Source organism: Triturus cristatus, chromosome 6 (assembly GCF_964204655.1).
Source record: "Triturus cristatus chromosome 6, aTriCri1.1, whole genome shotgun sequence".
NCBI classification, from domain to species: domain Eukaryota; kingdom Metazoa; phylum Chordata; class Amphibia; order Caudata; family Salamandridae; genus Triturus; species Triturus cristatus.
Genome location: NC_140589.1, coordinates 1384774554 through 1384846642, shown reverse-complemented (window position 1 = coordinate 1384846642; position 72089 = coordinate 1384774554).

Genomic DNA, 72089 nt, shown 5'->3' with positions numbered 1-72089 from the left:
GGAGTCGACGGGCTCATGGTTACGCACCTGCGTTCGCTACGAGAGGTACAGACCTGATATGATTTTAGCAGCCTACACAAGCAACCCTGCACTCTTCCTACTCCCTGCTGACGAGCGGCAACTACCGCGAAACACGTGTCCAGGGATGGCTAACGCTACTCTGACTTGCACGCACCACTGAGCATAGGCGTACCCGCCGACGCTGACTACAGGGACCACAATTCTTCGGGGTAACACGCTAGTGGGTGGAGCAGTGTGCAACCAACTTGGTGATACATATTTAGTGACTCTCTGAGCCCCGGAGTCGACGGGCTCATGGTTACGCACCTGCGTTCGCTACGAGAGGTACAGACCTGATATGATTTTAGCAGCCTACACAAGCAACCCTGCACTCTTCCTACTCCCTGCTGACGAGCGGCAACTACCGCGAAACACGTGTCCAGGGATGGCTAACGCTACTCTGACTTGCACGCACCACTGAGCATAGGCGTACCCGCCGACGCTGACTACAGGGACCACAATTCTTCGGGGTAACACGCTAGTGGGTAGAGCAGTGTGCGACCAACTTGGTGATACATATTTATTGGTTCTCTGAGCCCCGGAGTCGACGGGCTCATGGTTACGCACCTGCGTTCGCTACGAGAGGTACAGACCTGATATGATTTTAGCAGCCTACACAAGCAACCCTGCACTCTTCCTACTCCCTGCTGACGAGCGGCAACTACCGCGAAACACGTGTCCAGGGATGGCTAACGCTACTCTGACTTGCACGCACCACTGAGCATAGGCGTACCCGCCGATGCTGACTACAGGGACCACAATTCTTCGGGGTAACACGCTAGTGGGTGGAGCAGTGTGCGACCAACTTGGTGATACATATTTAGTGGCTCTCTGAGCCCCGGAGTCGACGGGCTCATGGTTACGCACCTGCGTTCGCTACGAGAGGTACAGACCTGATATGATTTTAGCAGCCTACACAAGCAACCCTGCACTCTTCCTACTCCCTGCTGACGAGCGGCAACTACCGCGAAACACGTGTCCAGGGATGGCTAACGCTACTCTGACTTGCACGCACCACTGAGCATAGGCGTACCCGCCGACGCTGACTACAGGGACCACAATTCTTCGGGGTAACACGCTAGTGGGTGGAGCAGTGTGCGACCAACTTGGTGATACATTTTTAGTGGCTCTCTGAGCCCCGGAGTCGACGGGCTCATGGTTACGCACCTGCGTTCGCTACGAGAGGTACAGACCTGATATGATTTTAGCAGCCTACACAAGCAACCCTGCACTCTTCCTACTCCCTGCTGACGAGCGGCAACTACCGTGAAACACGTGTCCAGGGATGGCTAACGCTACTCTGACTTGCACGCACCACTGAGCATAGGCGTACCCGCCGACGCTGACTACAGGGACCACAATTCTTCGGGGTAACACGCTAGTGGGTGGAGCAGTGTGCGACCAACTTGGTGATACATATTTAGTGGCTCTCTGAGCCCCGGAGTCGACGGGCTCATGGTTACGCACCTGCGTTCGCTACGAGAGGTACAGACCTGATATGATTTTAGCAGCCTACACAAGCAACCCTGCACTCTTCCTACTCCCTGCTGACGAGCGGCAACTACCGCGAAACACGTGTCCAGGGATGGCTAACGCTACTCTGACTTGCACGCACCACTGAGCATAGGCGTACCCGCCGACGCTGACTACAGGGACCACAATTCTTCGGGGTAACATGCTAGTGGGTGGAGCAGTGTGCGACCAACTTGGTGATACATATTTAGTGGCTCTCTGAGCCCCGGAGTCGACGGGCTCATGGTTACGCACCTGCGTTCGCTACGAGAGGTACAGACCTGATATGATTTTAGCAGCCTACACAAGCAACCCTGCACTCTTCCTACTCCCTGCTGACGAGCGGCAACCACCGCGAAACACGTGTCCAGGGATGGCTAACGCTACTCTGACTTGCACGCACCACTGAGCATAGGCGTACCCGCCGACGCTGACTACAGGGACCACAATTCTTCGGGGTAACACGCTAGTGGGTGGAGCAGTGTGCGACCAACTTGGTGATACATATTTAGTGGCTCTCTGAGCCCCAGAGTCGACGGGCTCATGGTTACGCACCTGCGTTCGCTACGAGAGGTACAGACCTGATATGATTTTAGCAGCCTACGCAAGCAACCCTGCACTCTTCCTACTCCCTGCTGACGAGCGGCAACTACCGCGAAACACGTGTCCAGGGATGGCTAACGCTACTCTGACTTGCACGCACCACTGAGCATAGGCGTACCCGCCGACGCTGACTACAGGGACCACAATTCTTCGGGGTAACACGCTAGTGGGTGGAGCAGTGTGCGACCAACTTGGTGATACATATTTATTGGTTCTCTGAGCCCCGGAGTCGACGGGCTCATGGTTACGCACCTGCGTTCGCTACGAGAGGTACAGACCTGATATGATTTTAGCAGGCTACACAAGCAACCCTGCACTCTTCCTACTCCCTGCTGACGAGCGGCAACTACTGCGAAACACGTGTCCAGGGATGGCTAACGCTACTCTGACTTGCACGCACCACTGAGCATAGGCGTACCCGCCGACGCTGACTACAGGGACCACAATTCTTCGGGGTAACACGCTAGTGGGTGGAGCAGTGTGCGATCAACTTGGTGATACATATTTAGTGGCTCTCTGAGCCCCGGAGTCGACGGGCTCATGGTTACGCACCTGCGTTCGCTACGAGAGGTACAGACCTGATATGATTTTAGCAGCCTACACAAGCAACCCTGCACTCTTCCTACTCCCTGCTGACGAGCGGCAACTACCGCGAAACACGTGTCCAGGGATGGCTAACGCTACTCTGACTTGCACGCACCACTGAGCATAAGCGTACCCGCCGACGCTGACTACAGGGACCACAATTCTTCGGGGTAACACGCTAGTTGGTGGAGCAGTGTGCGACCAACTTGGTGATACATATTTAGTGGCTCTCTGAGCCCCGGAGTCGACGGGCTCATGGTTACGCACCTGCGTTCGCTACGAGAGGTACAGACCTGATATGATTTTAGCAGCCTACACAAGCAACTCTGCACTCTTCCTACTCCCTGCTGACGAGCGGCAACTACCGCGAAACACGTGTCCAGGGATGGCTAACGCTACTCTGACTTGCACGCACCACTGAGCATAGGCGTACCCGCCGACGCTGACTACAGGGACCACAATTCTTCGGGGTAACACGCTAGTGGGTGGAGCAGTGTGCGACCAACTTGGTGATACATATATAGTGGCTCTCTGAGCCCCGGAGTCGACGGGCTCATGGTTACGCACCTGCGTTCGCTACGAGAGGTACAGACCTGATATGATTTTAGCAGCCTACACAAGCAACCCTGCACTCTTCCTACTCCCTGCTGACGAGCTGCAACTACCGCGAAACACGTGTCCAGGGATGGCTAACGCTACTCTGACTTGCACGCACCACTGAGCATAGGCGTACCCGCCGACGCTGACTACAGGGACCACAAATCTTCGGGGTAACACGCTAGTGGGTGGAGCAGTGTGCGACCAACTTGGTGATACATATTTAGTGGCTCTCTGAGCCCCGGAGTCGACGGGCTCATGGTTACGCACCTGCGTTCGCTACGAGAGGTACAGACCTGATATGATTTTAGCAGCCTACACAAGCAACCCTGCACTCTTCCTACTCCCTGCTGACGAGCGGCAACTACCGCGAAACACGTGTCCAGGGATGGCTAACGCTACTCTGACTTGCACGCACCACTGAGCATAGGCGTACCCGCCGACGCTGACTACAGGGACCACAATTCTTCGGGGTAACACGCTAGTGGGTGGAGCAGTGTGCGACCAACTTGGTGATACATATATAGTGGCTCTCTGAGCCCCGGAGTCGACGGGCTCATGGTTACGCACCTGCGTTCGCTACGAGAGGTACAGACCTGATATGATTTTAGCAGCCTACACAAGCAACCCTGCACTCTTCCTACTCCCTGCTGACGAGCTGCAACTACCGCAAAACACGTGTCCAGGGATGGCTAATGCTACTCTGACTTGCACGCACCACTGAGCATAGGCGTACCCGCCGACGCTGACTACAGGGACCACAACTCTTCGGGGTAACACGCTAGTGGGTGGAGCAGTGTGCGACCAACTTGGTGATATCCTTTAACTCCTGATGGATAGCTTGAATGTTACAGTGCCTGCCGCAGAGTTGTACCCTGCTAGTAACATATTCTCAGGAAAGTACACCATTAAAGTAGCTCAGAGGCTTGTATTTGTGTGGAGATCTTAGAATAATTTGCAGATTATATGTCTGAATCCTCAGAAGGTGACTCACCAGTCTGCTGTTATGAAATTGGCAAAATCAATACATTTACACATAGTAATACCAATAGGACTAGACACCTCTGGAAAATGTAACACACCCTCTATCCTCACTCTAATTACCAACAAGAGGAAAAACTGTCTTCTCCTCCAAAATGCTAAAGTCCATTTATTTAAACAAACATTTAAATAAAAATCCATATGGATGCTCCAGTGCTAAATATTATTGTTTCTGACTTAACCAATTAAAGTTTTTTTTATTAAACAACTGTTATATTTTTATTTTGTTACATCTATGATTATAATACCTTCATCAGCCTGAGGCAGCTCTTACATCCCTCCAGCCGCCCAAAAAATGTAACATAATGGGGAGCCACGGCCAGCGGCCAATAGGTCAAGAGAGCCGTGGGTCGAAAAAGTTTGGGAACTGTGGTAAATAATTTAATTACCGGGACTTAATTTGATACAGAAACATAATAAAATAGCTCAGTAAATAAGAGGCAGAATCCGTGGTATTAGAGGTTCGGAATGGGCTTTATTCCAGTGGTCGATTATAATCGGTTGCTCCAAGTTCCATCACCACGAAGGTTCAGGAAGTGAAGTACATACATTATTGACAATCAATTACTTTTATACAATAGGCATTACAATGAAACAAATGCGGGAGGCGTAACAATTGATAAGGAAGATAATAATTCACATGCGTAACCGAAAATGGGCGTAATGAGGAGTGAAAAGGAACATAATTGGTTATGACGTCATATATAGGTGGATCTATAAGATTATACTTGGCATAGATGCGCGCGCAGCAGCATGACGTGTGATTGACGTGCAACTAGGGGGTGAAGGGGACTTGACATTTAGCTCTACATGTGGCGACAGAAGTCTGGAGGGTCAAGTCAACCTAATCCCAAATCATATCTAACATCCTATGTTTAAAGAACTAAGTTATCCAAAAGAGAGGTCTCTTCGAGTAGAATCTTATTCTATACTGACTATACTGACCATTAGTGCGTGTACAAGCGTCTAAGTGTCTACACTGGATGCGAGGGGGTAGGAATATTCCATGGTAACAGGGCTATGAATTACTTGCATAAAGACAGAGAAGCCGGGCTTTTGCTCGGTAGCTGGAAGAATGTTTACTTAAACTACTAGACAGGAATGCATCGGGCAGGGAACGGAGCAGATAACTTCGAAGGTGAAATACAGTTTTTGGCAGGCAGCAGGCTGATGTCAGGCTTCGTGAGCCGCGCAGAGAATGGGACAAAGTTCATGGTCACAGATGCAGGCTTAGACTGGAGCTTTCAGAGGCAGAAGGCAAGAAGAGTTCGATGACAGAATCAGGGCCTACTTGCCTGGACTGTAAAATGGCATAAGTGAACCATATAAAGCCGGTGGCCTTTCATACTTAGGAATGGAATATCCGGCCTATTCATGGCGGATCTGACAGAGGACATGTTGACGGTGGACGCACATGTGTTTGCGTCTTCATAACTGGAGCTGGAGGGAACATACATGTACTTGTAACATGCACATAGAACCGTTGGGGTCCAAGATAGGGGACATAACTGACCAGAAAAATCCATATTTCCACATGGATTACGATGTCGGTTTCCAACAGCCTTTCCGAGTCGGCCTGTCTGACATGAAAAGGCTGTCGGAATGTGACTTTTGGGGCCTCTAGCAGGGCCCCCTTCATCCTGCAGCCTCCGGTTGGGGGCCAAAGGTGTACCTAAGGGTCCCCCTGTAAATCCCTGCACTGTGTGGCAGGCACCATGGGGTGCCTGCGACAGGGTGCAGGAGCCTCTGTTTTCGGGCGGAACACGGGCTCCCATAGGAGTCAATGGGAATCCGACCAAACAGAAAGGAGTGCAACTGCCATGAAACAGGCACTCTTTTGAGAAAGCGATCTACCTGACAACACTTATGGCAGTGAAATAATTCCCATTTATCTCCATCAGTATGGCTTCATTGTCAGAAGTAAAAACTGTTGGTGGTAAGTACTGTAAGAGTTGAAAACCCCACTGCTGAAAACAAGCTTTCACACTGTTGGCATCATTTTCAAGAAACAGATTCCTCTGCTTCCAGGACGCAAATCACAGCATTAGGTGACTAAATCGGAATTACATAACAATTCAAGAACTCATGTTGCTGCAACTCGTTAAGGTTCCGCGGTCTTATTTACAGAGGTAAATACATTGTTTGGGTGGTAGCTTTTCCTTCAATTTTAATTTTTAATGTTAAGACAACCCTGGTGCTAATGACAACAATGCTCACAATGGTCTTAGTCACAGGATATACTCCCCTGCGGCAATGAACATTTTATTATCTTTGGCAGTAATTAATAAACAAAGCCTAACACGCTTTCCATGAAGAAGCCGTTTTGATCTCATATTGTGGAAGCGACTTCTAAAATGTTGAAGCCAGATTCAAGGCAGGCCAGCAGAAAGACAGCTCTACAATACATTAGGGGGTCTTATTGTCTGCGAAGATATAGTCACAAAAAGGAATGCAAAGGTTGGACTACAGAAGGGGGAGTGATGTGAGCAAAATATTCTTCTGAGGGCAATAAACGCACTGCAAGAGGTAAGCTTTTTTCAGTGACAGAGACTTCCTAGAATTAGAAGTCATGACATGACTCCGAAGGGCCAGGGCCCTAGATAGATACATTTTACAGCGAAAACAGCGAACGCTATGCATTGCTTCAAGGCAGAGGGGGTGCATATAAAAGAGCAGGAGAATGTGAAAGATGCTTGGGGCAGAAACAGAAAAAAATAAGGACCAAGTTGAGTCTATGACGTTAGAATTTACTAAAGTGGTGCCGCGTAACAGGTATCATTAAACCTTACAAGCGCGATATATTACACCCGCTTAAACCAGTTCGAATAATCTCAGGGAGAACATTTTTCTTTTCATGCTGCGACGTTTCAAGCCGCCGGAAGTGGAAATGTTTGATGAGAACGAACGCAGTACTTCTTATCCGACCCTTGTTATTAGGACTGTGTAGCAGGACACACCAATAAAACCTGTCACCTGAGCCCACAGGGAGGCCACACGAGGGTGGTGAAGCCCAGCAGAGTTCACCCAATCATAATTACCAACTGCTCTGGGTCTGGAGAGATGCAGGGACATGGGTTTGGTCTCGACTCCCACAATTCTTTGCTTCAATGTGAGTACTACCCTTTGGCCAGATGGCAGTGTGGCCACCTTGAATCCTACTAAAGCACTCATGAGCTTACACAGAGTGTCTAGCTTGGCTCCTCGGAGCAGGCCTGTTCTGCCTGCTGGTGGCCTGTACGTTTTGTTATCCAGAGGAACTCGCCCCTCTCCCTGTGAAGGCAGAGCGTCTCAGGCACACTCCCAGACTCGCAGCTTATGTCTCCTACCGAAATATCTGATTTTCTCTTTTTACCACTGCGCTTGTATTTTCATTAACATAGTTTATAGTGTTTCAAAGTGAGCACATACATTCATCCCTTTGCCAACACAGAATTCACCCACCGATTGACAGAAACGTCTTTCCTTCCCTTCATCATCACACATCCCTTGCCATCCAACCATCTATGCAGGCTCTTCGTCAATATGTTAACAGCCCCTCCCTCACTATACCATTGTCCCAATCACCCATACATCAATCAATCTATCTATCTATCTATCTATCTATCTATCTATCTATCTATCTATCTATCTATCTATCTATCTATCTATCTATCTATCTATCTATCTATCTATCTATCTATCTATCTATCTATCTATCTATCTATCTATCTATCTATCTATCTATCTATCTATCTATCTATCGATCTATCTATCTATCTATCTATCTATCTATCTATCTATCTATCCATTCAACTACCTATCCATTCCCGAACCCAGCCACCAATCCATTCATCCATTATCCATCAATCCTCCATCCATCCATTCATCGATCAAGCCATCCATCCATCCACCTACCAACCCACCCAACCAATCCATCCATCCATCCATCCATCCATTCACCCAACCCATCCGTTCATGCATCCATTATCCATCCATCCATTCATCGACCAATCCATCCATCCACCTGCCCAGCCACCCAACCTATCCACCCATCCATTCATCCATCCATCCACCCAACCCACCAATTCAGCCATCCAGACAGCCAGTCAGCCAGCCAGCCAGCCATCCATACACACAACCCATCCATCTATCCATCCATCCACCCAGCCACCCAGCCAGCCATCCATCCATCCATCCATCCAGGCATCCTTAACACTTTCACTTTCACATACTGATACATGAACACTTATCCTGACTATGAGATGCATTTAGAACGAGGAAAACAAGCTTCTACGACACAACATTAACAGTAGATTTAAATTCGATTACGATTCGAAAAAATAGCATCTGCCCTTTCATTTGTCCCTGACACCTGCATCGCCTACTGGCCAAAGACTATCCCCAGCCTCTAAATAAAAGTTCAAGTAATGCAAAGGATCACATGACAAAAGTCAAAAGCGCAGTCACAGAAAACGAATTGCACACCAGTCAATATTGTCCCTATGACCCCAGGCAATGACCAACCTAGAGTCAAAAAGAAAACATTTCAGACAAAGGCCGACAGAGATATGCCTGCGGTCTAAAGAGTCCTACGGCGATGTTTCTTTAGAAAGACTGCTTTCACGTATCCGTATTCTATCCAGCTTTGTGGAGAGTGGGTACAGAGGGTGGTTAGGAGGGACTGCTGCGCATGCTGTTGCAAGCAGCTGATAGGTTAAGGACCACAGGCGGGAAGCAATACTGCCAGTGATGGCTACGCTTTATCAGTGACACAGACAGAAACAATGTCAGCATTGCAGCTAGGGCAGAAGTCTGTGTGGTAGAGGTGCAGGCTGCTGTGGCGATCTCTATAGGAATTAAAATAGACTGATTTGTATTAAGAATTTATTAGGAAAGTGGACATGGGAGGTTGTAAAGTGAACTGGGGCAAAGATAATGTAATTTAAGAGGGTGAGAATTTGGATGGTTTTGGGTGAGAAAGGTAATGTTATTGTTCGGGAGGGAGGGAGTATTAACAATGATGAATAAAGTGTGAAGTGTTTCTCTGTTGAGTACTTCAAAGAGAGAGATAGGTAGCATATTTTCTTTGAGAATAGTGGCCTTGTGGCTGTGCTTAATTTGAGTCGGTGGTTTCTGGTGCTCGGCACCTGCTCTTAGATGTCAACACCATCACTTCTGACTGTCTGGCACAAGGTGGACCTGTCTGTCTAATACAGAGAAGAGCACAATAACGCTTGTTTATTAATTCTATGTACATTAAAAATGACTTTTACCTGCCACCCAAGCCGTTCTTATAGATTTGGAGCCCTGGAATAGTCTGAACTATCACACTTGTAACAGTGTGATGGTTCCTGGTTGTGTTGGTACTGTCATTGGCAGCGCTGGCAGGAGCAATCAGTTGTGCAAGCGGCAGTGATCTCCTGACGAGGGCCCTGGCATTTATTTATTTATCACAAATTAAGCTATGCCTTCGGGGATATGTTGTCAAAATAGCCATTTAAAGTGAGATATTTGAATGTGTGCCATGGAAGATGCCACAAGCGGCAACAGTGAGGAGATGCATACATGGTGTGCCATGTCAATGTTGTGTCTCCCGGTGTTGATTCCAGCAATGACTTGTTTATGTTCTTGGTTTTCTGAATCAATATAGGAAGATGGATACATAGATATCTATTGATTGTAACCATACCTGTGACTCTTTTTATGATGCCAGACCTTATCTTCGCTGACTACCTCTGTTAACAAGTGTAGTAATTTGTGTATTCTCAAGGCCCTTTACTTCATTCATATATGTCATCATGTAAGTTATTTCAATTATACCCTACCTTCCCTTCTTGTAAAGCGCTCTGATAACCCCGAGGGTCATGTTCACACTATACAAAACGTTATAAATAAATAAATAAAGATGGGCTAATGCAACATTTGTGTCTTTGAGGAGCTCTCTTCCATCATTATTGGTGTATAATATTGCTTGGATATATTAGTCAGATTTTGATTTTATGGTAGATAGCTTGCAGCTTTTTCCTATAGATTTCAATGTGGTGAAGCATGTTGGGGATTGGGTTTTTATTAGAGTTTTTCCATTATGCATTTGACCTTCATGTTGGTGTTCAGCTTGTATTGAGTATGATATTTTGCATGCACAGGGTCCTGTGGAAGTTCACATAAAATGTCCTGGCGCATATTGAAATGAGCCACAAAGAGACAGTATATTGTTACTGAATGGTTTCTACTGCATGAAGGGATCACTGATGATCCTACATGATGAAGTATTTGAAGGACTCAGTGCAGACTTGGGAATCCAAGAGTTGACAAATGCTGAGTTTGGAGTTTTCGGTGATGTCATGGTTTGAATGGTGGTGTGGTAACTGATTGAATGAGTTCGAAGATGTAAGCGATGATTTGGTGTACTGTATTTTGTTTCAAGTGAGGTAAGGTGGTAGCAGTGGAGGTGAGGATCAAGAAATAGATACGGGAGCGTTTTTTAAGTCCTTCATGTTCCTGTTAATTGGGCTGTATTTCATTGTGAAGACCCTAGGTGGGTGATGCTTTTGTTTGAGGTATTAGTGCTTGTTGTAACATTTGTAAATCCTCTTTGAAGACTTTGTTTCAGCCAGGGTACTTATAGTTAAGATGGAAGGATGCAGGCTGACTGGCAAAGAATCAGAAGCATTCAGAGACAATTCCAAGGAGAGGAGAGGAGATGGTCAGTGTTAAATTATGTTTTTGTATGACACAAGGTCGCCTTCTGTTTGTGTGGGCAATGCTCCTGCAGTGTTGTACCTATGAGTTGTGAACTCATCCCAAGTGGATGATGATGTGGGTTAGAGACATAGTTTGGTAATAAACAGCACATCCCTTTTGTTTTGTATGAGCTGGACACTGGTCACAAGAGACCCCAAATTGTGTGACGCGCTGTGCCCAATTTGCTAACCCATTAAATAGCAGTTGAACGGTGTGCAATCTGAGCCAGATTCTGGAGATGGTGGTCCACGCATGAACAGCACATAGTATTCACCATTTTGAGCAGTGCAAACATGGTATGTTCACACTTTGCCCACCTGACATGCTACAGGTTTGACCTGGTTAAAATCAGCTGGTCAAAAACCCCAAGGAAGCACAATTTGAGCAGACATTGTATTACCGTATTACCAGATGAGGCGCAAACACAGGTTTGCAGCAGACTTAGTATTTGCATACTATTCTGGATGGGACCAAGGTCTGTGAGGACCCCGGGATACTTGAATGGTGGAAAAGACTTTGAGGGATGGGACCATGGTACAATGATGTGGTCTGCTTCTGGTTTGATGCAGTGAATGATTGTGTTGAGTTTATCAAGCATACTGCTGTGTGTGTTGTGATGATGCATGTGTTTGTAGGCAATGGAAATGGAATCTGATGAGTGTGGAGACACACACATTGTGGCTTATCTGGCAGATATTAAGTAGGAAGTCATACTGAAGGGTGACTGTGGCCTTAAACCTAATAAGGAGTTGCCACAGGAGTTGATATTACCTGCCTTGGCCCTTTGCAGAAATGCCCAGGCTGGACTCTCTGGGAAGGGCAGACTTGAAGAGAGGAAAATGTGATACAAGAAGAATATATTGGTGTTATGAACTGAAGTGTGTTCAAACACAATAACTCGCTTGATCCTCCTACTTTCAAGGTAAAGGAAATTTAATTATCTGTTTATCTGCTTAGTAATTTTAATGTATCAATTTTATTTCTTATTTTACCTCTAGAATTTTTCTTTTATATGCCTGTTTATGCAAAGGATACACGTTAACAATGTTAATGCTGTGAATTATCTTAAATAAATATTCCGACCAATGAAGAAAAAAATCTGCATCATCAGGCATTGAAGTGTTTTATTTCTCCCAAACTGTGCGTTTTGTCAGTCTCAGAGTTTTCTTGGGACATTTCACATGTCCCCTGCCAAGAACATGTTCAGTCTCCCCTCTTACTCCGCCTCTCTCATCAGCTTTCATTAGGCTCTCAGAACTACCCACAAAATAAACACTGCAGAAATTCCATGTTTGCTAGATGACAGTGCAGCTCCAGGGAAAGCTAGTTTTCAGACTGTGACTCACGACACAGAAGTTGTTCAAACGCTCAGAAAAATATGGGTCCTATCAAAAATAATATACCCCTCTGCCTGTAATCAGGTGGGGAACAATTCTCCATTTACCAGTAACCCCACGTTTTACTAAACGTGGTTAATACTAAGTGATACCAGCTCTGTTTTCCCCTCGAAATTACTTGCAATTTAAAATAGCAGCTTACATGAAAGTGTTCTGTAAATCCCAAAATATTATGTTCTGGATATATTCAAACAAATCAGCATAAATGATCATCAGTGCACGTATTATAAACAGGGCTACTGGAACTATGCGGCAGAGGAAGGCGTACCCCAGGCAAATGAGGGAATCCCTTTGCCTCCGCGCCTATTACAGACATGGGCACAGAGACAAAGAAGCTCTCAGGGGGCGCACTGACAGTGTGCCCCCTGATGGCAGCCCTCTGGATGGGGGAAAGGGGGTCCCGTGGATCCCCCAGACATCCCATTGCAGGCGGGTGCAGTCACTCACTGCAATTGCCTGCAAGGGGATCTCTATTCCCCCTTCAAAAAGCAGGCAGGTTGCCGCCTGCACTGTTAAAACATCTTCAAAGCAGCTGCTCCATTTTTCACATGAATGTGCTGCCCTTGGGGCAGCGTAAGTCCGCAGCTTCCCTGGGCGCAGCACATTCATTATTATATGGCGCATTTTCTTTCATTGCGACGGGCGCACCTATTAAAAGGTGCACCCAGCGCAATGAAGGAAAATGTGGCACATGTATAATACGGCCCCCGATGCCCAAACACCATGGTTCACAGAGGGGCTAAGAATCAAATTTGAGGCTGACTGAACATCAACAAAGGCGACAATAATGACATTGAATATGTTAATTTGCCAATGTTGACTAATCTTGTATTTCAATTTGGCACAGGCTTACATTTTGTAATGGTTATGCATCTTTTGAGCACAACTTCTGTTAACAGGGTCCAGATGACCTGCTTTTCATTTGTTCCTGTCCCTGAATCAGTAACCCCTAATTTCCAGAACACATGGGTAAGCACATAGAACATTTAGCAAATGCTCATCAGTGAATTCATGCTGGTTCACCAAAATGCCAGAGGTACTTTTAGTGGCATCTCTCACCCTTTGTTTCATAATGGCGTCAAAAGATTGTTCCTTTGACCCACTCTTAGCACCTCAACTGCAACAGATTTACTGCTGAGGGGCTTGGACTATGAGAGTATTTACTTTTTTTTCCTGTTGGTGCAGTCTTGATTGCTTAGAGCAGGAGTAGCAAGGGCTGTGCCAGGGGTACCAACAGGCAAGCCAGTAACAGGATCTTCGGCTGGCTACTCCTGACTTAGATGACGTAGAATGATCCATGTTTCCCCTTTCAAACAATCCACTTTATATTTCAAGCAGAGTATTTTTTAAAATGCTTTCTTGGAATTTTAGTGACCAAGGATTACATTCAACTGCAAAGTAATTCCGATCATGCTAAGCTTTTAGTACAGTTAGGTCAATAAAAGACAATAAAGATTATCTTATAAAAGTCCGATTTGTTTGATTTTCTGTCGTTTATGTCAGTGGTAATGCACTGTACAATTATATTGCACTTAATACTCAGATAATGGTACAATGAAAGATGAATGTTTGCGTTCTGTAAAATTAAACTGTATGCAGTTATTTATCTTTTACCTTAATTGTTTGAGCTTGTTTCCAATGTAAACTGCTGTAATTTTAAATAAATATAATAGAAACAACTTTCGCAGGTATCAGAAATCCAGAGCAAATTTACTTTGCAAATAGGCTTTGTGAGTAGAGCAGTGCACGGTCTGGGCTGCAGATCTTAAAACTGCCTGTTTCATTCACAAATATCCTGACTAACTTGCTGAGCAGTTTCCTGTCTCAGAATACCTGGCATACCGAGCCACACACAGCAGCCACGTATATGTTGGATGCAGACGCAAATTTCAGTACAAATATTGTAGATTAATGAATCCCCTTTTTTGTTTTTTAAACACGACATATCCCAGTCTGGCCACTCACATTTCTAGGCCCAGGCAAAATTCTAATTACGTAGGTATAATTCATGCAATTTTGGCAATTTTATATTACGCTTGTTATGTGTGCATGAACAACGTCGCAAATGAAAGACAACTGCCTGAAACTCAACAAGGATAAAATGGAAATTCTGATCTGCGGCAGACTCAACATCCTTTGGAAAGACTCCTGGTAGCAAGCGGAGCTTTGATCTACCCCCAAGCCAAAAGACCACACCAGCAACCTCGGCATCATCCTGGACAGTGAACTCTCCATGAAACAGCAGGTCAAAGCTGTCTTCTCAGACTTCTTCCAAATGATGTGCAGGCTCCACAAAATCTTCCCCATTAGGGGGCCAAGCCCCACTATGCACACTATTCACCTTGTACAGAGGCCTTCATGGTGAGCTGACTCGCTCCAGACACACAAGCTTTATTAGGTAGCCAAGGCCTATTTGGAACACGCTTCAAGTTGTACAGAATAAAGCACATATCCAAAGAGGAAAAAAGAAGAGAAATAACAAATATTTGTTGTCGTTACACCAGCCTCAAGGAGGTGCTGGAATTTGGTGCAAATCAATGTCTGCAATAGTTTGCAGGTATGGATTTGCATCAAAATGTATGGGTGGATACAAAGAAATGCCCATGTACTACTCATAGAAAACCTTATGGTGCATAGTAATACAAGGGAGAGCAGAAAAAGTAAGTTCTGTTTATAAATACAAATCTAAATTGTGTGTCAGCCTGCATTAGATAAGGAAGCACATACTTCAAGCAAAATCTTTATAAATCAAAGACAAATCAATTATTATAAGTGTTTGGTTTTTATTTAGACTTATAACACTAGACATTCCATTTATTATTAAGTATGGACTGTTATAGCAGACTACTCTGATAGGCACACATAAAAAGACTCACATGACAAACATTATATTTTTATATTTTTAATCCAGAAAAGATGGTTCTGGAAAAAGGTTTTAATTGTTTTTTAAAGATTTTAAACAGTTTTTTTGTTGGATTCAATTTCGATAACAGAAATAGGGCAGGTGAACTTGGAGAGAGAGAAAAAACACAAGAAGCTAATTATTTTTGGGACATTAGTGTTCAGGCACTAATTTGTCTCTCAAAGAGGTACTGAAGTCCCCAGTGTACACAATCTTGCTGCACTACCTGCAGATAGTCACCGTCTCCAGATACGGCGGATTCACACCGGATTGGCCTTGCAGTGCTTTAGTGGCACTGGTCCAACAGAGGAGTGCCCTGAATGTGATATGAGTGCCTTCTGTGCATACCCTTCAATTTCCAAACTGGCAAGACTGGGGTGTATGAATTGCATGTGTCACCGCATACCGAATGTCCCTTGCTAGTACTTCTTTGATATTCCTTGTGAAAATTTGTTCTTGCAGGTAATAAAAATCATGTTTTTCAGGAAGAGTTTTTCTCTCCTTCAGGCAGGCTGAAAAAATACCTAAGCAAATGTTCCATTGTGACTCTTGGTGTCTCTTTATTTCTGCTCCTCTATCTCCCCCCTATCTCTCCTCATCTGAAGCAATTGTTGACTCACCCCCAACATTTTAAACATGCAAAAAATGGTGTGAGACACAACACAAACTCTGATTTCACCAAAGTGGTAATTAGAAATGAGGTGGGAACTTCCTGTAAATGGAGCCTGGTTGTAATTTCAACCAATCAGATGTCTTTAATGTCTGTGTCAATGGTCTTCCTGTACTCCTGCGGGACTTCTGCGGGACGGTGAAAAGTAAAAAAAAGGCAATTTTTAAAAAGAAATGACTCAACTTCAAGACTCAAACTTAAATAAAAAGCTCTCTTTTAAAATAAAAACAATTTTTTTTATGTTCACTACAGAGAAAATAAGTGTGTCCTTCAAGATTTTTTTCTATATAATTCAGATCTTCCCAAAATTCTCAGGGCAAAGTTAAGTGTGGAGTATATGGGCCCGATTCACAGAACTAACTTAAGACAAAATCCTATAATTACTACTTTTGGTATTCACAGAAGGCATTTAGTAGTAGTAAAGTTATGATTTTGTCTTAAGTCTGTCTTAAGTCTGTCTTAAGTCTGTCCTAAGTTTGTCTTAAGTTTGTCTTAAGTCTGTCTTAAGTCTGTCTTAAGTTTGTCTTAAGTCTGTCTTAAGTCTGTCTTAAGTCTGCCTTAAGTCTGGCCTACTACTTTTGGTATTCACAGAAGGCCTTTAGTAGTAGTAAAGTTAGGATTTTGTTTTAAGTTTGACTTAAGACAGACTTAAGACAGACAAGACAGACTTAAGACAGACTTAAGACAAACTTAGGACAGACTTAAGACAGACTTAAGACAGACTTAAGACATACTTAAGACAGACTTAAGATAAAATCCTAACTTTACTACTACTAAATGCCTTCTGTGAATACCAAAAGTAGTAAATTTAGGATTTTGTCTTAAGTTAGTTCTGTGAATCGGGCCCCATTAGTTTGGTATAAATTCAGTCATACAGCAATGCAGTTTTGTATCTGTATTTTTATTATTTTTCTAAAATCGCATTGTTGTAACTTATTGTATCCTCAGTAACATTTTTGTAACTTTTGTAACCAAAACCTGTTTCGCTGCTTCGCCCTATAGAGGCATGCAAGCCAAGGGCTTTTTCAAGGCTGCGTTCTTCACAAACAAAATTAATGATAGATACATATGGTATCTGCAATCGCAATTTGCTGATATAAAAGTTTATTTTCAACAGGATGTAGTGGGGTCCTTTGCGGTCTGAGAGCAGGAAGAAGTAGACGACGTCAGGCCTGGCTGTGCACGTCATAGGCGTGGAACAGAAAGATGCAGAACAACAAGTCCGGCCGTTGCCAGGAATCCTGCCCGTTCTACCCCCCGGCCTTCTAGACACATAAGCTACAAGGTGAGAGAGCTGGCGCAGTTGAGGCCGACAGTCGCCCTTTCGGTGTGTACACACTTTCACAGCAGAAAACTTGATAGGTAAGAAGGCTGTTTGCTGCCACTGCAATGTCACTGTGAGTAAGGGTACTGCTGACAAAAACACACAGGGACCAAGGACAGAAGGGAAAGTACAGTGGAAAATGGGGTTAATAAATAGCAGATCCCTACCATGACACAAAACTGAGATTAGGCTCTTAATTGAGGAGGAACACCTATATTTATTATTTGTTACAGAGACTTGGCTCAAAGACTGCTCTACACCAAATCTAGCCATTGCCCTTCCTCTGGGCTATGCTATTAGAATGCAGGATTGAGTGGAAAAGGTTGGAGGTGGAGTGGCCATTATTTATAAAGAAGAGCGCAGATGTATTGCCTCTCCTCTGTCCGTAATCAACTGCAATGTAACACAATTCAGTATCAGACTATCCCCCACCTGTACTCAGGGACGCTCATCTACAGGCCACCTAGACCCTGTAACACATGCCTGGAGATTTTCCCTGATCTCATAGCGAGTACCACTGCTAGTAAAGGATCTGTGACTGTACTAGGTGACTCTAAACTGCACCTAGATGAACACAATAACGCATCCACCAACAGATTAATTCAAGACATGAAAGCGATGCAACTTAGACAGCATGTGAGATCTGTCACACATAAAAAGGGCACACACTAGACGCGTTCTTTTCCGAAGTCCCCAAAATAGAGGTGGATACACCTATACCAGTTCCTTGGTCAGACCACTTTTATATCCCAATGACCTTGGCTAAAACACATACACAAACAGTAGTTCACAGCATCACGAAGGAAGGCAGGAAATGGCCTAGACTCATACCAGCATGGTTAATTCCGTAGAAGCACAAATTCCGGTCCTGACAGGGAATCTGGAGGAGGCAGATGTGATATGGTCTGACTGCTTCAGCCAAGTGGCGGAACGTTGTATCCAGAAAGACAGGCCAAGGGCCCACTGCACCTTAAGAAAAACAGCATGGTTCAACAACCACCTTGCCTCTCTGAAAAAAAAACATGCAATAACATTGAAATAAATCGGAGGAAAACATATGATCCCACTATAAAGTGCCAGTATAAGAAGGTCATGAGACATTACCATAATGGAAATAAACTAGCCCAAGCCAGGCACTTCGAGGGAAAACAAAATTCAGCTCTCAACTCCTCTAGAGAACTTTTTAAGGTTATTAGTTCTCTTACTACTACAGAGCAAGAAGTTTCCCCTCAACTATCATCAAAGGAGAGATACAAGGAGCTCATGACTTTTTTCAACAACAAGTTGGAAAACATTTACAACTTGATGCAAGGGAGCACTTACATAAATAGTCCAGATGTCCCTCCAGGAACCTATGACCCTTTGGCCAGTACAAGAGCATTTTCCGGTGTTAAGCAAATCACTAGCATGATTCTACGGAATATCAAATCAGGCTCTCCCCGAGACCCTGTACCCCCACATATTCTACTGAAGGGCAGGAACACCACACTGACCATCATATCAGAGCTGTTATCACTATCTCTCACTCAAGGGATAGTTCCCAAAAAATTGAAGCATGCCATAGTTTGACCCTTACTAAAGAAGCCGCACTTAGACCCTACAGATCTGGGAAACTACCGTCCCATATCACTTCTACCTATTTTAGGAAAAATAGGGGAAAAGCACGTTAATCATACCCTTTCCAAGTTTCTGGAAAAGAATGATGTGCTACATCTGACCCAAATGGGTTTCAGACCACACCATAGTACGGAGTCAGCTCTTCTGATGGTCACTGAGGAACTCAAGGGAATTCTCGATCAGGGGGTCTCGCCGGAATCCTGCAGCTTGACCTTAGTGTGGCTTTTGACACTGTGGATCATAACACCCTGATCCACAGGCTGAAGAGGGCAGGTAACTGGGATAGCGCCCTGTCTATCTTCATTTCTAAAAGACAGATCCTTCCAGATAATGGAATGCACGCACCTCTCAGATGTTCTACAGATCTCATGAGGAGTCCCACAGGGATCCGCTCTTAGTCCCACACTATTTAACCTTTACTTGCAACCATTGGCCAATAAAGTTCAGGAATTTGGCTTATCAACCGTAACTTACGCAGATGATGCACAACTGGTAGTATCAGTGATGGAGGGACCTAAGTCCAATTACAGCCAATTGGTTCCCTGTATGGAAAAAGTAACCAAATGGATGGCCATCTGTCACTTTAAGTTGAAAGGCAATAAAACAGAACTGATATTCCTTTGAAATAATTCTGTGCCCCAGGCAACTATCAGTTGGCCAACATTACTTGGCAGTCTCGACCTCTAAAAATTCCATAATAATCTTGGGAATGTGGTTGGACCACAATCTCTCCATGGAAATACAATCAAGGAAACTGTCAGCCACCTGTTTTTGAATACTCGGCATGCTTCGCAAGATTCTAGCCCTTATCCCTGAACTGACACGGAGAACAGTTGTACAGTCCTTGGTAGTCTCTCGGCTGTACTACGGTAACTCCCTCTATCTGGGTTCCCCAAATACGTTGTGAACAGACTACAGGTGATTCAAAATGCAGCAGCCAGGATACTCCGAGGCATACCCAGACAAGAATCAGCGAAAGCCTCACTGAAACTGCTCCAATGGCTGCCGATCGAAGCCAGGATCAAATTCAAATCTTTATGTCTGGCCCACAAAGCCATTAACTGCAAGGACCCAGCACTACTTAGAACACTCATCACCCCATCTGTGCCTGAAAGGTCTCTTAGATCTTCCTCATCTTCCTTAGACCTGCTCATTAAGGCAACAAGGATAAAGAGATCCGGATGGGAGGAAGATCTTTTTCGCACCTAGTCCAAAGGCTGTGAAACTCCCTGCCCAAAGAAATAAGTCTGCTAAGAGATGAACTAAGTTTCAGAATAAAACTAAAAACGTGGCTTTTCCCCTGATGATCTACTAATCCCCTCACACATCACTGCCTCTCCGCAACGCTGGGAAGCCCTTGGGCAGCTATGCGCTTTATAAATCCATAAAACATAAACATAAAACAAGCAACTTGTTGCTCGGCTGGCTGATTACTGACTTAAACTTAAAGAAGCTGACTTAGACTTAAATAAAAATCACTCTTTCATAATAAAAGCACAGTCTTTTTTTATATTCACGAGTCCCGCGGTATGTCTGCAGGACCTGTGGAAAGTGAAAAATAAAATAATAACAGCATTAAGTTGAAAAATGAAAGCACCCTACTGAATATATAAAAGAAAATCTAAAGTTAACTTTAACATCATGCCCAACTATCCTAATAATATTTTACTTAATATTAAACCCCCCCCAAAAAAAACAAAGGTTAGAGTGATGTTATAGTTAGGTATGGTAATGACATCTTACTTTACATTAAAGAAACACTGAAATTCACTGAAAAAAATCAAAGGTTTAAGTGATGTTACAGTTAGGTACAGAAAAAAGACCTTAACCTATGTTAACAAGACCTAGACATTAATTGGGAAAAGCACAAAGGTTAAAGGGACGGTTTAGTTAGGTGAAAATGCGAGTACTAATGTGACTTTTTTTTACCCCAAAACACTGAAATTCGCTAGTCATAATTCAGTGAGTTAAACATAACCTGCGCCCCGCCATGCACTACTTATGACCGCACATGCTTAATTAAGACCTCTCAAATAACTTAATTGATGACATTACTGATGGCATCACTGATGACATTATCCAATCTACTACTGTTTGGTTTACTATACAAACCAGTGCAACCTGCAGAATCAAGCAAACCATAAATGACATGAACATATGTGCATATATTTAATAATTATAGTATAGCCGACTCCCTCAAGACAGACAAGCCCCCCTCATGCACAAGCCTCTACCATGGATATTCTTCCCCTTGTGCAGTACTGTTTACTGAGACACTACTTCGTCCAGACACTCCAGCCCCATTAGTTGGCCATAGACACAGTGCTCACACTATGCACAACTCTTCACTGAGAATGCACTACCTGGGAATAACCAGGCCACATTAGGTAAGCAAGGAATTCTTATGTACTGCCTTCACTCTGTGCATACCTCTTCACAGAGACCCCATTTTCTTCAGGCTTTCAGGCCCCATTAGGTGGGGAAGCCCCTAGTAGGTACAGCCTTTGCCTGTGTACAACTATTTATTAAGAGGCCACTCCCTCCATACACCTAAACACCATTAAGTGGGCAATCCTCTACTTTGTCCTGTGCACAAGTCTTCACAGAGAGTCCACTCCATCCAGACACCAAAAACTCCATTACGTAGCCAATCCCCTACTATGCACAGACTTTTTCCTATGTAAGAGTCTTCACGAAGACCCCATTCCAACCAGACATAGAAGCTCCATTAAGTGGCTAAGCCCCCACTATGTGCACCATTTACCTTTACAGAGGTCTTTGCTGACAGCCCACTCCCTCCAGACCCCCAAAGTTTCTTTAGGTGGCCCAGGATTTTGTAAGAACTCCTCAGCAGTAACAAAAGGTATACATATTTGCTCTAGATGTAGCATACTAAATATCTTTGATTGTCATAAGTGTATAGCAAACTATCCCACTCATTAGATGATGCCATCAGTAATGTCATTAGAGCTGTTATCAGTGATCTCATTGAACATGTCAGTTAATGCCGGCTACGGAGAACCATGCCTCCGTGTAGCCAAAGGTGACACTGCCCCACACCCAGCAATGGAGAAACGAAGTTTGGCATTCTCGAGGGAATGTGCGATGCAAGCGCTGTGAACTTGGGGGAAAATACGGGAAAGGCACGGAAAGCACGGATCTCCCGCTGGCCGCTTCTTTGTTGGTCTCCTCTCAGGCGTACAGCAGGCCGATTTACAGCTTGCGTATTTCACCATAGGGGGTCCTGGGTGTCTTTTCGTGCACATGGGATATGCCGGCATCGGTCATCACGAGGCGCTGGTGTCGGAAGTAGGCGCCAGGGATTAACTCTCAGGTGGAAGACACCAGGGCTCCAGATCACCAGGGACACCAGGAACACCAGGAACACTAGTGGAGGTTCCATGGAGGCTGCAGGCTGAAGAGGCACAGAGGCACAGAAGTACAGAGCTGGGAGTAGGTCGAAGGAGGTGGGAGGAAACTCTCTCCGGTGTGTACAACTGCTGAAAGTAGCCCTAACATACAGGGTTTGTTGAAACCTGGGAGCAGCTTTGCGCAGTTAGGGGGGCACCTGGACAGATTTGAGGGGAAAAATAGAAGGCGGTTAAAATGGGGAAGCATCGGAAACACTCAAGCGCAGTAGCCAAGGTTGATTCAGCGGCTGGGATGAAAGCCAAAACTCGTTTAGCCCCGGCAAAAGCAACTGCACTGGTAGCTAGAATGGAATACAGCACCAATCCTTGTGGCTCAGATGTTAGCTTCAAAAGCTCAGAAGAAGAGCTACACCCCTCTCTGTCTCGGGAACAGGTAGAAGCAGCGATACTAGCTGCACAGAATTTGACAGAGGTTCCATCATTGTCGGCTAAGGAACAACAAGATGCTCTAATAACTGGAGGGCATAATAATGAACTAAAGGGTGCCAAGGACTTTCCTCTTTTTCTGACAAAAGCATCTATACCAGCTCCTCCCAAAATTATTACAAAAGTACCAGATGTGCCAGAAGATTCGTTAAAGGGCTCTTTACAAGGCCCAATATCATTACAACGTGCCCAGATGCCTGGACAGGCTCCATCTCCTTCCTCATAAAAGGTTCCGGCAGTACAAGACCAGGATGATTTGACAGAATTGCCAGCTCTGGCAGCAGGGAAGGCACAGAGTCACAGACCCAGTTAGTGGTGTCTTTGCTCAAAGTAAATAAGATGCCACCAAGAGTGGTGCAAAATCTACTACAGCTACAGGATCCGGTCCAGCCTTAATCTCAGCCTCAGTCCCAGCCTTTGCCACAGGGGGAACTGCTGGGTGAAACCGGCCTGGAAATTGAGGATTTGCCTGCTGGGTACTTGAAGCTGGATGGGATGGCACCACAACTCAGCCGCAGTATTACAGCAGAAGGACCTTTTACGCAACAGATGGACATAAGAGATATATTGAACCTTATTTTGGAGGCGATCAGGGAAATGAAAAAATCACAAGAGCTTGAGATTGCCTCCCTCCATCAGCGGTTAGGCAAAATTGAAGAGGCAGTGGCATATTTCCCAATCAAACTGCAGGAAGCCGAAACAAGAATCACGCTGCTAGAAGATCAGATGAGCGATATCCTGGGGAAGGTGAACAAAGCAGCAAAAAGTTAAAATTCTCTGGAGAACAAACTAGAGGAACTTGAGAATCATTCCCGAAGATCGAATCTTTGAATAGTGGGAGTCCCCGAAGGAATCGAGGGATCTCAAGCTCTCCAATGGGTCGACATGCTTATTAAACAAAAGGTTCTTCCAGAATTTGACAGAGATTTAACCATCACAAGGGCACATCGACTTCCCGCTCATCCTTTCCCGAACTCAAAGATACCACAAACTATTTTGTTGAATTTTGCTGACTTCCGTGTTGAGGAGCAAGTCTTGGCAAAGGTGATACCGCAAAGACAGTTTTCTATAAATGAAACTTCTAAATGTATATTTTCTGACATGACAGCTCTGGCAGGGCGCAGGCGAAATGTGTTTGTAAAGTTGTTATATTTGTTTAAAGCTCAGGGTGCCCAAGCCTCAATAGTGCAACAATCAAAGCTCCATGTGTTGGTGAAGGGGAAGTTCCATCTTTTCTCAAATTTAGAAGATGGTCACAGCTTATTGAAAGAAATCTCTTCTGGAAGTTGAAAATGATTCTGTATAAAAGAAAGTTCAAGCTTCTTTTTTGCTGGGGATAGCAGGGTCACCTAGGGTGGTATTCCATGACACCCATTAGGTCAGTAGGGAGGGTTGTGGTTAGCGTGGCTAGTGGGGTTTTCAAATTTCTGTGGGGGGATTTATTTTCTCGGGGAGGGTGGTGAGGTCTGTTGGGGGACTATTAGCAGTAAAAAGAGCAGTAGCAAAAGGAACAAAGAGTGGAGAAAACAGGAGCTGGTACCTGAGTAAACTACAAGCTTATTCAAGAAATAGAAATAACTAGCGAATGAAGTATTATGTCAGTCAATGCTAATGGCATACTTAACAAACAAAAATATGGTGGGCTTATTAGGTGGCTTGCCTCTTTTAATCCTCATGTCTTATTTTTTCCAGAAACACATTTAAAGTCTAATTCACCTAAGCTGTATTTACCAAAGGTATTTTCTGATGCTTTTTTTCGGCTCAACAGGGCTAGCTATAGGAGGGGTCGCTATCTATTTTTCTAGAAATTTGCTGTGGGAATTTGAACAAGTTTGTAGGGCTCCTCAGGGGAGATGGCTATGGGTGGTGGCAAAATTGAATGGGAGTATTTTTAATTTTATGGCCCAGTTATGGATGATGCCTCGGGTTGGTTAAGATCAATGAGCGGTTAAGGGGTGTCCCTGGCCAGATTATTATCGGGGGAGATTTTAATTATGTACAGGATCTAAAGAAGGATATCTCAAATAAAAATAAAAAACAATTGAAACCAAATACTAAAATAATCTTTGAAGTTATCAGGCATGACTACCAACTAATAGATCCTTAGCGGAAAGCCAACGCTGACAACAATAGCTACACATGTCATTCTCGCCGATACCAGACAGCATCCCGAGTTGATTTTTTTTTAACATCGAGATCCCTTCATATCCTAAAGGCAGATATCGGGTCAAACCTATTCATATATTTGGCTTGAACTCGAGATCGGCGAGAAGGGAGGGATCCAGGTGGCAGATGGATTGCCTCCTTCTCCAAGATCATAAATGGGTTGAGGGTTTTGGAGTATGGATTTCGGATTACTTTAAGATCAATCAGGAGACGGCAGAACCCTTTGCAGTTTGGGGAGTGGTTTTAAGTCCACGGCTCAAGGACAGATTATTTCCTTTTTGGCTGCCCAGTCAAGAGTTCGTTGGGCTACAATAGCTGAACTGCAAGGGGCTGTGGAAAGGGCATAGGTTCAGAGGATTCTGTCACGTCCACATCAGCTGGAAAGTGCCAGAATGGCCCTGAGAGATTTCTTTGTTTTAGAAGAGATTAGTAGCTCCCGATCCTACCAACAAAAGGTTTACGAAGATAGTCAGATGGTTGGTAAACTGCTAGCCAGCTCTACAAAAACTAGACAAGAATTGTCTTTAGTCACGAAGGTAATTGACCCCAAGACCAGAGCAGAAGCACCAAATAGTGATGAGATTCCACAGATATTTTCGAAACATTTCCAGCAGCTCTACACCATGGAATACCTGGTGGGGGAAGATACTATGCAGGAATAATTCGATAATGTAAATCTCCCTAGATTATCTGATTCTTTGATAGACCAGTAAAAATCAGATCTAGAAAGTTCGGAGATTTTGGCAGCCATAAAATCTACAGCTGGAGCCAAAGCGTGTGGGGAGGACGGGTTTCCTATAGAATTTTATAAGGCTTACTCAGAAGAATTGATTCCACCTCTGTGAAAACTTTTAATTATATTAATAATGGCTGCCAGGTCCCTTTGTTTTTTAAAGAGGCAATTGTTGTCTGCTTCGTAAAAAAGGATAGGAACCCAAAGGATGTTAATTCCCATAGGCCCATTAGCCTCCTCAACACAGATTATAAGATCTTAAGGAAGGTTTGGGCGCAGCATTTCTATCTGCTGCACAGGAAATAATTCGCAAAGATCAGGCCGACATTATAGCAGAAAGATCTATGACGGCAAATAATGAATTTTTAATTCAACCGTTGGATTATTGTAATACTAACTCAACCCTGGCCTGTATCATGATGGTCGATGCGGAAAAAGCTTTCGACCTGGAGGACTGGATCACTTTGTTTTTTGCCCTCTGTAGATTCGGTATTCCTCCCCAGGTTATCTCCATGCTTCGAAATATTTATCAGGGGGCACAGGCTCAGGTGGTAATAAATGCAAAACGGGCTGGTACAGTAAAAATAAATCTGGGGACAAGACAAGGATGTCCTCTCTCCCCTTTGCTCTTTACCTCTTTTATAGAACCATTAGCCATTGGAATGCGAGACAATGTAGCAATTAATACTCCAATTTTGGGTATGGCCAAATTAAAGCTATTCGCGGACAACATTATTTTATATCTGAAGCCTAATAGTCAGAATTTGGAATTGGTGATGAGGGAATTTAGCAAATTCGAGTTAATTGGGGGCTATAAAATAAATTTAAAAAAAACAGAAGTTCTTGTTTTGAATACAGATATACACTTTCTCCTAGCTAACCTTCAGTTGCAAGCCGCAAAGCCTGACCCTATAAGATATTTGGGGATTTATATTACTAACCAATACCAACAGTTATATAATCTGAATTATGTAAAAATGCAAGGTAAAATCAAGAAATTGTTAGAGCAGTGGCTTTTACTCCCTCTGACTCTGGTGGGAGGAGTATCTCTTATTAAGATGTCCATACTTACACTACTCACTTTTCTTTTTATTAACATAACCATTAAAATTAATATGGACTTTTTTAAAGAGTTGGAAACTATGATCAGACAGTTTGTCTGGGGGAAAAAGGTACTGAGGGTCAAGCTTCCATCACTACAATTAACTATTGAACAGGGAGGGCTGGCTTTACCGCATATACAAACTTACTATGACGCAGCTTTTTAAGACTTTCTAGCTTGCCTATTGCTTTCCAATGGGTTAAAAGGCAATTTCTTTGTGGATAAATGGTGCAGGAAGCCGGTTTTCAGATCCCGATATTTTTAAAAACCTCCAAACTTCCGAAAAAAACAAGATATAAGATGTTGAAGGACTACTCCACCAGACTTCAAATTTTGTTTTTAAGGGATCGGGCTCCTCTGGGTTTCATTACTTAAAAATTGAGGAAATGCAAGAACCTTGACCTTCAAATTCAATCATGCGATTTAAAAAATTGGGAGGACTGTGGTCTAGGAGAGCTAAGAATTTTTTTAAACCAGAATAGGGTAATTACGAGGCAGGAGGTGTTGTTAAGGAGTGGAGATCAGAGGAAGCCAGGTTTCTTTGAGTATTTACAAATTGTCAATTTTCTAGAAAAACTGAATTTTTCTTTTGATACGCCGAATAAACTTGTGACAGCCCTTTTTGGGGCTAAGTTAAGTGGAGTAGAGAATTGGTATTGTTTGCTACGCAATCAGGGCCAACTCCTATTGACAGAGAACCACTTGGAAAGGGTGACCAGTTAAACGCAATGTACCTTTTCTAATAATGAATGGGAAGCCAAATGTTGGCAAGGGAGTAAGGCTCTGAGAGCAGCCAATTTCAAAAGAATGGCCTTCCTATTCAGATGGCTGGCTTATTATACTCCGAAAGCACTCAATAAAAGGCACCAGGAAGTCGAAAATAGATGCTTCTGATGCCAGGCGGATGGGAAAGGGGGCTTGCTACATATTTTTTTTACATGTCCTAGGTTGGAGCCTTTTTGGGGGGAGATCTTCTCAGCTTTAAATAGGGCATTCAAAAAGAGGATATTGCCCGAGGCGGCCCTGTTCAGAATTTGCAACGACAGGACGAATTTGAGAAAAGCTGAAGACATTTTTCTTTCTATTGCCTCCTTAGTAGCCCGATCCCTAATTCTCCAGAATTGGAGGTCTAGGGAAGTTTCCACTTATGACAAATGTTTTAATAAAATGAAATGGACGCGGGCTTTTGAAGAAACCTATGCAAGCCGTGTGGGAGCCTCCAAGAAGTTTAATGTAAACTGGAAGTTTTTAAGTAATTTGGAAAACCTGATAGAGGAGTTGTACTATCCTGAAAACGGAGTCTAGGTTTTGTTCGATTATTTTTAAATATTTGGTAGAATAAGGATTTTCTTTTTAATAGTTTGGAGGCAATTGCCCGGATCATTCTAGCACCTTAACGTAGCAGTTTTGAACTCTCGCACTTGCACTTTAGTACTGTGGCACTTTATAATTTTTTCATTACTTAGCTGCACTTTTTTTCTCCAGCTTCCAAAACAGCTAGGTACCTAGGTAGCAATACAATGATGGCTTTGTTTAAAGTGGTTTCTCTGCCTTTATTAATTATTGGTTGTAGTTTGTAAAGATGAACATATACCTGACAAATTTCTGCGTAGTTTTCCATTGGTTTTTACATTTCTAAGTTAGTACCCCTTTCCCCTACCCAACACCTTTTTCGTTTTTTCCCTGTTCTGCATGCAAGTTCACTCCTCAGTCACACCTATTGAAATTCTATTTACTGGCTGGTTGAAGGGAAACAGCAAAATGAAAATGTCTCTTTCAGGGACATCAAGCAGGGCAAAGGTGACTTTTTAAAAGTCATGTTTTGAAAATATGTATTACAAACCTGACTTCACCAGTGAATTGTAATAAATATTTCAAAATATTCACAAAATTATATTTGTAGCTGTTTCTTAGGAGTGGATAACATTTATTAAACTAAATAGCGTTTCTGAATGCTTTTTAATGAAACAGCCAAATCTGCTACAGAGGAATTAGCTTTGAGGGAATTTTTCCTGTATTATTTTCCTGTAATATTAAAACTTTACATGTTCTACTTTTAAATACTACGCACCCTGCCCTATTGGTAATAAGGCCCACTTAGCAGTGACTTCTAAATATTTAAAAGGAAGGGACATGTCTGTTAAAAAGGGGTCATTTTTACAGGTCACATTTGTGGTTAAAACCTGCACAGCCAGGCTACAGGTGGGCCTGGAGACATGCTTCACTGTCTCACCACAGTGGATTACACAATGAGTGCTGCAGCCCACTGGTCCCATTTAATGTACTTGCCCTCTGTACATTTTTTACCATATACTAGGAACTTATAGGCAATTTAAATAGCATGGTCCCTAGTGGTGCTACAGAGATTGACCTAGTCTCTAGCAGAGCCTTAAACATGTGGATGTTTATCCAGTATCCAAAGAACTGCAAGAATGATGAGATCAACTTTTTCAGCCCTCATTTGCAATACGAAATGTGATAGCATTTTCAGGTGTGAGTTTGAGGAATGGTTCGGGAATTGATCCAACTTGGGATGGGTGCACCAGTTACTGTGCTCCTCACTTTAATCTGTTCATCAGTATTTTGGCCAACATTTTCAAATCCACATTTAACAGAGATACAGGCCTATGACTAGCACAGTACAGCAGGTCTTTGTCTAGCTTTAGTATCAGAGAAATTCGAGCCCTGTTTATTCTGAGGACAAACCACCAGCCATTCCCACCACCTTGAATAACAGGGGCACCAGTTTGTTTTATTGAGTTTATAACACACCACTGGAAAGTCATCTTCCCCTGGCACCTTCCCAATTCATCTCATCTATACCCTTAGATACTTTATTTCTGAAATGTCACCCTCCAATGCCTGCCTCTACTCCACTGAAAGCACAAGCAGATCCACATTAAACATAAATGTGTTTATCATCTCTGTCATACCATTTGGTCTAAATGATACAGGGTCAGATGTACGACCCTAAATTGCAGTTGCAAATGGGCAACCGGCCCGTATGCGACCACAATTTAGGGCATGGCCATACAAACCTCATTTTGCGAATCGGTACATTTTACCGATTCGCAAAATGAGGTTTGCGATTCGCTATTAAGAAGGAGCATGCCAAGGGCGTCCCTTCCTAATAGTGACTCACATTTGTATGTATGAATGTTTTGCGACTGCTATTGCAGTCGCCAAAAACACTCACATTTTACCACCTACTTGGTAGGTGGTAAACAATTCGCAAACCGGAAGGGGTTCCCAGGGGACCCCTTACCCTTGTGAATGGGTCAAAAAATATTTTTAAGGCCAGCCTAGGGACCACTGCCTGCCCTTAAAAAATGAAACTGAAAAGTTCAATTTTTCTTTTTTTGAAATGCATCCCCTTTTCCTTTAAGGAAAATGGGCTGCATTAAAAAAAACTGCTTTATCCTTTAAGAAAAACGGGCTGCATTTAAAAAAAAACTGCTTTATTTAAAAGCGGTCACAGGCATGGTAGTCTGCTGACCCTAGCTGGCAACCATCCCTGTGAGTGCAAGCCATTCCTAATGGGTTCGCAAGTTGCGTCTGCCTCATTAATATTAATGAGGCATGAAATTTGCGACCCCATTAGAAATCGCAAACAGTGTCTGAAACACTATTGTACAGCCCAATTTGTGAGTCGCAAATTGGTGGGTTGTTCATCTGGCTCACAGTGTACTAAAAAGGAGAGGCTGTCAGCAGTGATATCTACAGTATTGGTCAACGTATACCCATGTCCATCATAAAAACCTTGGGACAGCATATCATTTCTTCAGTTGCATGGTTTTTAAGCAACCAGATTTTTCCCTGTTCATATAATTTCTGTTCAATGTAAGACAGTGGATTCTCTGCTTTGCATATGTGAAAAGTGTTGAGGTCATATTTTGCTTTGATAAGGGGTCTCAGGACAACCTGACAGGGTGAGTTATTGAATGTTGAGTCTGGAAATGACCGAATCCAGCAGCATTTGCAAATCCCTGGCCTTCTATTTGTCCCTCTTCACCTCAACCTCACATACACGCTTTCAGACACCCAGAGGGCCAGTGTTGATGCAACTGATCTCTCCCTATTATACTCATTGTCAGAAACAACCAAAGGCAATTCTTATAATTAAGTAGGGAGAGGATGTAGCCTTACGCCTATAGCTGACGACTTGTGAGCTGGGGATGGCGTCGGCTCAGCATCCTGTGATTCTGGGCAAATCACTTAATCTCCCCCGACCTACCAAAAAATGAATGTGTCCTTGTGTAACGTAACTTGTGCTCATGTAAAGCGCTCCAATACCTTCTGGTCGAGTTCACGCTATATAAATCTGAAAAAGAAAAAGAAAACGTAACATATAGTGATGGGTATTTATTCTTCAGGAATCTGCATGGGGGTCGCAATAGGCCACAATCATGTTGCACTTCATGATCTGACTCACTATTCAGAATAATAAAAATGTCAAGTAATCTGTGTAGCAGTGCGTCTGATGTCAAGAAAGAATCTATAAGGGAGTGAGTGCTATGCATGCAATAGGTGAACGTGTGATCCCTCTCTATAGAGTAAGTTAGCTGCCAAAACTCAACCAGGGAGTGGTCATCTGTAATACCCTGCAAGAATCGCCTGTCCTTGGTATGTCACAGATCTGGTCCCAGTGATCTGTCCAGAAACAGGTCAAGAACAAAGTTCCAGTCACTACCCATTAAAGTGTTTATCCTAAACACAGTGTGTAGGTTTCTAGAAGTTCAATAGGAACATACACAAATTCCACTACCAGGATTATGTCATGTATCTTCTATGTGAGAAATTCAAACTAACCATTGATGATGGGACTTTTTTAACTGGGAGAATGATCAGTCACAGGGTGTATTATAGGTAAACACTGCTTCGTTGTCTTTACTCACATCACACAGAGATGAGGAAGGGGGTAAAAGGAGAGGCTCAATCACAAATGAGACATGCAGGTCCCCTTTAAATTATTGGTTAAAGGAAATTAACCTTGCAGGGTGTGATGCAAGAGAATCAAGGGTCACCTTTGTGTAACTGGAGAATGTATGTCACATGGGAAAGTCAGGAATCTCCCTTGTATTCAGAAACAGACTGTAAGGCTCTATGTAGAAACCCAACTGCAATTCACAAACAGTTGTAGACATGTGTTGAGGAGCATAAGTGAATCTTTCAAACAGTAACAGTGGATGTGCTCTCAAACAGGCATAGGGAACCCAAAAGCGAGCCTAAATGTTGCTGAAGCCAGTGAGTGGACCATAACAACTTTGTATGACAAAGTCAAAAGGCAACTCACAAGCATAGCCACCCACGCCTAACCATGCAAATAAAAAGGGTGGCCCTAAAACCCATTATGAAGAAGAGGAAGGGCACTACTGTGTGACATCTAGGTATGTAGATTAGTCTGGTTGCCCTCAAATGTCAGCAATTACTTCTGAATACTGAACTACATCACCTAGAATTCCTTGAAAGACATGGTTTCACAGCAAATGTAATATGCAAACAGAACTCAACAATTATTGTTACATAAAGTGAGTACAATTTGGGCACAGGGCATACTTTAAAATGTTAAAATGCTGTCCATTAAAAGGGTGAGAATGGATGAGAGATATCTGCAAATCTATTGAATGCATTTGAAAGAACGTTAAAATTACTCCCTTTGCGGCATCATTCTTTTCAAACTTACAATCAAAACATTGCCCCCACATCTCCGCACTACCCAATCCCACCATAATGCACACTCTATTTAATTGTTTCCACCAGCACATCTAACAGGTACATAAAGAAAACAAAGTCTTTTATTAGTCTTTGAGAGGAGATTGTGACTTGTCTCTCAGTGTCGGTCATCTATCGTCCCTACTTCATTCGCCTACTGCCCAATGGAGTGTGACTGCCTACAATCTCTCCTTGTCTTCTTTATCCAAAGTGCAGTTCAGATATCACTTTTGAGTCTTGTAGAGCGCTCTGCTACCCGAGCACTCTACAAGACGCAAGAATATTTGAACTTTTCATGCATGTCCTGAGACAACAATTGGTCTTCTGAAATATCATTATCTGAGGAATAGAAGAAATCTAGCAGCTTCCCCGAAGATCTAGGGTAAACAAATTCCCTAGTTTACTCATCTATTATCACCAGCATGAATGTGCATTCAAAGAGTTCAGGGTGTTTTTGTCCCACTTCTTCAAGCAGGGCCTGAGTTGCAAGAACTTTCTCCTCCTTAACTTTGTTTTAAACAAGAAATCTTGTTACATGTAAATTAAGGGGGCCTATTGTTTTTTGCCAACCATAATTACCTGGTAAGCCACTGGTATTGAAAAAGTTAAGCAGTGCTTTGCCCTGGAATTGCTCAAGCAGAGCCAGGGTGATTCAAAAGACATCTCTGGGTGTTCCAGGGTGACTCTATTGAAAAATCCAATTGCCATTCTTTTCCAGTTTCTCACAGAACCCCAAGAAACAGACATTGTTTATCTGGTTGCTGTCCTCAAATCCGTCATCTTTCTTTGCAGATGTCTGTTGTCCTGCTCCCATTCCAACGATTCAGCCAACCTATTTCCTACAGATATTAGTTTTACTGAGTCTTGTATTGAAAGATTGAATGTCAATCTGTATTGACTTGATCTCATCTGCCACCTTCATTGAGGTTTGTTTCACTGATGTGATGCATAGTTAGATGGTGGTCAGTTCTTTCATTATTGTCTCTAAACTAACGTTCAGTATCTTGAGCTTAGGTAGTTCCGGCATGTACTTTGATGCTTCACCCTCCATGCTTTAATTGAAGAGCATCTGTTTGGTGGGTTTTGACTGGTAAAGCACGAATCCACTGAATCACTTTAGCACTGGGCAATACCCACTCAACTATAACATTCTGAAAACTGTGTGTACACAAGATATTTGTCTTGGATGGTCTCTAGTAATACAAATTCGTAGAGCACCATTTATTGTTAGGTAGCAATTTCACTTTGGATCACTCGTAGGTGTGCAAAAGGATACATTGTGTTACCACCAAAAAACATAGGCTGTTGGCATAAGCAGCGTCATTCTCCAAGAAACAGTGTACTGAGGCAAGTACAGTCCATCGTCTGCTTGGAGTAAAAAGAATGGTCCCTTCATCATGAACAGTGTAATCCCATTTCACTGTTCATTAATCTTGCATACATACTCCCTGTAGAATCCCCAGATGACTGACCCCTGAAGTGGTCAGTTTTTACTGTGGTTTTCCAGTCTCAATGCCCTGGTGACAACAGGTAGGCCTCAGGCTGGATCAGAAAGGACAGGGTCAGGCCCAGCAATGTCTCCACTCCATATACTTGTTAAGTCAAGCTGAGTTGCCCCAGCGCCTTGCCCTATGTACTACAATATGGGCTGCATTACACGGTAAATCTTCATCCCAATAGTGTTAGTCTAATGGGAACAAATAAATTGGCTGTTTCACAACTTCAGAGAGAAGCTGCTATCTGCCCTGCACATGTGTTGCTAATAGATATGCATACTATGCATCTGTAATAAGCATCAGCATTTTGATGTAAAAATACAGCAGTGTCATGTTGAGTGGTACATGATTCTGTATCAGGCCCTATGGTTGTATTTAATGCTACGGGGCTGTGTGTACATATGGACATTCTACAATTCTGTGTGTTGGTTATGAGTGTAACTTACCCTTTTAAGGAACCTGCATGTTCACCTTCTTCTGAACTGTCAAATACAGATCTCACATGTGCTATATCTGGCACCACTGTCCTTCGCACCATCTTTTCTGTTTGCGGAGGGATCATTTTCAAACTTCTTTCATGTACACTCACAGATACCTCACACAATTTTGCAGTTTGTTTTTCCTGTTCTGGGTACAGTTGTCATACCACATATTTCACAACTTTTCTATGCGGTGTTGTTTTTTTTTTCCAAAGTATTTACCCGGTCTTGTATTGCAAACAATATGGTTTTTTTTTAAATCTGACACAAACTTTGCTGTCCTCCCAAAGAGCTATTGGTATTGAACTGGTACTTCATGCATTAGCTTGTTCAGCTCTTTGCCTGAACATATCTTCTTTTTCCACTGATTCTCCTCCTGTATGAGTGCTGTTTTGTGACTGAACAGTTAAGATTGAAAAGCAAAGCAAAATAAAAGGGTTCAATAACCCTCATACTATGGAGCCTATTCAGAAATTGTATTGTGCAGTACATGAAGTTGTACTATAGTAGTGCTACTCACTACAAGATGCTATTCGCCAACCTACCTGCTGAGACCTGTGCCACGTCTATCTTTTCTGTTTCTGGCACTTTTGCAGAGCCCTCTGCATATATAGGTCTCTAGTATGGCAAAAATATTTACCGTTTAGAACTAATCACTTCCTCCATTGGAATAATTTGGGAGCTTTTAGCGGTTTTGCTGGCATAACCGCGCTCCGCCAATTTAGAAAGTTTACAGGTTCATTTGTCCTGAGGAGTGTTGGAACACTGCTCTAGAAATTGACACATTGGAAATGTTATTAAGTTCATCAGCATTAGCTTTCTTATAGTGTCTAAAGATATACATGTCAGAGGCAATGATAGCAGCTTGTAACTTCAGAGTTTTCTTACCTGGCTACAAGTTCCTATACTTGCAAAGCCCAGGCGTTCCAGGAAGTGTAGGCCAGCTTCTCGGAGGGGTCTGAGGTGCCACAGAAGATGAAACGATAAACCGCAACAATATTTGATTTTACAATGGTGTCTACTAATAGCCAACTGCACCCACTGTCATTTTCGTCAGTGCCCACTCACTTTATATTTCTATGCATTGTAACCAGGGGCCTTGTGGTGTTTCTGTCTTTGCTGATTTGCACATGCAGCCATGGTCGATCAGTCCCTACTCAGTATCCCTTCTGTGGTTGCTGCCATGTCTCCCAAGCATGCCATGTGATTGGTATCACATTGGCATTTGCCCAGCTTTGGCCAGCTGCCTTAGCATCTGCATTCTCCTTGTCAGCAGGCATTCAGTGGTGTATCCCAAAAGTTCAGAAAGCCAGACGGCAAATATAGAACCATAGCATAAGGTAAGTAAACCGAGAAGTGGCATTAGCCTGTGCTACACCCTCTTCCCAAATTACCCTTGGACATGTTGTGAAGTTTCAGGCGAAGGATAAAAAGGGTCCCAGTAGTGGATTTTATGACACCCTCTCTTACAGATTTCCGTTTGATAACTTTGTAGCAGTCCGAACAAGCTGATATTTGCTGTAATTCAGGTTGTCTATTACACTCTTGTCCTCCTCCTGTCTTAGAAAAGATTATTGAGACATTAATCTGATCTTGAATTCCATACTCAATCAGACTCTTCTCTCAACATTTGTGCCTGATAATTGGAAGCTAGCCTTCATTAAACTATTACTTACCAAATCTAATGCGGATCCGTCAATCCTGTTTAATTATAGACCATCTCATTGCTTACAGCTCCAGCTTGGTTAAGTTTGGAGAAAATGGTTAACCACCAACTCGTTGAGTTTTTAGAAATGCACAACGCCCTTCACTTTTTTCAAGCTGGATTTAGACCTAACTATTCCACAGTATCTGCACTGCTTGAAGTTTCAGAATCTTTAAAGTTTATTCTAGACAGTGGAAAAAGTGTGGTGTTGATTCTTCTGGACATGTCGGGAGCCTTTGGCAAGATTTGTCACAATACCCATCTTCAACAGTTTGCTGACATAGGTATCTGTGCCCATGCCAGTAGGTGGTGTCAATCTTTTTCAGAAAATAGGAAGCAGGTGGTCATATTTAGACCTTTTAATTCAAAAGAAAATTGCTCAAATATGGCATCCCTTCAGGTCTCCTCCCTTTCCCGTACTCTGTGTATTGTAAATATGAACCCTCTAATAGTTCTTATAAAATATCATGGAATCTCCATTAAGTCCTATGCTGATGATACCCAACTGATTCTGGCTCTTGATAAGAACTCTTCCACTTCCAAACTAAACTTTAAAACATGCTTCTCAGAAGAAATTAGGTGAATGAACAGATATTTTTGAAAATGTAATGCAGAGAAAACAAAAATTCTCTGTTTCGAATTTAACAACCAGTTCTCCGCCTCTTACTGGTGGACGGACACACTTGACATTCCTCCTCCACCTACCAAGGTAGCAAAGGGTTTGTGTGTTAAGTTAGACAATGATCTAGAATTTCGCCAGTGGGTCAGTTCAGTTTCGGAAATCTGTTTGTCTATAATCAAGTCCCTTAAAATGTTCTTTGGTTTTCTTCCCCTCTCAGCAAGAAGGACAGGTGTTCATGCCTTGATCACTTTAAAACTTGACTTCTGGAACAGTCTTTATTTGGGTTTGCCTAAATATTTAATTAAGAAGTTGCAGGTAAAAGCGATGGGGTAGGGGTGGGGGGGGGAGTCAACAGACAACAGGATAGGTAAAATTAAATAAAAAAATCAATAAAACCACTTACCTTTCACTTGCAGCAGTGGTTTTATTTATTTAATGTTACCTACCTCGTCGTCTTTTGACTTCCCCCCCACCCCACCGCTCTCTCCTGTGCTGCCTGGCAGGTGGTTCAAAATGCGCCAGTTAGATTAACCCCTAAATTCACTCGCACTAGTTGTACCACTGAGGATTTATGGCACTTTCATTGGCGTCTCGTCGAAAAACTGATTTTATTTAAATCCTTAATTATTGTTTTCAAGGCATTTCACCAAACCAGACCTAAGTTTCGTTTAGATTGTTTTGTGTCTTATTCCACTTACAGAGAGTTAAGATCTACCAATCAGTGATGGCCCGTGTAGGGCATTTTACCGGGGCGGTGACGTGGCGCAGAGGAGGGGCAGGGTGGGGGGTTGCAAAATGCGGCATATGGCCGAGTTCAGGTAAGTTACGGAAAAAATTAATAAAACGAATTTCGTTGCGCGCGCTGCATCGCCAAATGCGATGCAGCGCGCGTAACGAAATTAGTTTTATTAATTTTTTCCGTAACTTACCTGAAATCGGCCGTTTGCCGCATTTTGCAACCCCCCACCCTGCCCCTCCTCTGCGCCACGTCACCGCTCCGGTAAAACGCCCTACACGGGCCGTCACTGCTACCAATAGTAAATTGTTAACGGTCCCAAAGTTTAGGTTACGAATAGAGGTGGCATATCTAGATTTGTTCTTGGGGCAATGGCTTGGCTCCGCTCACTATGAAACTAGCTCCTAACATTTATGCCTTCAGAAACCTGAAAACCTGGCTTTTTTCCCAGCTCTAACGGATGTTTCTGTTTTCTTTTTCATTGTCAGTTGTGGCTTGACAAGTTTTCTATGATTTTAGTGTCCGAATGCACTAAAAAGAAGTATTTGTCCCTGAGATCATAAAATGATGCCCAGACCCACCTACTCGCTGTCAACATGGAAACACTTCCCACACAGGATCAAAACAAAGATAACATCCTTCCAACCACACATCCTACACGGTGCTACCTTTGTAGGCAAGAACTTCAGCGCCCCACATAGGGGTAGTAAGCGCAATATTACGGTTGCCATACAAAATGCAAAGCAGTACAATCGTCAACCAACTTTTCCATGAGTGGGCTTGTGTCATTCTGCCATCTTAATCCCAACATTTGTTGAAAGTTTCCCGAGTTGTGAAGAGTGTAACTGAAAGCAAAACTCCCTCCACGGCACGAATGTGAACAATAGGGATAAGAATGAGTTCTCCTTAGTTAGAAAAGTAGGCACCGGGGAGTTTTTAAATAGGCAAAGTATTTTTTTTTATTCACACATGAATATTTGCAGTGGCCCTTGAAAACAGGCGTTTATTGGTTTAAGCAAAACAAAAACATGATTATGTAACCTGATGTGTGTCTCTTGACACCAGTAAGAAGTATAGTCTGGTAAAGTTTAATAGGGAACAATAGTGATCATGCAAACAAAAAATTAAATGTCTCGGCACAGGATCGACTTTGTAAATTAACTCAATTTAAGAATTCAAAACATGCTGTTTGTTGCATCTATGTTCAAAATTGTGCTTGTGAGGCTAAGATTGAGGTCGGAAATCTTATGCTGCCCCCTCCACAGAATGAGTTGAATGAACCAACTCCCATAAAGAGACAATTCTTTATTTTAAGCTAACGCTGTTATCAGATTGAATGCTAGTAATTAAGGGGCATATTATCAACGGCCAGCGATAATTATCGCTGGCCGTGCTTAGCGATAACTTTTTTATTTGCAGGCTATCGCTGGAATGTTTCGCCCTGGTAGCGCGTTATTAACAACGTGTTTCTCCAGGACAATAAAAATTCCAGAGATAGCGAGGTTATTGCAGGGAACATCGCTGGTTTTCCAGTGATGTTCCCTGCAAAACGGCGATAACCTTGCTGATACGATCCTGTGGTCGTATCAGCATAATCCACCCCCTATGTAAATCATAGGTAAGTCTGGATTTTAGCAGACGTTAGTTTTTGGCGAAAACAGCAGTTTTTGCCAAAATCTAACATGTGTTAAAATCCTGTGAGCTTGCTTGTAAATATCGGGATGTGAACATCAGCGATATTTGCAAGGTAGTCCATCCAGGGAATGCCCAGTGACGCCCACTTTGCATCTCATTAAAGATGTAAGGGAGGCGTCGGGAAAAAGGGTGCTAACAAGCGATTATGCATGTTAGTACCCTCTTGTAAATAGGGCGATATTGTTATCTCCGCTTTTTTGGCTTTTAAGCCAAACAAGCAGAGATAAAGCCCTTATAAATATGCCCCTTATTGATTATCATGGTGTCACAGTAAAGAAAGCTCCTACAGTGGTGAATCACTGAAAATTGCCAAAACTTCTGTGTGTGTAGAAACGAATGGAATATCAGTGCTATGCTGCTCTGAAAACACTGCAGAGGAAAGATTTTTGAGGGACTGCGCTGTGCACTTTTAATTTGCAATTAAGCTACTTTTATTTGCTTGGTGGTTATTAAAATGTATATTATGGAAATTGTTTTTCTAATATGGGTCACGGCACATTTTGCATCCTGAGAAATTAGAAATATAATTAATTCCATGCTACCGAATATTTGTAATGTACTTCAGCGTCTTCTAAACGTGCAAAATTGCTAGTGTCCCCTGACACAGTATATACATATTCTTTGTGGTACTTTTTTAAAACTTGCAACCCAAATGTCCTCCATTCCTTTGTACTTTTGAGGGGATAAAGCGTGTTAAGAAAAGTTTACGAAAATTTTATAAATGAAATATTCTTTATGATTTGTATACTGTACAATGATTGGAATGGTGAGACTTACTGAAGGAACCAGAAGTCTATAAATGCATGCATTAAACACCTGCCTGTTTGCCTGCTTTCTCATTTCGGTGAAAGTGGGTTTGTCTGCCTGCAGGAGGTGGAATTTGTGGGGTAAAAGTATTTTCCTTGCTGCTTGCATGCTCTCCCTCATATTAATATGGAACAAGGGACACCTAGTATCCAAAGAACATAGGTAATACAAAAGAAATACCAAATTATATACCAATGCCAAAGAATGATGGTGTATTCAAAATATCATCCAAGAAATTGGTCATCATTTCCTTAGGATAAATCAGTCAACAAAAGGCCATATCCATGCATGGGGAGTTTCATTGATCGCACAAACTAAGGATTTCTCCACAATGTAATGTATTTTTCACATTAGGGTTCCATTCACTTTGGAATAAAAGCGCCACTGTTAACTCATAGCATTTTATCTGAGGTTTTGCTGTAGGAACATCATTCGGAACCGCGGCCTACAAATCATTGCATGCTGTAACTGACACACAACTCTCTGCATAGTGTTCAAGGGTTTATCCCTCACGTAATTAATGTTTGAGTGAATATAGCCTGTTGTTGATTAATTTATCTTCAGGTCATATAAAACCCACAATTAAATTAAATTAAATGACAATCAATTTCTTAGATTATATTTTGAATACACCAGAATTCTTTTGTCAGGTGAGGTCTAGTCATCATTTTGTTGGATTTACCCAACAGGCACCAGATTATCTGAGGTTTTTGACAGTTTGTATGTTATTTACTTTCTGTAGGTTGCTACCAGCATCTTTCTGTCTGGTGGAAGACCCCATACAAATCACTCTGAGGAGTCAAAAAGTAGATTGTTTGGATCCTAACCATACCATACTTTGTAGGACTGATTAAGCTGGAAAATACTTATCGGCAGGTTTCAAAGCAGCATTTGTCCCATTGGTAGGGGCCTCTGTATATATTGTATATATTGTCTTCATATTGTGTTTTCTGTATTGTTTGGTTCACCATTATTCACTTGCACTGCGCCATCACTTGGATCACCTGAATTTTTGCGGAACTGTCTTTATCATGTATTAATGATATAATAATATCATAAAATATCTGCTGTTGATGAATGTGGACACATATGTTGTGAATTGGGGCAAGGCTGTCATACATTTGGATTCCTTGATAATGTTTCAGCATATGATTAAATTATTCCAATGGGGGACGTTATTTTGGATGATCCACCCACCCATATTGAGCCTTTACCTGGGACTGAGCCATAATTGAGAGGTGCTAATATTATTAGCAGTTAACAAAGTGTGAAAATGTGCCTTATTCACTTTGCATTCAAACAACTTAGACTTTGATGTTTTTTTCTGCATTTTCATAATTGGTTGATCTTGGCTGTACACCTCATATAACTGTAAATCTGTCAATCCTCATGTGTACATAAAAACTGTTCCTAAATCAACAAAAAGTGTTCACTGACTCCAGAATTGATTCCAGAGATGTTTCAATTTTGAAGTTGCTCACTCCTGATCTCTACTTTGAGAAGAATGATTCTTACCCTGTGACAATCAATTACATAATACACTCCATTTCTAGATTTAGGACCTGAAACACTAAGGACTTCACTACGATGAGGGTCAGAGAGCCTCCGACCATAGGTCAGAGGCTTTGTGAACCTCATCATGGTTTTAGTTTTGAGCGCCACATAACAATGCGTGCGGTCGAAACTGAAAACAGCCGGACATTCCGGCTGGATTCTGACATGCTCAAGGAGCCCATCGGCCAGTCGGAGACCGGCATGTACTCCCTATGGACGGCGTTTCCGCCATAGGGATTACGATGTCGGTTTCCAACAGTCTTTCCATCTCGGGCTTTCCAATATGGAAAGCCTGACGGAAAGAGACATTGGCGACCCCTAGCATGGCTCCCTTCATCCTGCGGCTTCTGGTTTGGGGCCGAAGGAGCACGTATAGTGCCCCCTGTTAATCCCTGTCCCATGTGGCAATCACCTTGAGGTGCCTGCCACACAGTGCAGGGATGTGCCTGCCACGTGCGGCAGGGATGAACAGATTCTCCTATTTGTGTATGGAAGCGTGTGCTATGGCCAAATGGGAGTATGCGACCGCATGTGCGGTCGCTTTGTAATCACTGTGTCAGGACCGCCGACCCGAGGTCGGTCGGTCCCGAGACCGCAGCGGTTACATCCACATAATAATTAGGAAAACCTACATAAAAAATTGCAATCTATTGGATTTTGTTGTGGTTTGTGGTAAGACAAGGAGACATGGAATGTTATGTTAGGTCACCTAGAGTGTGGAGAACTAAAGAGTGCTGGAATGTACTAGAAGTCAGATGAAAGGAGCCACTTTTCTGCCTGGTACTTCGGTGGTCTGTCTCTGTACCATTAAAATTCATTTGGTGCCAAATTAGGTGTACATCTGTTTCCTGTAAGAGGGCTGCACTTAACACAAGGCGACAAGGATCAGTTTGAGTACGGAACAAACATATTGCACCATTAACACCTGCATATGCACAACCAATCACAAACAACTAGTGTTATATCGAGTGGTGAATATTTGCGAACCAGAGGCAAAATATCAGGGATGCTTTGCTAAGTTGATATTACAATTAAAAAATGTTGATACAGTTTAATACAGTACTGCTTCCACTGAAGTCTTTTAGCTACTGCAGTCCAATGGTGCTTGTGACAACACTTGGAGAGAGGCTGCCTGCAAGATCTCTATGCGGACTCAATGACCAAGTCACACCTCCCCCCCAAAGTTATGCAGAGTGTGTAGAAGCCTCTTTCAGCATGCTGGAGAATGCCTGCAGTGGTCAAACGGTGCTCAATGTTCAGGAAGATGAACCACTATGCTGAGGTATGCTGATTGACCTAAACTCCTCAAAGTTACCCTCCAAAACATTTTACCACCATCGATCTCCTGGTGGAATCCCAGGAGGATAATGAAATGGGCAACAACAAAACAGAAGGTGCCATGCTCATAATCCAGGCCATAGAGTAGTTCCAGAGGTAGGTCTGGGAGAAATATCAATTACGCTGGGGTAATTTCAGTAATTATGCATTACTCTTGTAATGCAAAATTACACAATTATGCCAGCTTGAGTAATTAAGAGTAATTCGGGGTAAAAATCCTACCGCGTTAGTACAGGAACTACAAACCAAGAGAGAGCGAGCAGCTGCTGGAACTACAAACCAAGAGAGAGCGAGCAGCTGCTGAAACTACAAACCAAGAGAGAGTGAGTAGCTGCTGGCTACTACTGTTCATGCTCCTGAAGCAGTTAGTGCTATTTTCTTAGTACAACATACATTCTCTGGCCCATTTAGGATGTAAGAAAATACCGCTAAATGCTGGATTGCGCTTCTCACATAATTTCACATAATTACGAGTAATTATGCTAGAGAGAATTATAGCACTTACACCCACCCCTATCCGAAACCAGGCAAGGACCACCCCAAAGTTCCGTGTGCAAGTAAGACGACAACTCATGAAAGCCGTCACTGACACAGGGGCATCTATTATATAATAGACTTTCTTGACTCGTGGAAAGAAAAACGCTACTGCCCACCTGAGTGAAAGTGTATGTTTTCGCAATGTTAGACACCTTCCCCTGGCCGAAATATTTGCAGTGGACATTGGCAACCAAGGGCACACCATCCTGGCAATGAAGGGAAAGGCATGCTTAGGCTTCCTGTATTCAGTTTCTAGTTGTTGTACATTCTGCCCGGCTTTATGAGTGCTTTCAAAAATTGTAAAAATAATTACTTATCAGTATTTATGCTTTTTTTACTTTTTTTAAAAAATTTGGGGATGGAGTATTTTTTCTATTCCTTTAAATAATTTGCCTTTTATTTCCCTCAATCCGTTGTCCATTCCTATTGGCAACTCTTCCTTCTTTCCTGTTGCTGATTCCCTTCTGTGTACCCTTTCCTTGAATTTTCGCTTACAGGAAACTTTCATTATTTTTCTCATTTCCCAACAGACAAGCTCCTATTTCTAACAGTACTGCTCCATCTCATGTGAAAGTTGTGCATGGATAGAAATATATTTGCACCTCAATTTATTTCCCATCAAATATGGTCACTGTGGTTTGTACTGATGCTTTTGACAAGTGGCACACCTTGTTTTGGCACTATACATTCCAGGCTTCACTTTGACCTACAGGCAGGGGGAATGAAAGTTGTACTTTGTGATCCTGAGGCAGTATCGTGAACATGTTCTGCTCGATATGGAAGCTCTGAGCAGGTCCATGCACCTGTGTTTGCTCAAATTGTGGCAGCTACTGTACATACTAGGAAACAGGGAGCAGTTGTTGTTTCTTCTTGCTTCTAAGGCGTAGTGTCTTAAGCTACATTAACTTGAAAAATCTATGGAGTTAAAATATATGTGCTGTAGGAAGCAAAGCTTCAGACAGACCGGAGCATTGACCCTTTCTGGGCCTGCCTGCTTGCTAAAGATGTTCATAATATGGCCTTGTCCTCCTGTATGATGGGATGTGCCTCCTACAGGCATTTATTTGAGATCGCTCACCACCATGAACTGCACATGGGCAACTGTTATTTGTGAAGGACAAGAAATCTGGGAGCAAGTTTGGGCTTCCCTTTGAGCCAGCACCTTGGCCAGTTACCACAGTCCAGAGAACCAATTGTCAGCCTGAAAAGGAACTGAAATGAGCACTAGGAATGTCTCATTTAAAAAAACAGAATCTGAAGTCAATGTACTGTTCCAGAGAATCTGAGTAAGTAGAATGATGACAGAGTAGCCTGTTTGGGCCTGAGCAGTGATTATGGTGACGAGTCTGACTGAGTGGGAGAGGCCTCCCACACAGAGCAACAAGATGACACTCTGGCTGAATGGTCTGCCAATGCTCCCGTGAGGTTGCATTATTCCTTTGTACTGTCAGCTATGCCGGTGGCTGGCTCTCGGGACCAGTGACGGTGTGCTCACTGATGCATAAAAGCGCCACTGTTAATTCATAGCATTTTATCTTAGGTTTTGCTGTATGAACATCATTCGGAACCGCGGCCTACAAATCATTGCATGCTGTAACTGACACACAACTCTCTGCATAGTGTTCAAGGGTTTATCCCTCGCGGAATTCATTTTTGAGTGAATATAGCCTGTTGTTGATTAAATTATCTTCAGGTCATGACAATCAATTTCTTAGATGATATTTTGAATACACCAGAATTCTTTTGTCAGGTGAGGTCTAGTCATCATTTTGTTGGACTTACCCAACAGGCACCAGATTATATGAGGTTTTTGACAGTTTGTATGTTATTTACTTTCTGTAGGTTGCTACCAGCATCTTTCTGTCTGGTGGAAGACCCCATACAAATCACTCTGAGGAGTCAAAAAGTAGATTGTTTGGATCCTAACCATACCATACTTTGTAGGACTGATTAAGCTGGAACATACTTATCGTCAGGTTTCAAAGCAGCATTTGTCCCATTGGTAGGGGCCTCTGTATATTTTGTATATATTGTCTTCATATTGTGTTATCTGTATTGTTTGGTCCACCATTATTTACTTGCACTGCGCCATCACTTGGAGCACCTGATTTTTTTCTGAACTGTCTTTATCATGTATTAATGATATAATAATATCATAAAATATCTGCTGTTGATGAATGTGGACACATATGTTGTGAATTGGGGCAAGGCTGTCATACATTTGGATTCCTTGATAATGTTTCAGCATATGATTAAATTATTCCAATGGGGGACGTTATTTTGGATGATCCACCCACCCATATTGAGCCTTTACCTGGGACTGAGCCATAATTGAGAGGTGCTAATATTATTAGCAGTTAACAAAGTGTGAAAATGTGCCTTATTCACTTTGCATTCAAACAACTTAGACTTTGATGTTTTTTTCTGCATTTTCATAATTGGTTGATCTTGGCTGTACACCTCATATAACTGTAAATCTGTCAATCCTCATGTGTACATAAAAACTGTTCCTAAATCAACAAAAAGTGTTCACTGACTCCAGAATTGATTCCAGAGATGTTTCAATTTTGAAGTTGCTCACTCCTGATCTCTACTTTGAGAAGAATGATTCTTACCCTGTGACAATCAATTACATAATACACTCCATTTCTAGATTTAGGACCTGAAACACTAAGGACTTCACTACGATGAGGGTCAGAGAGCCTCCGACCATAGGTCAGAGGCTTTGTGAACCTCATCATGGTTTTAGTTTTGAGCGCCACATAACAATGCGTGCGGTCGAAACTGAAAACAGCCGGACATTCCGGCTGGATTCTGACATGCTCAAGGAGCCCATCGGCCAGTCGGAGACCGGCATGTACTCCCTATGGACGGCGTTTCCGCCATAGGGATTACGATGTCGGTTTCCAACAGTCTTTCCATCTCGGGCTTTCCAATATGGAAAGCCTGACGGAAAGAGACATTGGCGACCCCTAGCATGGCTCCCTTCATCCTGCGGCTTCTGGTTTGGGGCCGAAGGAGCACGTATAGTGCCCCCTGTTAATCCCTGTCCCATGTGGCAATCACCTTGAGGTGCCTGCCACACAGTGCAGGGATGTGCCTGCCACGTGCGGCAGGGATGAACAGATTCTCCTATTTGTGTATGGAAGCGTGTGCTATGGCCAAATGGGAGTATGCGACCGCATGTGCGGTCGCTTTGTAATCACTGTGTCAGGACCGCCGACCCGAGGTCGGTCGGTCCCGAGACCGCAGCGGTTACATCCACATAATAATTAGGAAAACCTACATAAAAAATTGCAATCTATTGGATTTTGTTGTGGTTTGTGGTAAGACAAGGAGACATGGAATGTTATGTTAGGTCACCTAGAGTGTGGAGAACTAAAGAGTGCTGGAATGTACTAGAAGTCAGATGAAAGGAGCCACTTTTCTGCCTGGTACTTCGGTGGTCTGTCTCTGTACCATTAAAATTCATTTGGTGCCAAATTAGGTGTACATCTGTTTCCTGTAAGAGGGCTGCACTTAACACAAGGCGACAAGGATCAGTTTGAGTACGGAACAAACATATTGCACCATTAACACCTGCATATGCACAACCAATCACAAACAACTAGTGTTATATCGAGTGGTGAATATTTGCGAACCAGAGGCAAAATATCAGGGATGCTTTGCTAAGTTGATATTACAATTAAAAAATGTTGATACAGTTTAATACAGTACTGCTTCCACTGAAGTCTTTTAGCTACTGCAGTCCAATGGTGCTTGTGACAACACTTGGAGAGAGGCTGCCTGCAAGATCTCTATGCGGACTCAATGACCAAGTCACACCTCCCCCCCAAAGTTATGCAGAGTGTGTAGAAGCCTCTTTCAGCATGCTGGAGAATGCCTGCAGTGGTCAAACGGTGCTCAATGTTCAGGAAGATGAACCACTATGCTGAGGTATGCTGATTGACCTAAACTCCTCAAAGTTACCCTCCAAAACATTTTACCACCATCGATCTCCTGGTGGAATCCCAGGAGGATAATGAAATGGGCAACAACAAAACAGAAGGTGCCATGCTCATAATCCAGGCCATAGAGTAGTTCCAGAGGTAGGTCTGGGAGAAATATCAATTACGCTGGGGTAATTTCAGTAATTATGCATTACTCTTGTAATGCAAAATTACACAATTATGCCAGCTTGAGTAATTAAGAGTAATTCGGGGTAAAAATCCTACCGCGTTAGTACAGGAACTACAAACCAAGAGAGAGCGAGCAGCTGCTGGAACTACAAACCAAGAGAGAGTGAGTAGCTGCTGGCTACTACTGTTCATGCTCCTGAAGCAGTTAGTGCTATTTTCTTAGTACAACATACATTCTCTGGCCCATTTAGGATGTAAGAAAATACCGCTAAATGCTGGATTGCGCTTCCCACATAATTTCACATAATTACGAGTAATTATGCTAGAGAGAATTATAGCACTTACACCCACCCCTATCCGAAACCAGGCAAGGACCACCCCAAAGTTCCATGTGCAAGTAAGAGGACAACTCATGAAAGCCGTCACTGACACAGGGGCATCTATTATGTCATAGACTTTCTTGACTCGTGGAAAGAAAAGCGCTACTGCCCACCTGAGTGAAAGTGTATGTTTTCGCAATGTTAGACTCCTTCCACTGGCCGAAATATTTGCAGCGGACATTGGCAACCAAGGGCACACCATCCTGGCAATGAAGGGAAAGGCATGCTTAGGCTTCCTGTATTCAGTTTCTAGTTCTTGTACATTCTGCTGGGTTTTATGAGTGCTTTCAAAAATTGTAAAAATAATTACTTATCAGTATTTATGCTTTTTTTTACTTTGTAAAAAAAATATGGGGATGGAGTTTTTTTCTATTCCTTTAAATAATTTGCCTTTTATTTCCCTCAATCCGTTGTCCATTCCTATTGGCAACTCTTCCTTCTTTCCTGTTGCTGATTCCCTTCTGTGTACACTTTCCTTGAATTTTCGCTTACAGGAAACTTTTCATTATTTTTCTCATTTGCCAACAGACAAGCTCCTCTATCTAACAGTACTGCTCCATCTCATGTGAAAATTGTGCATGGATAGAAATATATTTGCACCTCAATTTATTTCCCATTAAATATGGTCACTGTGGTTTGTACTGATGCTTTTGACAAGTGTCACACCTTGTTTTGGCACTATACATTCCAGGCTTCACTTTGACCTACAGGCAGGGGGGAATGAAAGTTGTACTTTGTGATCCTGAGGCAGTATCGTGAACACGTTCTGCTTGGTATGGAAGCTCAGAGCAGGTCCATGCACCTGTGTTTGCTCAAATTGTGGCAGCTACTGTACATACTAGGAAACAAGGAGCAGTTGTTGTTTCTTCTTGCTTCTAAGGTGTAGTGTCTACAGCTTACATTAACCCCTTCAGTGCCACGCCCTTTCCCCCTCCTGTGCCGGGCGTTGCACTAGTGGGTGGGGTTCATGACGAGATAGTCTCGTCATGGGCACAGCGCAACCGTGCTCCATGACGAGACTATCTCGTCATGGGCACTGAAGAGGCTAACTTGAAAAATCTATGAAGTTAAAATATATGTGCTGTAGGAAGCAAAGCTTCAGACAGGCCGGAGCATTGACCCTTTCTGGGCCTGTCGATGTTTGCTAAAGATGTTCATAATATGGCCTTGTCCTCCTGTATGATGGGATGTGCCTCCTACAGGCATTTATTTGAGATCGTTCACCACCATGAACTGCACAAGGGCAACTGTTATTTGTGAAGGACAAGAAATCTGGGAGCAAGTTTGGGCTTCCCTTTGAGCCAGCACCTTGGCCAGTTACCACAGTCCAGAGAACCATGGCGTCAGTCTGAAAAGGAACTGAAATGAGCACTAGGAGTGTCTCATTTAAAAAAACAGAATCTGGAGTCAATGTACTGTTCCCGAGAATCTGAGTAAGTAGAATGATGACAGAGTAGCCTGTTTGAGCCTGAGCAGTGATTATGGTGACGAGTCTGCTGAGTGGGAGAGGCCTCCCACACAGAGCAACAGGATGACACTCTGGCTGAATGGTCTGCCAATGCTCCCGTGAGGTTCCATTATTCCTTTGTACTGTCAGCTATGCCGGTGGCTGGCTCTCGAGACCAGTGACGGTGTGCTCACTGATGCAACTTATGGGCTGATCCCATTCCCTCATAGAGGTATTGCAACTTTGTGGTTTAAAATAATGCTAGTGATCCAGTGCAGACCCAATAACTTGGACAGGGATGAACACTCAATAATTTCATTTACTTTGGCCCATACACATACACCCAAGTCCCTGTGGCACGGGTGTCAAGTTTACGAATTTCGTACCATTTCATATTCAATAATTGCATTTTTGAACAGTTCATATTCTACACAATAAACCTTCTTGTTCAAATTTCCATCTTCTTGGTCGATGGATCAATTAGAGGAAAACCACCACCCAGGCTTAGGTAGCAGCAGGGGACTCCCAGACAAAGAGTCAGGGATCAAAAACTCAAAGATAAGGATAAGGATAGGACAGGAACATCTAGGCCTCTCTGCAACCCAACAATCAACAGTGCAACCTTTCTCTCCTTACGCCTAATGCAGCAGCTGCAACTGCCGCCCTCGCTTCCAACCCCGCCCCTAAATCTCCTATTCTTTATACCCTTACCATACAGATTCCATCCTACTATAGTTGCTAAATCACCCCTTCCAGCTACAGGATTGGTCAAAACGTGGGGCGGATGATCACCCTATCATTAAGTCATGCTCTCTTTGACTACCCAATTGTCCGTTTTTTTGTTCCCACATATTCAGTATGCATCCCTATTCTCTCATGAGGTGAATATATCAAGTTAAGGACCATTTTAATACAGTTAACATTTTCTGGATTTTCACACAGGGTTCACTGGAGTTGGCTGCATGTCAAGCGTCATGTCCTTCACCGTGCCATGCTCTTTCAGCTTGTTCAGCACCTTGGCCATTTAGTCACGTGATTTAGGCGCGCTGCAAGTTTCACTCATCACAGTTCGGCTAACTTAACCTAAAATGGAGACTTGTTCATTTGCAAAAAGAACGGAAAGCAAACATTTATTAATAATGTGATCATAGAATCTTCACTGTTAACCACCCACCATAACTCTAATCCATGTTAACAGTTAATCTAGCATAGCATAAACAAAAAAGCGGCATTCATTATTCATGACAAAGCAATTCACGTTATGTATTTTTCTACCTATACAAGCGATATGCTGTGCAATACATTCATAACACGTTCTACACACAATATTATTACAGACATGGTTATTTACGTACCGCTAGGATTAATTCCATGCATATTGTGAAGAAAATTCCCCATGTGTGGTGTGTAGCTGCATGTTAATTCTTTTTTCTATTTTAAAGTTAGTACGTCTTACAGGGGTACTTGATTTAAGCGGGTTTCTTTTTCTTTTTTTTTTTTTTTCGAATCCCCACTCCATCAATTCCCCCTTTTGATGGCTTTTGAAGCCATCATAAATACTCACCATATCGAGTGCCACCTTTCATTTTATCTACAGTTTAGTATCTTTCTCTCCTTTCATGGCACTCTCATTTAATCTTTTCATTATATTATAATACTCTTCATTTATTTCTTCTACTTCTATTTCATCTCTTTTTCTCTTTATTCCTCTCTTTTTATTCTTTTCATCTGATACAATTTTTCTTTTCTTCAAGCACTTACAACATTTGTATGCTAATATTATTGATACAAATATTATTGCTATTGAATGTACTGGCATCACTATTTTTCCCAAAAGACTTTTCCAAAATGTTGAAAACCAATTTCTCACAGCTGTAATACTCTTACTAACTTTCTACCATACACCGTCAACCTCCAGTGGGGTAAATCTTTATGCAACTTAGTAATGTTCCTAATATATCCTTCTATCCCTTTGCTTTTATCAGGGATATAGGTACAGCAGTGTTGAATTTTCAACGTTCCACAGACTCCACCCTCCTTTGCTAAGATAATGTCAAGGGCAAGTCTATTTTGTAAAACCATTGATCTTATTGCTACCATTTCAGTATCAATCTTTAAAAATCCACTAGCAGTATCTGTTGATCTCTGATCAACTACTGTAGACAATTTTCGAATTTTATGTGAATTCAGAACTACCTCAACTGAGGGTAATAGTGCAGAAAATAAATCACCTATAATTTCAGAAAAACGTGCTCTCCTTTTACGTCTTAATCCTTGCTTTATTTAATTGACACTATGATCTTTTTGGTCTATATGATAGACCTTTGGAAAGACATTCCCAAAGTAACTACTCCCATACTAGTGGGCAGGTAACCTGTAATAGGCTTTTCTACCACACATATAATATATCAGTTCCACCCTTTAATCCCCAACCTCCGGTAATGTGGAAAGTATGCTCACATTCACTAGTGCCAATAAAATAATTGTTGTAGTTAGTATTTGCTCTCAACAAACATAACTTTCATTTCTGTGACCAGTCCAGGGACATTGAAGCATATGTTTCGCTCTTCTCATACTTTCCCTCTCTAAATGCCCAAGGTGGTTCTTGAGTTTTTTGCTTAGCAGCTTTTTTCTGGAAACTTTCTCTTCTGTGTTCTACCATATCAAAAAGCAGTCTTTCTTCATAATGCAATCCACAGGTTAAATTAATATTAGAAGCATATTCTAGATCTAATGGCATAGTAATATGGAAAAATTCACCCATATAACGGGCATGTTTCCCACTTTCTACTTTGTTTAGTTCTTAGATAATTGGGACTTTAGAAAATACTAAGTCTACATCTGTATATTGATACTCCAGCTTTCCTTCCATGTAAAATAGACTACTAAGTACACTATATGGAACAGCATATGTTAAAGACAGATGATGGTAGGTTATACCCTCAGAGACAGACAATGGTAATTTCATGCAAACATAACAATCATTCACATTCATGGTGTTAGTATACTCATACAACAATTTAGTAAACACATTTAAAGAAAAGTCATTAATTAATTCATCATGATGGAAAATACTTCCACCTGATTGCTTTTCATTAGTTTTCGTTATCTGTTTAGCTTCATCTTTCATTAGAGACATCATTAGTGTAATTTCCTTTGTTATTCACATGAAAAAGTGGTATGACAACAATTAATAGGATCCACAAGAATGTTAGTAGAAAGACGTTAGATAAGCAACATTTAATACATCTACGTTTTAGTTTAGATTTTGGTTGTCCAGTCACATCATTTCCTGCCATTTTTGAATTCTATAAAAATTGGGAAAAAATTCTAGCAATTATTCTATTTTATGGCCTAAGAAAAATCTAATGAAACCTTATCTACTAAAAAGAAAAGGTGGTGTAATCCCACACCTAATGATGTTCGTCTTTACCTTCCTTGGATGTTTCTGAGTCCACAGATGTCTTGACCTTACAACATTTTCTCCACCTCAATTTGTAACGGTTCTTCTTAAGGTGGTCTTAATTTTTTCTCATCTTCTTTTTCAGCATCACTACTCTTGTGTTCCTCACTTAGGCCTAAACTTTCAAACTCCTTGAGGATTACATAGGTCCATTCAGGGGCTTTGTACTTCCTACAGGGTATTTTTGTTCTTTTCGATCTTCTTCTTTTGTTTTCCACTATATCTGCCTGATCTGCCTGACTTGAAATGTTGTTGCTTTTTTCCTCTTAATCTTCTTCTTGCCATTCTGTATTTTAGTCTTATTGCCCTTCTTGGCCAACAATCTCCCTTTCCAGGTTTCTTTGCCTGCACTATCTTATCGCCTTCTGTATTCTGTTCACCATTTCTCCTATTTTGTCTTATTTCCATCTGTTTTCTTTGACTTTCTTGGTTTTCAGTCTCTGTAGGTTCAGTGCTTGATTCTGTCTCACTTGCTATTTCTCCTTCTTCTAATTCTTCCTTGAGCTCATTTTCTTCAGGAACGTTCTTTGGAACCTTAGCTGTTTCTTCTTCTGTCTCAACAGCTGTTTCACCTTCTCCTGATTCAATAGCAGCCTCACCTTCTTCTAACTCAACAGCAGTCTCTTCTGTCCCAGTATCTGGTGCCCATTCTACTCGACTTGTGCTTGGCTGTTCATCGTCAAAATGTTCATCAGAATCTGTCACTCCAGACTCTTCAGCTGTACACATTTCAGCTACTGGTTATAGATTTCTGTTTCTCAGTTGCTGCTCTTCAGGTCTTTCTATTGGACTTGGGACTAAACGAGTATGGCTTGCATGAATCCAATTTGGCAAACCAAAACACTTCACTGCTGTGGTCGTCACCAATATGATCTGGTAAGGGCCGCTCCAACTGGGTTCTAGGCACGTCTTCTTCACGTGCTTCTTCACTAGGACTCACTCTCCAGGATTCAGCTCGTGTGCTTGATCCCGCTGAGTCGGTGTGGCATCTCCTCCAACCTGGCGAGACACAGAACACACCAGGTCAGCCATTCCTCTACAATAGTTCAGCGCACGATCATCAGATAGGTTCATCAATGTATTTGCAGGTATGTATGCTTGTCTCATTGCTCTTCCCATCAGCACCTCGTGGGGACCTTATCCAGTCTTTTTGCCAGGTACAATTCTGAGACTCATCAACACCAGGGGCAAAGCATCAGGCCATTTTAGTGTTGTGGATGCCCACACCTTCCCTAATCTGGACTTTATTGTGTCATTTTATTTGTTCCACAATACCAGATGCCTGTGGTCTGTATGCACAATGCAATTTCTGTTCAATTTCTAAAGCAGCACAGATCATTTGAATTATTTAATTATTAAAATGCAATCCTCTGTCTGATTCCAAATTGACTGGAAAAACCAAATCCTGGGATTAGTTCTCTCAACAACAACTTTGCTACAGTAAGACTGTCATTCCGGCTGGTTGGGTCGGCTTCCACCCAGTGAGAAAACAAACAATGACTAAGACATACTTTAGTCCATTGCACGGGGGCAATTCAATAAAATTGATTTGGAGTCGGGTGAAAGGTCCTCCTGATCTCCCAATTACACAACAACTTACTACTGTCTTCTTTCCTGGATTTTGTTTTTAACAGATAACACACCTTTGGCACAGACTTTTAGTCATCAGTCTAAACTTGGGATTGTACCAGGACTGCTTGAATATTCTTACCATGGCGTCTCGTCCAATGTGCGCATGTCCATGGTACATCCTGGCCATGTGGGAAAGCAATGAATCTGGTGATACTAGTCTTTTATCATAATATACCCAGGTCTCGTCATCAATTTTCCTACAGCCTGCTCTCTTCCATTCTTCCTTTTCTTTGTCACTAACTTCTTCCTGCATTTGTCTTACCTCGTCCCAAGTCTCAAATGTGGTGGTGAACATATGGTGGTATTCGGTATTTCCTTTCTCCATCGATCTATTTATGACCAGGGTATTTTGAGTACAGTAACGCGCCAATTGATCTGCATATCTGTTATCCCTGGTCATATTATCGTCTCCGGATTGATGTGCTGCACTTTTTACAACTGCAACTCTTTTTGGTAACTGCAAAGCTTCCAATAATTCCTTTACAGTTTTCCCATTCCGAATGGGTGAGCAAGAGGAGGTCATAAATCTTCTTTGCCTCCATAACTGACCAAAGTCATTTACAACTTCAAAGCCATACTGGCTATCAGTGAAAATAGTTACATTTAGACCTTTTGCCAATTTACAAGCTCTAGTGAGAGCGACCAGCACTGCAACTTGAGCAGTGTTTATGCCTTTTAGACACGAGGCTTCTAGAGCTCCAGTCAAGGTACAAACAGCATAACCAGCACACAATTCACCCTTTGCATTCCTCATACATGATCCGTCTACAAACAATTCGCAATCGGGTTCTTTCAGTGGTTCACCTGCAATGTCTGGGTGGGGCTTAGTGCAAAGCTCCATCACTTCCAAGCAATCATGTTCTGCTTCTTCTCTCACTTCTTCACATCTTGAATTTGGTAATAATGTGGCAGGGTTCACAGTAGTGAATCTTACCACTGTCACATTTTCAGCACCTAGGATCACTCTCTCATATTTAGTCAGCTGACTATTTGTCATATGTTGAGTCCGAGTACCAGTTAGAAGTATCTCAACAGAGTGAGGCACATAGACCTTCACAGGGTAACCCATCAAAATTGATTCAATCTGTTCCAAGCTCACACAAGTAGCTGCTACTGCTTTTAAATAACCAAGTAATGCAGCAGCCACAGAGTCCAAAGTAGCGGAAAAATAAGCTACTGGACGTCTTGCCATTTTCATGTTTCTGAGTTAGGACCACAAGCACACATCCATCTCTCACAACAGTATAATGCAAACTCTTTAGAGTAATCTGGCATTCCCAAAGCAGGCACTTGCCAAAGACTATTTTGCAATCAATTGAAAGATTCCATACTCTCTTCATCCAATACAATTGGATCCTTCACTTCCTTTTGTGTCAACCTTTGCAGGGGGTTTGCAATCAATAAAAAGTCACATATCCACTGTCTGCAATATCCAACCATTCCCAAAAACATCCTCACTTCCATCTGATTTCGGGGTGGATACATTTTCTTGATTATACTGAATCTCTCTGCGGTCACTTTCCTTAGTCCCTTTTCAATCTTATGACCTAAGTATAGAACTTCCTGTCTACAATACTGTAACTTGGATGGTGAAACCTTGTGTCCTCCTTCAGCTAAATGGTTTAGTAAAGCAATGAAAACAGTTATACATGCCTCTCGTGTTTTAGATGTCAATAATAGGTCATCGATGTATTGGACCAAGACAGAGTTTCCGGGCAGTTTTAGAGTTTCCAATTGTTTTTTCAAGATTTGATTAAAGATTGATGGACTTTCAGTATACCCTTGAGGAACACGGCAACATGCCAAAACACGATTGACGAACCGGAAAGCAAATAAATATTGGCTATCCGGATGCAAGGGGATGGAAAAGAATGCCTGACAGAAGTCAATGACTGTATACCATTCAGCGTCACATGGAATTTGGTACAAAATTACAGCAGGGTGTGGTACCACCTGGCAACAAGGCACAACAATTTTATTCACCTTTCTCAAATCCTGTACTATTCTATATTTTCCGTTGGGCTTTTTGATACCAATAATGGGTGAATTACAAGGACTACTCAATATTTCTTTTAAAATTCCTTGTTCAATCATCTGATCAATTACAGGTGTGACCCCAGCAATTACTTCTGGATTCATTTTGTACTGTAGGATATTGGGATACACTGTAGGCCTGGGCTAAAATTTTGTTCCGTTCGCGGAAATTGCGATAATTTGACATTTTCGCGTTCTGCGGAAAGCGCGAAAATGTCAAAATTTCCGCATTCCGCAGCTTAGCGATAATTTGGTTCTTGCTCGCGCTGTAAAATAATGCAATCTCACATGCGCGCGATCGCCTTACCTGAATCCCTGCGTTCTCCGACAAGTTTTCTTGATCCGCGCGCGTTCCCCATGAGATGTTGTATTGTTTTTAGCCATTTGCGCTGTCTCGCGCCCGCAGTGACGTCATGCGTCGCGCGATCACATCTTTCTTCTCGCGATCATGCACCGCGAGACAACTGAAAACATGATGGCCGCGCCCGCAAGCAACCACATGGATAAGTTGGCGAGCCGCAACCATGCAGAAAATCTTGCGATCATGCGGGAAAAAAACTTCCGCATCTTCACGATATTTCCGCGTGTTTGAGATAATTTTTAACATTTTCGCAATAATTTGCAAAAGTGGATTTCGCAAATTCAGCCCACCCCTAATACACTGCTCCATCCTTCACTATCACCTGAATAGGGTCCACATATCTCATTAAACCAATCTCTCTTCCTGTGAAATCCCACACATCTGATCTCACTGTACCTTTTAACTCTTCTGGTAAATCTTCTTCTGTCAGTAGTGAATATAATTTGCCTACTTCTGACTCTCGTTGGGCCATCATTCTTTTGTATTCAACATCCTCATCCGGTGTCATTATTGCAACACCTTCCGGTGTACAATAAATAGTGCAATTCATTTTGCACAACAAATCACTGCCTAAGAGATTTACCAGACTGGTATCACACACCACAAACCGATGCATGTCTTTAAAATTTCCAAGGTGAACTTCTATCAGGGCTTTGACAGGAGTTCTAATGTGTTTGTTTGCAACACCTACAACTTGGAAAGTTTCTCCTGAGAGGGGTAGGTTTGGGATTTCCACTGCTCTCACAGTGGAATGGGTACCACCAGTGTCCAATAAGACTCACTGCAATGCACCAAATACTGCGTAACTAATGAATTCTTACCAACTGCTCTTCTCCTTGAAATCCCAAAATTGCACTGTACATCTGCATGTGAGTAGTCACGTTGGGAGGTATAGGCATTTGTGGCACCTGTCACTGGGGCGTAACTACCTATTGCTGCTGCCTAGCCAAATCATTCTGCACCTGTGGATTCAAATTTTGATTTACTCCGTTACCTCTTTGTACAGATCTACACTCGTTCTTCCAAAGTCCCAACTTCCCACAAGCATGGTTTTGTGTAACACTATTAGCTTCTTGTTGTTCTGCCAATTTCACTTGTGGCCCCATAATTTTCTCCTTTAACTTTTTAAGACGAGATTCAATGTCATCGCTGCAATATTTGGCATATCTTAGAATTTTGTAGCTTGATTTGCTTTTCCAGCACAGCATATGCTGTTGTATCATGGCACTGATTTCAGATTTTAATCCATATACAAATCGATAGACAAAATATCCTATATCCTTATCTCTAATATTCTCAAACCCACTATTCTGTTTAAACACCTGTAACAGCCTCTCATAATAGGAATGAACAGACTCTTTAGGCTCTTGGGTTGTTCTGTCAATTTTAACCCAATCTGTTACCTTTGGACTGAAATTTTCCTTCAAAAAAGTAATGACTTGATGATACTTTTTCATCACCTCCTCAGATGGGGCACCCATTATTGCATCCTTTGGATACTCATCTTTTGACCAATCAACAGTAATATTACATTCTGTCCACAAATCATCAGAAACCACTATTTCAAATAGACCATCCAGACCTTCAATACTACTTTTGAAACATTCACAAATCTGTCCACTGGCTTATACTACTCAACCGGTTTCTCTCGTAATCTGGAAAAATCATTGGTAAATGGCAATATATCTTGTCTAGTCCAAGGTTCATGGACATATCCTCCACCTGGAACTTCTCTCATGGGACAAACTCTTTCTACCTGTTCAGTTTCTTTTAGTGGAAACATGGATGTTCCCTTTCCACTGGCTTCTTCCTTCTTTTTCACCCATTTACTTGTCCATTTTTCTATCGTTCCCCATTTCTTCAAGACATTCATCAATTCCTTTATCTGTAATATTTTCCCTAACGTAGTCAAACTCTCTAATTCTTTATCAGTAAAAGCCATGCGGTACGTTTTCTGTAACACCTTTGATTTTTCAATATCTACTCCAAATTCACTTGCCACTTCTGACTGTTTCTCATAGAAGTTCTTTGCTCTCCAAGTAATACTTTTGCACAAAAAAACACTCTTCATCATTATAAGTCCCCAATCTATCTGGGCTTATCGTTGCGATAATCATTTCTTCCAAATCTACTTTTACTTGACTCACATTCACACTTTTAGGCTGTACATCTTAACCCATTTACTGAGCTCTTCTGGGGAGGGACCCGTTGAACTCCTAGCTATTGGAGTTATTATTTGTCCTAATTGAGTGCTTCTTCTTGGGGTTTCAGTCATTAGATCTCCAACCGGTAGATCCAACAAGGTGTTATTTTGTCCATTTTGGCTCTCATTATTCACTATGTTACTCCTAACACTACTTCTTGGGACTGCTAAGGTAAGTATTTTCTGTAAATTTAAGTTTTCTTCAATTAGTGGGATCACAGGACCAACAGTCATGGGTACTGTCAGGGCTTCTGCATTCAAATTTAATTTATTTTATTTCTGTGCTTGTTCTATTCTAGTCTTATTTAATAGACTAACTTCATTCTCTCTTATTTGTTTAGCTAAATCAGTGACTTGGGGAGTCAATGGGGTTACGTGTACATTTTTTGGAGCACTTGGAGTCAACCCCCTTGAAATTTCTTCATGAGGCGGAGGTCTTTTTATCATCATTTCTTCTAGTAACTCATCATCACTTTCATCTAAACCTTCTCTAGACACCTCTAGATTTTTCAGTTTTTCCTTACATTTAGCTCCTGTTTGACTCTCTTCTGTCAGGACTGGGTATAAACCTGCAGTAACTACAGCTTTTCTCCATCTTTTCATCTGATCCTCTCGCCTCTCAAATGGGTAACCTGCGAAAAATCTCCTATTCCTTCTACCTCTTCTATCCTTCTTTCTCTCAAATGCTTCTGCTTCCCACTATTCCAATGCTTCATACTGTGTGAGTCTAGGATTTGGCTCCAAGGAATTCATTTTGTCTCTCAAATTTTGTAGGATCCTTACGTTAAACGTACCAAACTCTGGAAATGCGAACGCTCCATCATCCTTGGTATATTTCATCCAGTTTTCTAACCATACACACGTATGATAGCCTCGCTCCATCATCATATAAGATGTGGGCATTTTTGGGGGCGGAATAGGAATTCCCTCCCTTGTCACAATCGGCCTGTCCTTATTAAACAGATTCTTTAGTTTCTTCCACAAACCCATCTTCAGACTAATCAATCAGCAATTTACTAGTCAATTAAAATACCAAAACCTGTCCGTATTTTCCTTTCCCCAGTCAAGTTCAAGTTTATTTATTTATGATCTTGGAACTCCAAAGAGATCCATATAAACTGAAAGATCAACAGCATATAAAAAAAATTATCCAACATAGTTTCTACAATCCTAAGCGAAAGCCAACAGTAAAAATCTCCAACTACAAAACATTATAATATTTTATGCAAATAGAAAATAATTAAAATATCATTTATGCCCTTAGTGCTGCATAACGAAAGGTTAAAAACCAAAGTTAACAATTGCTCCCTTCATCTAATGAGCGTTAATACAAATTTTAAAAAAACTTTAAAAAGTTACATTTCATTTGGTGGCTCATAAATAGAATCAATTAGTGCAGAGGCCAAAATAATGGATAATTTTAAACAAATTGGTCTCATCCATTTATGCCGACATAATAATAAAGCGGGGCAAATAAATAACACATGTATAACATCCTGAATGGTATTAATACACAAATTACAGATCGGGGAAGAACCATACCATTTAAACAGTACGGTATTTAAGGGGAGCATACCCTGCCTCAATAATAGCTCAAAATGGTGCACTCCATGGGGCAGGTTCCAGGAAATATATGCCTGTGCTTTATTTATCACACAGGAGTCTGTGGCCGGGTGGATACCCCTCTTTAAAATGCGAGCTTGCCTATCTCTTGTGAAACTTAATTCCCAAGTGGCCTGTTTCAAAGTGGCCCTTAATTGATATGGTGATTGGGTGAAGAGCGGAGACTCATTCAATTTCCGCAAATCATCTGCAGTCGTAAACGTTTTAAGAATTAATGACTGTTCTTTTAAACTTTCTAATATTTCTTTCTGAATTAGAAATCTTAATGTGCCAGGATCACCCTTTACCAAGCAAACAACCCAATGCACTATCCCCGCAAGACCCTGTCTCCAGCTACTTCTTAAACCAAATTCTAACCTGAGGGTAGCCACGGGGCAAGCAGAGTTAACTGAGGCTAGGCTCCTTAAAAATTGGCCTTCTGTTGTATTTAAGAAACCCCATTTCTCTACGTTGAGCAATTCAATACCATACAACAGCAAAGCAGGGAGTTTTGGAAGAAATACCTCTAATAAAAAGTGCAAAGTGTCTTTTTCCCATAGATTTGTATAGGGAGCCCAAGCTTTTCCCCTGCGTAGTAGCTTTACGGATGTTATTTTCAATATGGGCCTTGTTACTTAGGTTGCCACACACTATTTTACCCAAGAAAGTGTAAGATTTTACAAGCAATCGTGTTCTGCTTCTTCTCTCACTTCTTCACATCTTGAATTTGGTAATAATGTGGCAGGGTTCACAGTAGTGAATCTTACCACTGTCACATTTTCAGCACCTAGGATCACTCTCTCATATTTAGTCAGCTGACTATTTGTCATATGTTGAGTCCGAGTACCAGTTAGAAGTATCTCAACAGAGTGAGGCACATAGACCTTCACAGGGTAACCCATAAAAATTGATTCAATCTGTTCCAAGCTCACACAAGTAGGTGCTACTGCTTTTAAATAACCAAGTAATGCAGCAGCCACAGAGTCCAAAGTAGCGGAAAAATAAGCTACTGGACGTCTTGCCATTCCATGTTTCTGAGTTAGGACCGCAAGCGCACATCCATCTCTCACAACAGTATAATGCAAACTCTTTAGAGTAATCTGGCATTCCCAAAGCAGGCACTTGCCAAAGACTATTTTGCAATCAATTGAAAGATTCCATACTCTCTTCATCCAATACAATTGGATCCTTCACATCCTTTTGTGTCAACCTTAGCAGGGGTTTTGCAATCAATAAAAAGTCACATATCCACTGTCTGCAATATCCAACCATTCCCAAAAACATCCTCACTTCCATCTGATGTCGGGGTGGATACATTTTCTTGATTATACTGAATCTCTCTGCTGTCACTTTCCTTAGTCCCTTTTCAATCTTATGACCTAAGTATAGAACTTCCTGTCTACAATACTGTAACTTGGATGGTGAAACCTTGTGTCCTCCTTCAGCTAAATGGTTTAGTAAAGCAATGAAAACAGTTACACATTCCTCTCGTGTTTTAGATGTCAATAATAGGTCATCGATGTATTGGACCAAGACAGAGTTTCCGGGCAGTTTTAGAGTTTCCAATTGTTTTTTCAAGATTTGATTAAAGATTGATGGACTTTCAGTATACCCTTGAGGAACTCGGCAACATGCCAAAACACGATTGACGAACCGGAAAGCAAATAAATATTGGCTATCCGGATGCAAGGGGATGGAAAAGAATGCCTGACAGAAGTCAATGACTGTATACCATTCAGCGTCACATGGAATTTGGTACAAAATTACAGCAGGGTGTGGTACCACCTGGCAACAAGGCACAAAATTTTTATTCACCTTTCTCAAATCCTGTACTATTCTATATTTTCCGTTGGGCTTTTTGATATCAATAATGGGTGAATTACAAGGACTACTCAATATTTCTTTTAAAATTCCTTGTTCAATCATCTGATCAATTACAGGTGTGACTCCAGCAATTACTTCTGGATTCATTTTGTACTGTGGGATATTGGGATACACTGTAGGCTTGCGCCAAAATTTAGTTCTGTTCGCGGAAATTGCGATAATTTGACATTTTCGCGTTCTGCGGAAAGCGCGAAAATGTCAAAATTTCCGCATTCCACAGCTTAGCGATAATTTAGTTCTTGCTCGCGCTGTAAAATAATACAATCTCACAAGCGCGCGATCACCTTACCTGAATCCCTGCGTTCTCCGACAAGTTTTCTTGATCCGGTCGCGTTCTCCATGAGATGTATTGTTTTTAGCCATTTGCGCTGTCTCGCGAGAGTTCGCGCCCACAGTGACGTCATGCGTCGCGCGATCACGTCTTTCTTCTCGCGATCATGCACCGCGAGACAACTGAAAACAAGATGGCCGCGCCCGCGAGCAACCACATGGGTAAGTTGGCGAGCCGCAACCATGCAGAAAATCTCGCGAACATGCGGGAAAAAAACTTCCGCATCTTCACGATATTTCTGCGTGTTTGCGATAATTTTTAACATTTTCGCGATAATTTGCAAAAGTGGATTTCGCAAATTCCGCCCACCCCTAATACACTGCTCCATCCTTCACTATCACCTGAATAGGGTCCACATATCTCATTAAACCAATCTCTCTTCCTGTGAAATCCCACACATCTAAACTCACTGTACCTTTTAACTCTTCTGGTAAATCTTCTTCTGTCAGTAGTGAATATAATTTGCCTACTTCTGACTCTCGTTGGGCCATCATTCTTTTGTATTCAACATCCTCATCCAGTGTCATTATTGCAACACCTTCCGGTGTACAATAAATAGTGCAATTCATTTTGCACAACAAATCACTGCCTAAGAGATTTACCAGACTGGTATCACACACCACAAACCGATGCATGTCTTTAAAATTTCCAAGGTGAACTTCTATCAGGGCTTTGACAGGAGTTCTAATGTGTTTGTTTGCAACACCTACAACTTGGATAGTTTCTCCTGAGAGGGGTAGGTTTGGGATTTCCACTGCTCTCACAGTGGAACGGGTAGCACCAGTGTCCAATAAGACTCACTGCAATGCACCAAATACTGCGTAACTAAGGAATTCTTACCAACTGCTCTTCTCCTTGAAATCCCAAAATTGCACTGTACATCTGCATGTGAGTAGTCACGTTGGGAGGTATAGGCATTTGTGGCACCTGTAACTGGGGCGTAACTGCCTGTTGCTGCTGCCTAGCCAAATCATTCTGCACCTGTGGATTCAAATTTTGATTTACTCCGTTACCTCTTTGTACAGATCTACACTCGTTCTTCCAAAGTCCCAACTTCCCACAAGCATGGTTTTGTGTAACACTATTAGCTTCTTGTTGTTCTGCCAATTTCACTTGTGGCCCCATAATTTTCTCCTTTAACTTTTTAAGACGAGATTCAATGTCATCGCTGCAATATTTGGCATATCTTAGAATTTTGTAGCTTGATTTGCTTTTCCAGCACAGCATATGCTGTTGTATCATGGCACTGATTTCAGATTTTAATCCATATACAAATCGATAGACAAAATATCCTATATCCTTATCTCTAATATTCTCAAACCCACTATTCTGTTTAAACACCTGTAACAGCCTCTCATAATAGGCATGAACAGACTCTTTAGGCTCTTGGGTTGTTCTGTCAATTTTAACCCAATCTGTTACCTTTGGACTGAAATTTTCCTTCAAAAAAGTAATGACTTGATGATACTTTTTCATCACCTCCTCAGATGGGGCACCCATTATTGCATCCCTTGGATACTCATCTTTTGACCAATCAACAGTAATATTACATTCTGTCCACAAATCATCAGAAACCACTATTTCAAATAGACCATCCAGATCTTTCAATACTACTTTTGAAACATTCACAAATCTGTCCACTGGCTTATACTACTCAACCGGTTTCTCTCGTAATCTGGAAAAATCATTGGTAAATGGCAATATATCTTGTCTAGTCCAAGGTTCATGGACATATCCTCCACCTGGAACTTCTCTCATGGGACAAACTCTTTCTACCTGTTCAGTTTCTTTTAGTGGAAACATGGATGTTCCCTTTCCACTGGCTTCTTCCTTCTTTTTCACCCATTTACTTCTCCATTTTTCTATCGTTCCCCATTTCTTCAAGACATTCATCAATTCCTTTATCTGTAATATTTTCCCTAACGTAGTCAAACTCTCTAATTCTTTATCAGTAAAAGCCATGCGGTACGTTTTCTGTAACACCTTTGATTTTTCAATATCTACTCCAAATTCACTTGCCACTTCTGACTGTTTCTCATAGAAGTTCTTTGCTCTCCAAGTAATACTTTTGCACAAAAAAACACTCTTCATCATTATAAGTCCCCAATCTATCTGGGCTTATCGTTCCGATAATCATTTCTTCCAAATCTACTTTTACTTGACTCACATTCACACTTTTAGGCTGTACATCTTAACCCATTTACTGAGCTCTTCTGGGGAGGGACCCGTTGAACTCCCAGCTATTGGAGTTATTATTTGTCCTAATTGAGTGCTTCTTCTTGGGGTTTCAGTCATTAGATCTCCAACCGGTAGATCCAACAAGGTGTTATTTTGTCCATTTTGGCTCTCATTATTCACTATGTTACTCCTAACACTACTTCTTGGGACTCCTAAGGTAAGTATTTTCTGTAAATTTAACTTTTCTTCAATTAGTGGGATCACAGGACCAACAGTCATGGGTACTGTCAGGGCTTCTGCAGTCAAATTTAATTTATTTAATTTCTGTGCTTGTTCTATTCTAGTCTTATTTAATAGACTAACGTCATTCTCTCTTATTTGTTTAGCTAAATCAGTGACTTGGGGAGTCAACGGGGTTACGTGTATATTTTTTGGAGCACTTGGAGTCAACCCCCTTGAAATTTCTTCATAAGGCGGAGGTCTTTTTATCATCATTTCTTCTAGTAACTCATCATCACTTTCATCTAAACCTTCTCTAGACACCTCTAGATTTTTCAGTTTTTCCTTACATTTAGCTCCTGTTTGACTCTCTACTGTCAGGACTGGGTATAAACCTGCAGTAACTACAGCTTTTCTCCATCTTTTCATCTGATCCTCTTGCCTCTCAAATGGGTAACCTGCGAAAAATCTCCTATTCCTTCTACCTCTTCTATCCTTCTTTCTCTCAAATGCTTCTGCTTCCCACTCTTCCAATGCTTCATACTGTGTGAGTCTAGGATTTGGCTCCAAGGAATTCATTTTGTCTCTCAAATTTTGTAGGATCCTTAGGTTAAACGTACCAAACTCTGGAAATGCGAACGCTCCATCATCCTTGGTATATTTCATCCAGTTTTCTAACCATACACACGTATGATAGCTTCGCTCCATCATCATATAAGATGTGGGCATTTTTGGGGGCGGAATAGGAATGCCCTCCCTTGTCACAATCGGCCTGTCCTTATTAAACAGATTATTTAGTTTCTTCCACAAACCCATCTTCAGACTTATCAATCAGCAATTTACTAGGCAATTAAAATACCAAAACCTGTCCGTATTTTCCTTTCCCCAGTCAAGTTCAAGTTTATTTATTTATGATCTTGGAACTCCAAAGAGATCCATATAAACTGAAAGATCAACAGCATATAAAAAAAATTATCCATCATAGTTTCCACAATCCTAAGCGAAAGCCAACAGTAAAAATCTCCAACTACAAAACATTATAATATTTTATGCAAATAGAAAATAATTAAAATATCATTTATGCCCTTAGTGCTGCATAACTAAAGGTTAAAAACCAAAGTTAACAATTGCTCCCTTCATCTAATGAGCGTTAATACAAATTTTAAAAAAACTTTAAAAAGTTACATTTCATTTGGTGGCTCATAAATAGAATCAATTAGTGCAGAGGCCAAAATAATGGATAATTTTAAACAAATTGGTCTCATCCATTTATGCCGACATAATAATAAAGCGGGGCAAATAAATAACACATGAATAACATCCTGAATGGTATTAATACACAAATTACAGATCGGGGAAGAACCATACCATTTAAACAGTACGGTATTTAAGGGGAGCATACCCTGCCTCAATAATAGCCAAAAATGGTGCACTCCATGGGGCAGGTTCCAGGAAATATATGCCTGTGCTTTATTTATCACACAGGAGTCTATGGCCGGGTGGATACCCCTCTTTAAAATGCGAGCTTGCCTATCTCTTGTGAAACTTAATTCCCAAGTGGCCTGTTTCAAAGTGGCCCTTAATTGATACGGTGAAAGGGGGAAGAGCGGAGACTCATTCAATTTCCGCAAATCATCTGCAGTCGTAAACATTTTAAGAATTAATGACTGTTCTTTTAAACTTTCTAATATTTCTTTCTGAATTAGAAATCTTAATGTGCCAGGATCACCCTTTACCAAGCAAACAACCCAATGCACTATCCCCGCGAGACCCTGTATCCAGCTACATCTTAAACCAAATTCTAACCTGAGGGTAGCCACAGGGCAAGCAGAGTTAACTGAGGCTAGGCTCCTTAAAATGTGGCCTTCTGTTGTATTTAAGAAACCCCATTTCTCTACGTTGAGCAATTCAATACCATACAACAGCAAAGCAGGGAGTTTTGGACGAAATACCTCTAATAAAAGTGCAAAGTGTCTTTTTCCCATAGATTTGTATAGGGAGCCCAAGCTTTTCCCCTGCGTAGTAGCTTTACGGATGTTATTTTCAATATGGGCCTTGTTACTTAGGTTGCCACACACTATTTTACCCAAGAAAGTGTAAGATTTTACAAGTTCCAATATTTGGCCACCCACAGAACATACAAAATTCCCGTACTGCAACTTTTTTCTTCCGGGCATGCACATGATGTTACTTTTAGATATAGTAATCTTTAAATAGATTTAAATAGTGGGCCTCTGCAAATTTATGAAGTGCTTGCAGGCGACTATTTAATCCCCTAGGTGTTAGATCCAATATTATTATGTTGTCTGCATAAAGTAGACACACAATAGGTTTTCCCCCAGTAACGGGGCAATGCCCTCACTTTGGGCCAAACTGAGAGGAATATCAAAGATATAAAGGGAGAAAAGTAGGGGAGCCAATAAACATCCTTGTTTTAGGCCATTTGCAGTAGGGATGGTTTGTGAGAGGCCTCTTCCCCCCCATTAGGACTTTGCACCAAGTATCCGTATAGAGAGCACGAACTAACTCTAAAAGGGTGGCCGGCGTCTCACACCAACTAACCAATCTCATAAAATGACGTATTTTCAGTCTTGCTCAATGTCAGCTCGTCTCGCACTAGTCACCCAATCAACACTCCACTCATCTCTGCAGTCTGACCAATGCCAGCGCTGCACTTTGTGACGTCAGTATTACTTCTGCTACTGACCTTCCCTTTACAATCTGCTCTTCGAGAAACTCCCGCTGTATTCTCCAATACCAGCATGGCACCTCGTGACGTCAGTATCACTTCTACTACTGACCCTCCCTTAGCAAAGGTTTGCAGCAATATTTTTCTCAATTTTTTAAATAAAAATTTTGTTAGTAACAACATAAAAGGACAATGCTACATCGTCTGTTCCACTAAATAAAGAGATAGTCTTCACTACAAAGAGATTTTCTTTCACTGTAAGCAATAATAATGACCAGCGTTATCTTACTTCTCTGTCAAGCTCTGGAATAACTACTCCTCTCAAGATTGCACCGAGGTATCACAAGAGGGTCTCTTGACGTACAAAGAGGGTTGTCCTGTTACTGTTCTCAGCTTCCCTTACCAGAGTTTCAAAAACAGTAACCCTGCGCTATTACAAACTTTCTTTTTTCGCACAGACATTTTCCTAAACATAATACCGACAGCCCTACCAAGCTTTTGAGTATTATCACAACAGACAAAGTACTTCTGCAGTGTGATTTCTTTACCACACTCTTCCAATTCCTTCCCAGGATTCCTCAGGCACCTCTTGTGCCTGTCCTTCTGAACAACATATAAACAAAAACACTAACTCTTTACGTTAATACATATAGTGAATATTCAATAACCATTACCTAATTAATCAATAATTAAACCATAACTCTGCTACCAAGTAACTGATCCAGCGCAGACCCAATAATTTGGACAGGGACGAACACTCAATTATTTCATTTACTTTGGCCCATACACATACACCCAAGTCCCTGTGGCACTGGTGTCAAGTTTACGAATTTCTTACCATTTCATATTCAATAATTAAATTTTTGAGCAGTTCATATTCTACACAATAAACCTTCTTTTTCAAATTTCCATCTTCTTGGTTGATGGATTAATTAGTTGAAAAATTGAAGGCAACAGTTACTCAAATAATAACAGGCAAAAATAATCACAGACTCATTGTTAAAATGTGTTACATTATTTAACTCAAAATGCATTCATCTTAGAAAAAATACCTCATGAGAGAAAATACACTCTAAACTGTCAACAAATAATCAATCTCGAGATAACATAAGTTGCATGGAGGGGATAGATGAAGAGACATCAGACGTGCATAATCAAATCTCTATTTGAGAAGATAGATGAAGAGACAAAAGAACATGGATCATAACTTCGAATTATCAAAGATACCAACCCAAAGAATACGAACGAGGAAAACCACCACCCAGGCCTAGGTAGCGGCAGGGGACTCCCAGACAATGAGTAAGAGATCAAAGACTCAAAGATAAGGCTAAGGATAGGACAGGAACATCTAGGCCTCTCTGCAACCCAACAATCAATCTCTCCTTACGCCTAATGCAGCAGCTGCATCTGCCGCCCTCGCTTCCAACCCCGCCCCTAAATCTCCTATTCTTTATACCCTTACCATACAGATTCCATCCCACTAAAGTTGCTAAATCACCCTTTCCAGCTACAGGATTGGTCAAAACGTGGGGCGTATGATCACCTTATCATTGTGTCATGCTCTCTTTGACTACCCAATTGTCCGGTTTTTTGTTACCACATATTCAGTATGCATCCCTATTCTCTCATGAGGTGAATATATCGAGTTAAGTACCATTTTAATACAGTTAACATTTTCTGGATTTTCACACAGGGTTCACTGGAGTTGGCTGCATGTCAAGCGTCATGTTCTTCACCGTGCCATGCTCTTTCAGCTTGTTCAGCGTCTTGGCCATTTAGTCACGTGGTTTAAGCATGCTGCAAGTTTCACTCATCACAGTTTGGCTAACTTAACCCAAAATGGAGACTTGTCCATTTGCTAAAAGAACGTAAAGCAAACATTTATTAATAATCTGATAATTAAATCTTCACTGTGAACCACCCACCATAACTCTAATCCATGTTAACATTTATCCTAGCATAGCATAACCAAAAAGCAACAGTAATTGTTCATGACAAAGCAACTCACGGCATGCATTTTTCTACCTATACATGCGATATGCCGTGCAATACATTCATAACACGTTCTACACACAATATTATTACAGACTTGCTGGCACATGCATCAACGTAGGCTTATGCGATTCCTTAAATGTGATTATTAAGGAATCGCAATTAAGGAATTGCAAAAGCCTATGCATGTAGGAATCGCTAAAAAAATAGCGATTCCTACACATTCCTTAATTGCGACTCGCAAATTGTGAGTCGCAATTAAGGAATGCCGTCCCATTCATTCCTATGGGCCTCCAGGCCCATAGGAATAAATTGGAGATTGCATGAGCAATTTGCGAGTACCAATAGGTACTCGCAAATTGCTCATGCAATTTCAAGGGTGTCAAAATGACAACCTATTGCACCCCTGAAATTGATTTGTGCACATATGTTGCACACACACATGCTTTCAGGGCATGTGTGCGCAACATGAAATTTTGAAAAATGCACAAAAGTGCATTTTTCAAAGTTTTTGCAAATTACCATGAAGTTCAACTTCATGGTAATTTGCTCCCCCTATTAGCGAAATCGCTAATTTTTTTACTTTAATGCATTGCATTTAAGGAATCTCAATTTGGGATCCCTTAAATGCAAGCGCAATTTAAGCAATCGCAATTTAGAGATTCCTTAAATTGCGATTTTTGCATTTGGGATGATGCATCCCAAATGCAAAAATACCGGTCGCATCCTTTGATGCATGTGCCTGTTGGGTATTTATGTACTGTTAGGATTAATTCCATACATATTGTGAAGAAAATTCCCCATGTGTGGTGTGTAGCTGCATGTTAATTCTATTTTCTACTTAAAGTTAGTACGTATTACAGGGGTTTGATTCAAGCGGGTTTCTTTTCTTCTTTTTTTTTTCGAATCCCTGCTCCATCACTAGTGATCCATGGAAAGAGGGGTGGAACCATACAGAATGTTGAAAAGTTATTTTGAGGGGTTTTGTTTGGGGAGCAATGCAGTGTTCGGTGCATCCAACATGATTTTGTTGGGCGATTTAACCTTGTGGCCTCATGATATAATGAGCGATGGTATGTTCCAGGGGTGACATATTAAAATAAATTAAAGACCTGACATGTGGGGCAGTCTAAAGACCCCAGCATAGCAGTGTGTGTATCATACATTCTGAGCTGATCCCGACACTACAAACATTTATGGCTCATTTGACCTTTCACAGACTTCAGAGAGGTTTGTCATTTTGTAAGCGGATTATTTTACAAAGTGGATACCACTAGATGTGTAATTGTTGTCACAACAAATTATGTTTTGGAATTTTTGAAGGACAAATTTGTTTGCAAAGATAATCCTATGGTCTTAGTAACTGACAATGGAGTAAAATGAGAAGTAAAATTTCATCAGCGAGTTGGCCATTACACACCTGAGGACCAACCTATATTTCCATAAGCCAATGGAGAAAGAGAGAGAGAAAGAGAGAGAGAGAGAGAGAGAGAGAAAGAGAGAGAGAGAGAGAAACAGAGCATTTATAGACTGGTCAGGAGTTGTATGCTGAAACCAGCAAAGTTAATGAAATCACTGATGTGAATGTTGTATGTATATTGTGGGCTCATTAAAATAAACCCAACTGTTTAGCTGGAATTTCGCCTTTTGTTCACCTAAATGGTTGAGTCTCGGACTCAAAATTAAGTTTTGTACGTTCAAAGAGATCTGCTGTCAGAGATTATTAAAGGCCATAAATACACCAAACGTTTGAAAGGCAATCACTTAGAAAAAGTTTGACACATTCGCAGGGACATTCCATTAAAAGACCCTGCTACCACAACAAATGATTCTGCAACTTTTCAGTTCAATCATTCCATACATTGCATAAATAAGGTGAGATTTCCAATCTGTGGAAAGGTGCTACATGTCACGGCACAGTGAGAGTAATAATAAGTGAAAAAAGTACAGAAATATATACAGTGTGCATATATATATTCTAAACAG